The sequence below is a fragment of the Argentina silus genome, assembly GCF_951799395.1.
Source record: "Argentina silus genome assembly, chromosome: X".
Taxonomy (NCBI): domain Eukaryota; kingdom Metazoa; phylum Chordata; class Actinopteri; order Argentiniformes; family Argentinidae; genus Argentina; species Argentina silus.
In genome coordinates, this window is record NC_139653.1 from 16,366,395 (window position 1) to 16,438,483 (window position 72,089).

Sequence of the window (72,089 nt, forward strand, 5' to 3'; positions counted from 1 at the left end):
GGAGTGATTTGTAGCCATCTTTGAAAGTGGAGAAGAGATGGTCCAGTGTGTTGCCCCCTCGTGTGGGGCAAGAAATGTGTTGGTGGTACCTCGGTAGATCTTCCTTCAAGCTGGCTTGGTTAAAGTCCCCCACAAATATGAAGGTGGCCTCGGGATTCCTGCCTGTTCACTGTCGTGTACAGTTCTTTGAGTGCAGTCGTAGTGTTCGCTTGTGGAGGCTGCAGTAATAATAACATGAGAATTCCTGAGGGAGGTAGAAAGGTCTGCGTTTTAGCATCAGATTCCAAGTCAGGAGTACAGTAGGATGACAGTGGTACACCAGTTGTTATTGACCATGAAGCATACCGATAGTGCGATCATGTCGGTGTAATGCATAGCTGGCTAGTTCAATGGCTGCGTCTGGTATCGATGGAGATACCAGTGAAGATGAGTGTGTTGTAGTCCCTGATGTTTCATTGGAAAGTAATCCTCCCCCTGAGTTCATCCAGCTTGTTGTCCAGTGACTGGACATTGGCAAGGAGAATAGTTGGGAAAGGTGGACAGTTCTTGCGGTGTCTCTGACCATGACACCAGCCCTCCATCCCCTGCGGTGTTTCTTTCGCCGGTGCCCGCCAGATAAACAAAGACCCTGTAGGTCAGCAAGTGATGCAGTGACGGGATCCTGTGTGGTAGGTCAAAGTTATGGTGAGTTAAAATGGATGTTATGTCCAGAAGAGCTTGTCGGTCATAAGAAATGAAAGCAACTTAGCAAAGTTGAGTAGGAGCAGATCCGATTGCAACCATTTGCGGCGCCATCTGGGATTACATTCTGCAAACCTGGGACATACTTGACATCAATGTCAAAAGGAGCAAGTTAAGAGACCCTCTGCTGCTCACTAGCATCTTGATTGGGCATTCCACACTATGAATGGTTTGTCTTTCAACCTGTGTCTGACATCTGCTCATACAGCGGTTTTGCCTTGGTGGAGAAACTCTCAATGAAGTGGTTGTAGTAGTTGAACATCCCAAGAACTGTCTTGATTTTCTGTGCAGAGGGAGTGCAGCCATCTCCCATCATTAAGTAATTTTCTGTGAAGTTAGCCATGGCTTCAACCTTCTACAGATCTTTTAACACTCCATGCTCACTCACTACATATCCCAAGAACCTGAGCTCACGTCTCATAAAATTACATTTCTTTGGGGGAAGCTTGAGGCCAAGGGTCTTCAGGCAGCTGAACACCATTGCCCATCTCTCAAGGGCTATCTCCTCTAAGGGGGCAAAAGCCAACAAGTCATCAAGGTAGCAGAGCAAGGTGGTGTAGTTCTGATCACTGAAGATCGACGTCATGACCCTCATGATGGAACGTGGCAAGTTGCAGAGGCCCTGCGGTAATCTGTTAGACTCATAAACGCCAACAGGAGTAGTACAAGGGGGAAAACATCAATTCTGTCCTCATCTTCAAATGACCCTTCCCCTAATGGGACACATGCTCTGTGATGTTTATAAGGTGTTGAAGCCGAGGTGTCATTTGACTGGGAAGCAAAAAGCTTTTGCAAGAAAGCAGGGTATAAAACAGAAGTAGAGCACAGATTCAAGTATTTGCCTTGTAATAATTGTATAAGTATACTGTATTATTAAAGTCTCATTTGATTAATTCTATTTGACCATTCTTGCACTAATTCAGCAAAAACTTATTTGCACATAGTTAATTAAATTACTTCAACTCAACAACTGAGATATGCTTTGCTGTTAACATTATATAGCCACATTTCCTTGCCAACCTTCGTATTGTAACTGCCATCCTATAAAGGTCTACACAGGCAGTGTATTTCTTGTCTTCATGGAGAAATGTTATAAAGCCAGAGGTCAGGTCTATGGAGCTAAAGAAGGAATTTCCACCAAGGTGTAGGGTGTCGGACTGCTTAGGCAGAGAGTATGCTTTCAACAGGCGTCTGTTTAGCTCTCAGAAGTCACTGCACACTCTGAGGTCTCCAGATTTCTTCAACAGCAACACCCAAAGGCCCATTCACTGCTAGACTTTATTATAAAGCCCTTCTTCTCCATATTGTCCAGGATGGTTTTCAGCTTGTGGTAGTCTGCTGGGGAGACGAAAAAGGTGCTCATCTTTGAGGTGTATTCGGTGCACAAATTCTCTTGCCTCTCTACAGTCAAGCCTGGAGAAGACTAGCTGGTATTTGATGACTAGATTCTCAAGCTTGATTTTCCATTGCTCACTCACTTCACATAAGCACAGGTCTAGCCCGGCCTGCTTCAGTTCTTGTATGATGGAGCTGCTGTTCTCCACAGACTGATGATTCACTTTTATACCATTGCTGAGGGTCGGAAGGTTGTGTTCTGGTTGCCACTGCCAGGTCAAAATCTTCAAGAGCGATGCAATGGTCCTCATAAATGGTCCTCATAAAATCCTGTGTTCATTCATTTTAAAATGTGTACATAGTAGGCTGTTACGGATGGGGGTCGTGCTCTCAGTCGTTCCACTGGGCCACCCTATCACAAACTCATTGCTAGCATCTGTGCGTAATTGTCACTATGCTATATGTACCCTCACTTCCCTTCACTCCCCGCTTAGTCTTCGTCATTTGTTGGCTGCTTCACAAGCGCGAGTTCTATGAGTATACTAGTACTATTTTGAGACTGTGATCTCCCCTTTTTGTTTCGAGTCCGTGTTTTTGTATCCTGTTTTTTCTACTAACTATTCATCCGCTTCCCTTTCTCTGCACCGCACCTGTGTCCACTTACAACACCAAACCATTACAGAAGACTAAGCCACCATGGACCCAGCGGATGCAGAACAGTGCCGTCTTGCCCTGGCAGCGCAAGACGCCATTCTCGCTTGACACGAGCACAATCTACAGACCATTGGCGATGCCCTGCACCAACTGACCGCCTGGCAACCACCAGCCCAAGGGGATGGCGGGGTAGTTGCACCTACAGCAGCCCCCTCGACTCCTCCTGTGGCCCACTGCGAGCCCCAACTTCTGCCTCCCGGTCTTCAGTCTTCAGCCATCCTCCTTCCCCACCGAGCAAGCTCGAGTCGTCTACATCATTACCCTGCTGGCGGGTCGAGCCCTGGCTGTCTATCCACAAACCTCATGTTGACCGGTCAAAGGGCCAGCTCCTCTGCTGGGGTAACCTTGGAGAGGCCTTTAGTAAGCAGCGGGCCAGGGAATTACTTCCCCATAGACCTTATGATTGTGCCATTGACATCCTGCCAGATACAACGCCCCCACGGGGAAGACTGTTTTCCCTCTCTCGCCCTGAGACCCTAGCCATGGCAACATACATTGAGGAGTCCCTTGCCGCTGGCCTCATTCATCCTTCCACCTCCCCCGCCGGAGCGGGGTTTTTCTTTGTGGCGAAGAAGGATGGAGGACAGTGCCCCTGCATTGATTATAGGGGTCTGAATAACATGACCATTAAGAACTGCTACCCCCTCCCCTGATGACTACAGCCTTCGAGTCCCTGCAGTGTGCACAGGTGTTCACCAAGCTGGACCTTCGGAACACCTCCCATCTCGTCCATGTTAGACAGGGGGATGAATGGAAGACTGCCTTCAATACCCCGAATGGGCATTATGTGTACTTGGTCATACCCTTCAGGCTCGTGAACGCACCTGCGGCGTTCCAGGCTTTGGTGAATGATGTGCTCCATGACCTGCTCAACCACTGTGTATTTGTCTACTTGGACAACATCCTAATTTTTGCCCAGGACCTCGCCCAACACGAGCAACATGTCCAACTAGTTCTCCAGTGCCTCCTAGACCGGCTGTTTGTGAAGGCGGAGAAATGCGAGTTCCTCGTGGACACTGTCACCTTCGTGGGTTTAATCGTTTCCCAGGGACATCTCCAGATGTACCCCACCAAGGTCCATGCTTTTCTGGACTGACCCCAACCCTCCTCAGTTAAACAGGTGGAACACTTTCTGGGGTTTGCTAATTTTACAGATGTTTCATTCGCAATTTTAGTATCCTTGCCGCCCCCCCTGACAGCCCTCACCCGGAAGGGGTCTTTTCCCTCCTCATGGTCCCCGGAGGCGGAATGCGCTTTCGCCAACCTCAAGATGCGCTTCACCTCGGCGCCTGTCCAGGTGCACCCAGACTCCTCTGTGCCCTTAGTGGTGGAGATTGACGCCTCGGACATTGCAGTGGGGGCAGTGTTGTCCCGGTGGTCCACCACGGATAAACATATCCATCCCTTTGCGTTCTTCTCGCGACGGCTCACATCAGCGGAATCCAACTACAACCGCGAGCTACTGATGGTGAAGCTTGCATTGGAGGAGTGGAGACACTGGCTGGAGGGCGACACACACCCGTTTGTTGTGTGGACTGACCACAAAAATCTGGTATACATACAGGTGGCCAAGTAGCTCAATTCACGCCAGGCCAGATGGGCACTCTTCTTCACGCGTTTTGAGTTCACTATCTCCTACCGCCCAGGGTCAAAGAACATCAAGCCTGAAACGTCTTGAGCCCATCCTCCCCAGCGTCATCATCGTGGCCCCGGTCTCTTAGGGAATCGACGCTGTGGTGCGAACAGCCCTGCGCCATGAACCTGACCCCGGGGGGGGAACACCTAATTGGCAGTATGTGCTGCAGCGGCTCCAGTGGGCGCACACTTTGACTCTCACCAGCCACCCCGGCACCACCAGGACCCTGGAGTTTCTCAGGAGGAGGTTCTGGTGGCCCACAGCAGAAATGGACACATGTGCCTTCGTTTCTGCCTACACGGTGTATGCCTAGAGCAAGACCTCCCGCCAACCCCCTGCTGGGCTCCTCTGGACCTTACACATTCCCAAGTGCCCCTGGTCCATCATCTCCCTGGACTTCATCTCTGCCCTCCTTCCATCAGATGGCTTCACAACCATTCTGGTCATTGTGGACCGTTTCTCCAAAGCGACTCACTTCATTCCCCTCCCCAAACTCCTGTCGGCCAGTGAGACCACTAAGCTGGTGGTCCAGCACGTCTTTCGGGACCACGGCCTCCTCCATGGTTTCTGATCGTGGCCATCAGTTCACCCCAGTCAAATGGTCAGACGGGCTTCTACTGTAGATTGAAGACCCATCTCTTAACTGTTCCTCCTAAAGACCTCTTCATCCCCACTACCCCCCTGTACAAGTTTCTCTCCTGTAAAAAAAAGAAAAAAAAGAAACTTCCTTCTTCTAGCATTGTAACTGCCAATAGCCCCTGGTCCTACCATAGATTACTTTTTCTTATGATGACTGATTGATAGATGATTGACTTACTTAAACGAATGTATTTGTTGTAAGTTGCTTTGGATAAAGGCGTCTGCTAAATGCCATAAATGTAAATGTAGAATGTCGAATGTCAACCAGGATCTGGAGGAGATAATGAGGTGCTACGCCTCCAGCAACCCCACCTCATGGAGTCAACGGCTGATGTGGGCGGAATACTCGCACAACACCCTCCTCTGCTCCTCCACTGGGTTGTCTCCCTTCCAGTGCCAGTACAGGTACCAGCCCCCCCTGTTCCCTGAGCATGAGAAGGAGACAGAGGTCCCCTCCGTTCAGGCCCACATCAGCCACTGATGCCGCACCTGGACGCAGGTGCGCAAAGCCCTCCAGCGGCTTTCGGTCTGGTCCCAACACCCGATGGCACCACATCTTCCATGTCTCCCTCTTGAAGCCTGATGCCTCCAGTCCTTTGCCCCTCCCCTCCTCACCCCTTCCCCCGCCGCGCCTCATCAGGGGTCACCCCGCCTACATGTCCACCGGATCCTGGCCTGCCACCGGGTCATTCAGGGTCTCCAATGGACTGGGAGAGTTATGGTCCAGAAGAGAGGACATTGGTGCCTCGGCGCAACATATTGGACCCTGGCCTCATCACTGACTTCCGTCGCCTCCACCCCAACATGCTGCGGTGAAAAAGCAGGAGCCGTTTGTCGGGGGGGGGCACTGTTACGGATGGGGGTCACGCTCCCTAGTGCGGCCCTTAGGTGTCTCCCTCCATCCTTCCACTTGGCCACCCTATCACAAACTCATTGCTAGCACCTGTGCGTAATTGTCACTATGCTATATGTACCCTCACTTCCTTTCACTCCACACTTAGTCTTCACCGTTTGTTGGCCGCTTCATGAGCGCAAGTTCTATGAGTATACTAGTACTATTTTGAGACTGTGATCACCCCTTTTTGTTTCAAGCTTTGAGTCCATGTTATTGTATCGTGTTTTGTCTACTCTTTCAAGTAAAGATCCTTTTGTTTTGCACCGCTAACTATTTGTCCACCTCTCTTCCTCTGTACCGCACCTGGGTCTGCTTACAACACCAAACCATTACAGTAGGCATTAGAATTCTGAATGGAAGTTCTTTAAATTGAGTTAGTCTACACATTTTCATATTTAATTGAGGTGTCAAGCTTAAAATATGAAAAAGTGGATTCATTAAATGTCCCCATTGAGAGTGAATGGCCATAGGAATGAATAGGATTTCAGGCAAATTCGAGTACAGCTCAAAAAGTAAAGGCTTGAAGTTTTTTTCAAGCAAGTCAAGTCTGGGCATTTAAAAGTTGATTTGAAGTTAATAGGTTAACAACAAAAAAGGATGTTCAAGTTGCAGTTTGCTAAAAAGTACCTAGAAAGCCTTCAGAAGTTGTGGACAGATATTATCATGTACTAGAGTGATTGCAAAAGGAATGTTTGGAGAAAAAGTATCTGCCGAAGACTTACAGCATACCATCTAATTTCTGAAACATGGTGGAGGGGGTGTTATGGTTTAGGCATTTACAATTTTGCTGTCACTAGAACTGGCATACTTGTCTTAATTGATGATGTAACTGCTGACAGCAGCAGCAGAATGTACTCTGAAATGTAATGAAACATCTTGTCTGTACAAACAAATGAATGAATTGGATGGTGCTTCATCATACAGTAAAACAATGACCCCCAAACATACTGCCAGAGCAACTAGCGAGTTTTTCAGGGCCAAAAAGTGGAAATTTCTTGGCTGGCCAAGTCAATCAGATTTAAATCCAATTGAACATGCATTTAATTTCATGATAAGATTTTAGGCAAAATATCTCAAAACAAAGAATAACTGAAAATGGTTGAAGTACATGCCTGGGAGAGCATCACCAGAGAAGATACCCATAATCTGGTAAGGTCAATGGGTCGCAGACTTTAGGCAGTTATTGCATGCCCAAGTTCGTAGACCAAATTCTAACATGAGTGCTTCATTTGGACATTATATGAATCTGTCCCATTACTTTTGGTGCCCTGATATAGGGGGACTATGTATACAAAGTGTTGTCATTTCTAAATGGTGAAACCAATATGTACACAAATACGGACAATGTCTACTTTAACCTCCTAGTAATTGTTTGATTTCAAAATAATGTTTCCCATAGTTTCATCGATATCAAAAATGAAAGTCATAACAACGTGAGTTACACCTGTCTGTACAATATAAAGTTGGATTGATGTTGTAAGGTTTAGACTGATAGGAGACTCAGAATCTGGTGTTGGTCATGAATTTTATGAGGGTCTCTGTCCCTCAGAGCTTACAGGTGGCCATCTGTTAGGAGACATGCTAATCAGGCCTAGCATTTGGAACTGGTTTTCACCACACCCTGTGATGGTGAGTGATCAAGTTAGGTGTGACAAGAACTATCAAACCAATTAACATACAGGTTGGTATGTCATGAAGATGAATGAATTGTATACTGCTTCAGACTGGATTGAAAACTGAGGGAAAACTCAGTTCTTGGTTCAGACCACACATCTGGACCCAGAGTATGGACTTACTCTGCTGCCAATACACCAAGTAAAATATTTCTTAAACACAGAAGTTGTCACTGTCCTTTTATTTTCTTACAATGTGAATATCTTAAAAGTTGTAGGAGGAGTAGTGCTGGGAAGAATTGGAATAATAAGTATGAGCAAGAACAATAGTTGGACTTCTGAAGCAAGCCCACTAATAAGTGAAATAAGTAATTTAAGTTTGACGAATAACGTGTGTTGCTTCGCAAGCACATTAATTAATTAAAATGAAGAACAATAATGTGTTGCTTTGCAAGCACATTAATGATGGAGACAGAAGTTCAACATGTGTGGCCACAATCACCTCAAATTAACTTTGACATGTCTGGAAGTTGAGGCGATATGGTCACAAATGTAAATACATATTTTTTTATTTTGAGCCCCCATCACTACTATTGTTTTTACATTAGCAGTGGCTAACGTTAGCTGAAGTTAGCAGCGGCTATTTTAACAACTCTGAACCATAGATTAAAGTTTCTCCTGGCCCATAGACTACTTTCAAGGTAAGGAACCATATGACTATAAGTTGAAACATGAACCAACCCTTTAATGTAGGTTACTATAGATATGTTTCAGCTATACTGGATCAAAAAATGTCAGCAATGTCAGCATACTGCTCACATTCCCAGAATCAGAATCTGGCCTGAAGCTTTCAAACCATCCACTTTCCAAAGCTAATTTTAGTCCTTTCTTCCGCTGTACAATGCTCAGTATTGGCCACAAATGAGTTATTCTCAATGTTGCAGCAGATACGCTGAATAACATTGTCTTACCTTTGTTTGAAAAAGAGTGCAGTATTAGCAGCAAAATCAAACCTTCATTAAATTATTATCTAAACTTGATATTCCCCTAATGTTTATATTCTTCCTTAAACACAACCCTTTCTAATCCAATATGAGTAAATTGGATTATGGCAGTTCTGTGTAAAAGGACCCATGAGGATCAAAATGTGAAATTCATCAGAGCATATCAAATTGGGTGTCAAATGAAAGCTAAGAGTCTATATTTTTGGGAAATTAAGCAAAATAAATTTCTCAACCATCTTCCATCATAAAAATAGAGATAAGCAAAGGCTTTGACAAAAACAGAAAAAGTATAGACCCCGGTCAACTAATATCAACACTTATATTTTGTTTTTGGGAAATGGTTTGGCTTCTGTATGATTAAGAATCATTGCCCACTTTCTGGGTCATTCTGTTACCAAAAACCCACATAAATGTCAGATATTTTCAAATGTATCTGCCTCATGAGGATCGAGGATAATAAAAGTTAACAAAAGTAAGACCTACCAAATACTTGCAGTGTTTTTACTTATATAGATTTAGTTGATTAATTAATATGTGATAAAAACTGGTCATTCATAAGTGATTAAAACCGGACCAAATCTAATCGGTAATGGAATTACTGGAATTGAATTGGCTACATTCACTTCTTGTACTGGTTGTAAAAAACCTAAAAGGGTTCTTAGGCTGTCCCTGTGAGAGAACCCTTTAAGGAACCCTTTTGGGTTCCATGTAGAATGCTTTTGGGTTCCATGGAGAACCCTTTTCACAGTGGGTTCTACATGGAACCCAAAAGGGTTCTACATGGAACTTAAAAGGACTCAAAAAGGCTTCTTCCGCAGAGACAGCCGAAAAACAGTTGGACTCTGAATATGGAACTTATTATATACATCTAAATCAAACAATTACTATGAGGTTAAAGTAGAGATTCTCAGCTTTTATATGATAGTATTTGTGTGCATATTGGTTTCACAATTTAAAAATGACAACATGTTTTATACATAGTCCCTCTATTTCAGGACAGCAAAAGTAATGGCATAGATTCATATAATGTACAAATTAAGCACTCATGTTTAGTATTTCAACAATTTCAACAACAATCCTTTGCTTGCAATAACTGCCTGAAATGTGCGACCCATTGACCCCACCAGACGCTGGGTATCTTCTCAGGTGATGCTCTGCCAGGTCTGTACTGCAGCCATCTTCAGTTGTATGTTTTTAGGTCTTTTTTCTTAAAATATTATCATCAGGAAATGAAATGCATTGAATGTTCAATTAGATTTAAATCTGAAGATTGACTTGACCAGTCAAGACCATTCCAGTTTTTGGCCCTGAAAAACACTCTGATGAAGCACCATCCAATTAATTTGGAGGCATTTGCTTGTACTCGAGCAGACAAGATGTTTTGGTACTCGTAAGACAAGCACGCCAGTTCTAGTGGCAGCTATACATGCCCAAACTATAACACCCTCTCCACCATGTTTTACAGATGGGGGGGTATGCTGTAAATCTTATGGGGGTATGCTGCAGATCCTTTTTCTCCGAACTTTCCACATGGAATAACTCTGGTAAATGATAATATTAATCTTATCTGTCCATAAGACCCTTTTCCAGAACTATGTTTGTAATTGCTGAGATATGTGTGAGTGTTTTTTTTTTTTTTCAATTTTGAATTATATTCCAAACTGTTGATTTTGGCATGCCTAAAGTTTTGGCTATGTTTTAGCCTAATAAAGGCTTCCTTGACTTTCATTGACACCTCTTTTGGTCCTCATGTTTACTAACACCAATAGCAAGTTCCAAAGGCAAATACAAAGCCTATAATTAATACTAGACATTGACAGCTCTCTTATGCCTGCACAAATGATGTGAAGAAACACACCTGACTTACCAGAAACACCTGTCAGGCCAATTGTCCCATTACTTTTGGTGCCCTGAAAATATTTTTAAAAAGCGTTGTCATTTTCTAAATGGTGAAACCAATATGTACACAAATACCCTCAAATAAAAGCTTAGAATCTACTTTTACCTCATAGTAATTGTTTGGTTTAAAATCTAAACTTTTGAAGTATAAGCCACTGTCCGATGACTGCACTGTATTTTTGTTTTGGGGAAACATGGTTACATAAAAAACCAAAGGAGATTTTAGGGTCATTCCCTTATTGGACTTTGTTAAACTTTGCTACAGTATCAATGGTTTTTGTTTGGCATATGTTTGAAAGTGAAAAATTGAGTCCCAGGTGTTATGGAAAATACATTGATAGAACTATTTTCAGGTTATACACTTTCATATGACTGATACAACTTGTGTAAATACTGTGATTACATTTTCTCTTGCCACACCTCTAAAGTTCTATAGCCTTTGTTCTGAGAAGCACTGTATGATTTACCATATGAACAGGGGTGATTTCGGAGGGAGTGGTGAGGGAGCGCAGTAATGGGGGACAGACGTATCTTGCCGATGTGTGAAATGTTGAACGCCGATTGATCAGTAAGAAAGCGCCGATTGATCAGTAAGAATGTCTCCCCATTGTTCATTCTCTCCCGCCCTCTCTCACGTAAACACAAGCTCATCAGCCGATAGCCTTGGCAGCGCCTACCATTATGTTTAAACTGTATAAAAGACAACCCTGATAATCGCCTCTTCAGACTTGTGCTGAACAGACCCCCGGATTTACGCTGGGCTGCTGTTACGCTCTTGTCTCTTGTTTGCAAGCAATAAATACCGGACTCAGATATTGTGGCTACTCAGGACTTGTTTCTTGATTCTTACCTCTGAAGAGCTGAAGTACAGAGTGGTCAATCCTAGACTTCCACCACACAGGATCATTCTGTTACAGTGAAATTGCCCATTAATAGTTTTCATTCAAACTGGGCCTCCGCAGTGAACATCGTTTTATAATTTGATGAAGCTAATTGTTCTTCTTGAGAAAATTTTCAACTCTTTGTTTATAGACTTATCACAGGTTGGCTTCAACCTCCACTCTCTTGCTGACATGTATGTTTCTCTGTTGTTTTTCAATTAAGATCATCATTGGAATTTACAACATTATTTCCTCAGTTCCCAAGGGAATGTTCCACTCTACAGCTTTTCATGTTCAGTTCACTCTACTACAGTAGATGTAGATCTTTTTCGCCAAAATAAAAATGATGGTCTCATTAGTCCGGAAAGTGCAGTAAATGTAAAGTAAATGCAGTAAATAGGGCTAGGCAGCTGTGTTACATTAAAACAAGTACATCTCAATCGTTTCACTTTAATGCATTAAATCACCTTTTGGTGTTTGGTAGATTTTCCTAATCCAAAACCTCAACTATTGATGTTACCCAATGTTCTGCCTGTACTCACAGCCGATGTGATAACTGCATGATACAGTAGATGCATCCTTTATAGTGTCTTGCCCAGTTACACTGAGCTGACCTTTATTTTCAGAAGGGCATACAAGAAAAAACAAACACTCAACATTTTTGAAAAAGTGCAAATGCTTAGCAAATATGGCTCACACTATTCCATTCCTTCACAATTCTTTAATTCCTTGACAAAGCCATATTTTTACATACACGTTTATTTGTTATATTTACCAAAAGTCATGCACTAAGTTTGTAGTCTTGGAGCTGTAGTTCAAGTAACAGGATAATTTCCTGACTTATTTATTGTAGTTACTGAATGTTCTGAATGAAATGTAATTCTAAGGCCATTACACCCCTTACTAAAATGCATCAGTTTTATTATGTATCAACCTATCCTGCCGCCCTCATATTGAGCATGTCATGACAAATTCTTACCAGATATTTCAAGATCATAGATTTTTCTCCCCTAAACAATAATCTTGTACTAATAATGTTATACTGTAAAAATGTGCTGTTCAATTATCTGTAGTTTATTTCCTTTTCACAGGTTTTTCAGGAAGTCACAATCTTTTGCGCACAATTACCCTGCTGTCCCCGTTGCTTTCATTCAGCGACCACACACCCACTCAGTGACGACCACATTCGCTTCGGTAAACAAGATAGATTGGACTCAAATGAAAGAGCGCGGCGCACTGGAAGAAGATGTCTCTGGTCTAGTAGTGCACTTGATGGATTTTATTAACAAGAGAATCAACATACAGTTGCGAAAAAAAAAACTTCAGATTTCGAGATACGTGTTGCTGATTCGAATGATGTTACAGTAGTCATGGAATTTTGTTGAATATCAACAATCCTGTTATAAATATTAGGTCGGAGAAGACCTCAGAGGAAAAGATACTAAACTATTTAATGTAGTTTCGTGACAACGGCGTTGCTTTCGTGATACATGTGGCATTTTGAGTGAACGAAAAAACTTATTTTCCTATTTTGACCCTCCTAAAATCGACAAAAAACTCATATTGTGTACGTCAAGTGATAGAGGGGTGTTTACTCCTTGGGAATGCCATAATGACACCGTACATGAATTGAGGGGGTAAGTTTTAGTGTGTGTGTTTGCATGTGTAAGATTAATGGGAAGTTGTGCTTATAACCTATCCAAAGCCACCTAACAATTATAGTCAGTATTTGTTAAGAATAACTGGCAATGAAAGGCTGTTGGGAGTGGTTATTCCCACACTGTCGGAGTGGAATCTTCATCTGTCTGTGAAATAAATATATTGAGTAAGGAATGCATTAATTTATCCACATTGTCAATTTTACAGTACATCTCATTTGAATACCTGCAGTATTTATATAATGAATGGATCTAAGTTATTCTCTAAAAGCATTTAAAACATTGGATTTGGACAAGTTCTTTGTTTGCCCATGCTGCAAATTGATAATGAAAATGCTGTCCTTGAGTCCCCTCGACAACACCTCAACATTATTGACACACACATCTCTATATTGTCTTGTCCTCTGGTTCTCCCTATCGAGCTGTGTGAGATGGCCTAGCAGCAATGTCACAGCTGTACTATCGGAGAACGGACAACTCCTCTTACAGGGACCGCATTCCCCTGCGTATTGTACGTGCAGAGTCTGAGCTCTCTGGACTGGAGAGGGCCTATCTGGGTGCTGTGGAGAAGGGAGACTATGCCAGTGTCAAACAGGCACTGGAGGAGGCAGAGATCTACTTCAGGATCAACATTAACTGCATTGATCCACTAGGGCGCACAGCGCTGCTCATCGCCATTGAGAATGAGAACATGGAGATCATTGAGCTGCTGCTCAGCTACAACGTGTATGTGGGGGATGCCCTGCTGCACGCAATCCGCAAGGAGGTGGTGGGAGCCGTGGAGCTGCTGCTCAACCATAAGAAGCCCAGCAGGGAGAAGCAGGTGAGACATGGAGGAGTGACTGCAAAAACTGTGCCATACACACAAGTGGATGTATGTTGTACTGTGTTATCATACTAATAACCCCCCCCCCCCTCCCCACACACATACACCCCAACATAGACTCCATTACAGAAGAAATTAGTTGTTGATATTTGTATTTTCCATTGCCTTCATCCTCATCTTTGACTGAGAATCTCAAGGAGAGAAACTCCCATGAGCAATATACAAATGTTTCTCCATGTTCATAACCACTATTTTTGTGAATTACAAATTTTCCTTGATTTCCCTTAACCATGTATGTTTTTTTACTCGTAATTCCTCGTTTAATTATCATCTTTGTTGAGCTTGATTCTCAGTCAACTGAGCCACTCTCCCATAGCCTTATATAAACCAATTATACATATAAGAACTAGAGTACTACACCCACACAATCATACCCTTATGTGCTCTACCCTTTTATTGTATGTTGATGTATAAGTACTGTATGTTTTGTTCTTATTTGTTCAAGCTTGTTCTATTATTAACTATTAATCGGTAACTTTGAATCATGTTTTCGATAACAGTGACTCAACAACAATCACCCCCCCCCCACACACACACACTTTACTTGGTGTCTCAGGCCACAAATGCCATCGTCCTGTTTCATTTTTCCACTTAACTTGTGACACCCAGACACACTTCCTTCTTTGTCCCTCTGCATACTGTGTATGACACTGTCTGGAGCAAGTTTTTAGGTCAACACAGGTATTCATTTTGTCCCACAGAGAAACATGCATTAAAGACACAATCTGGGATCCACTTGGCTGAACATATTTATTACGGATACCTTTAACGGCGACAGGTGGTGTGGATTAGTGATGGAACTTGTTTACTGCACCAATGCACATAAGAAGTTCCATCACCGGAAAAATATAGTTATGTAATTGAATTGAATTAAAGTTAAAAGAAGAATCCCAGTGTTGGGTTAGTGAGACAATGATAGTTGACAGTGCTACAGTGAGTCAGACAGGAGGTCCTTGTGGTTTGAGAGGGAATGCAGGCTTCGTTACATCACAGCTGATCTAGTAGTCTTCCATCACCACTCTCTAGCCCTCAAGTGATTTATCTATTTACATCCTGTTTGTGCAGTCTGTATGAAATGCAAATTATAAAATTCACAAGAAGGATACAATTAGACTTGTCTTATATTATTATTTGTCTTTGTATTTCTCACAGATGGAAGACCATATTTACAGTGGTAATCTAGTCATATATTTTCTAGTCCTGTTTTTCAATTGCCTCACACCTGGATGGTACCAGGCTGTCTTGTTTGTCTAGTTAAAATGCCCACAGTTGAAAAGGAGAAGATTTTGATAATTCATGCCAGCATGTTAGATAGAAGGTTGAGGGGCTTCTGAAGTTTTCAGTAATAAGCTCTGGTAGGTTTTTGAGGGTTTTGACATCTTTGAAAATGTGTGTTTGAAATGTGTTCAGGCCCCATAGGCTTTCTCTGTTATGGACTGTGTAAAATGTGTTAAAGGGAAAGCAGGAGATTAAAAGTGCAATTTTGGATTCAACAACAACAAAGCAGTCACCCTGCCACTTATTTCGGTAAACAGCTAAGGGATAGATCTGGAGAAATGTGACCACTCTTAAATAGAGCGATAGATGCAAGAACTGACCATCCATAAGATCAAAATGATAGTTATTACCATGTATTAAAGCTTTCAGTGTTTGTTTACAATGACATTGTTTACAAACAATGGAGTAAAACAAGCTTATATGTTTATGCACTAAGCTCATGAGGCATTTATAAGTTACATTTTTCAAGATTCAATGGCAATATCATTAATTTAAAAGAAAGAAAATTCAAATCCAATCCCAGATTGCCCCTTAAACTTCAACCCAAGAATATTTATTGAGACCTGTAGTACCACAGTGTACAGTAGCCTATTAGCTTTGCTGTATTTTAGGCATAACCCTAACCCTAAAGCCTTATCATCTCTAGACAGAAAATGTCAGACCTGTTTATTTCTATTTCTCTCCTTTGTTTTGAGGCTGTGCCTCAAAAATACTTGCCTTCAGAAAGTATTCAGACCCCTTCACTTTTCCACATTTTGTTGTGTTATAGATGTTATAGATCAATTTAAAATGGATTAAATTAAAATAATTTGCCATCAATCCACACACAATACCCCAGAATGACAAGTCAGAGTCCCTATAAAAACAAAGATGTTAATTGCATTAAGATGGAATGAATTCAATTTATTGATTGATTTGTTAATGACATTTTTGCATTTTAGCTAATTTTAAGAGTGTCATAGCAATGGGTCTGAATACTTATGTACATGAGGTATTTTTGTATTTAAATTTTAATAAATGTACTGAAATTTCTAAACACGTGTTTTCGCTTTCTCATTCTGGGGTATTGTGTGTGGATTGATGGCAAATTATTGTAATTTAATCCATTTTAAATTGAGTCTATAACTCAACAAAATGTGAAAAAAGAAAAGGGGTCTGAATACTTTCCGAAGGCACTGTATATATATATATATCAAGTCTTGATAATCCCAGTGTGTATTTTGTATTGTAAATACAGTGCCCTGCATAAGTAAAGGGACAGTAAAGCATTTTCTCTTATCTTCTGAAGCATTTGGTTCTGCACTCCAAAAGTTTGGATTTTAAATCAAGCAATTAATATGAGGTTAAAGTAGAGATGCTCAGCTTTTATTTGATGGTATTTGTACATATTGGTTTCACTATTCAGAAATGACAACACTTTTATACATAGTCTCCCTATTTCAGGGCACCAAAAGTAATGGGACAGATTCATATAATGTCCAAATTAAGCACTCATGTTTAGTATTTGATCGACAATCCTTTGCATGCAATAACTGCCTGATGTCTGAGACCCGTTGACCCCACCAGATGCTGGTTATTTTAGTAAAAGTAATGGGACAATTGGCATGACAGGTGTTTCTGATAAGTCAGGTGTGTTCCATCAGATAATTTGTACAGAGAGCTGTCAATGTCTAGTATTGATTCTAGGCTTTGCATTTGCCTTTAGAGTTACTATTTAGAGTTTGCTATTGCTGACTGTCAACGTGAGGAGAGAAAGAGGTGTCAATGAATGTCAAGGAAGCCATTATTATGCTGAGAAATCTGAAACTGAAAGAAATATAGGAAAAACCTCAGGCTTGCCAAAATCAACAGTTTGGAACAACAACAACAAAAAAAAAAAAAAAAAAAAAAAGCACTGTTGAGCTCAGAAATCGCAAACAGGCTGGTAGGCCAAGGCAGACATCTATAGTGGATGACCGAAGAATGCTCACCATAATTAAGAAAACCCCCAAAACAACTATCCAGGTCCAGGTTACAGTTTGTTGGAAAAGTGATTGCAAGAGCAAAGTTTGGAGAAAAAAGGATCTGCCCAAGATTTACAGTATACCACCTCATTTGTGAAACATGGTGCAGGGGGTGTTTGTTTTGGGCATGTATAGCTGCCACTAGAACTGGCTCACTTGTCTTTATTGATAATTTTAACTGCTGACAGCAGCAGCAGCATGTACTCTGAAATGTAATGAAACATCTTGTCTGCTCAAGTACAAGCAAATGCCTCCAAATTCATTGGATTGCGCTTCATCATACAGTAAGACAATGACCCAAAACATATTTCCATAGCAACTAAGGAGTTTTTCAGGGCCAAAAAGTGGAAAGGTCTTGACTGTCCAAGTCAGTCTTCATATTTAAATCCAGTTGAACATGCATTTTGTTTCCTGATGATAAGATTTGAAGCAGTACAGGCGTGGCAGAGCATCACCAGAGAAGATACCCAGTGTATGGTGGGGTCAATGAGTTACAGACCATCAAATAGAAGCTGAGTTTTCAAACACAAACCTTTGGAGTGTAGAACCAAAAGAAGAACAAATGCTTTATTCTCCCATTACAGGGCACTGTACACCCTAAATTCCACTGTCATTCCTTGGCCTTTCTTAACAGGTGCCACCAATTCTGTTGGACAAGCAATTCTCAGACTTCACACCAGACATCACCCCAATCATCCTGGCTGCCCACACCAACAACTACGAGATCATCAAACTGCTGGTACAGAAGGGTGTGTCTGTGCCCCAGCCGCATGAGGTCCGCTGCAACTGTATGGAGTGTGTGTCCAGCTCGGACGTGGACAGTCTGCGACACTCACGTTCCCGCCTCAACATCTACAAGGCCCTGGCCAGCCCGTCTCTCATCGCCCTCTCTAGTGAAGACCCTTTCCTCACTGCTTTCCAGCTCAGCTGGGAGTTGCAGGAGCTCAGCAAGGTGGAGAATGAGTTTAAATCTGAGTATGAGGAGCTGTCCCACCAGTGTAAGCAGTTTGCCAAGGACTTGCTGGACCAGACCCGCAGCTCCAGAGAGCTGGAGATGATCCTCAACTACCGTGATGACATCAACCCTCTGCTGGACGAGAACACCAATGATCTGGCCCGACTGAAGCTTGCCATCAAATACCGTCAGAAGGAGGTAAGCTCCAAGGGCTTCTATGAATATCTGAATGGTGATATGACTCATGTGGGATACTGATAGATTATTGTGCTCTGAAAGTCTTCATGGTGATAAAATTAGTCCAAGTAGGCCCACAAGAGGATTTCTCCTATTCCTCCAGAAGATTATCTCCATTTGATGGTGTGTTAAAACAATGTTCTGTGTCTCTGCCTGACTGTGTTTTGAGTGCAGTATATGACCTCTTGTATTTGAATGGTTGAAGTCAACTCCTGCTGTGCCTTTTGAGATAGCATTAGTAACATGAGTTTGAAGTGGACTAAGATGGGTGGAGATCTCCTGTGGGAGTGTGGGTCTGTAATTGCCAGGCTCGGTTTCACATCACATTACTCCAGCTCTGTCTGCCAGTCCCCTGACGCTAGGATAATGGATAATGACGCCATAGTACTCCGACTGAGCATTTCCCTGAAATACAAACTCGCAATACATATGAATTATTAAGAGTGCTGCAATTTACAATGGGAAACAATTACCTTGTATGGCGTTTTTATTGCTTTTTAGCCACTATGAATATTTATACAGTAGTCTGAACTTTTGGTTGGTACTTACTTTAACATTGTGAACTTCAAGTTGCAAAGCTTGACAACAATATTATTTTTTATCACACATCCATTTTATTAAAGGTATTTAGACTGTTTAATCCAGTCTGTTACCATATAACACACATCTCTCATAAAAGTATTTATGGTTATGTAAATGTGTCTTTTTGTTCAAAGGGACTTTCTTGTGCATCCTCATTAGACTCCTGAATGAATGGTTGAGTCAAAAATGTCTAGCTGGGAAGATAAAGAGCCACATTTTTGAGATAGAATGATGATGCCCCCTACTGAATAGAGAATGATATGAGAGCTCTGTTCTCCCTGGGGGGGTGTGCACGTATGTTGTCTCGGAGGGGGGGTGTGCAGTGCGTGTGTGTTGTCTCGGGGGGGGGGGGGGGGGGGGTGCAAAAAGATTCATTCCAACAATTGATGAGAATTGAAAATGGCAAATAAACAGTCTTTCTTTCTTTCTAAATATAGGCCTGTATCATGTTTTAAACCTTTGTTGCAACAGATTAAATTACAGTAATGAATATAACCACAATGACAGTACAGTAGCTTTGACCTTTATGACTTTTAGGCCACCCTAGACATTCCTAAAATGTCCTTATTCTATGGCCTTCACCTCACCCTATGGGGAAATGGACTGATCAACCTCATTAACACTTCAGCATTGTTATTATGCTGATCTTTGCTCTCTTTCTTCCCCTCCAAGCTGTATTCTCATGTGTTCTCATTGTAACTTGTACATTGAACATGTGTTACCCAGGCACTTTCATACGGTACAATTGTGACTAATTGGTCTCTTGGTGACAAGATGTTATCCATGGGAACTTGTATTGTATTGAAGTGTATCACAGGGAGTGATGAGTAGAATGTCATACATACATGTACACGAGCACATTAGTCTTTGAAATTCTTATTCATTTAGATACAGCTCCATGTTGATAAAGGATTGACAGTGCAACTGGCAAATTTATTAAGAAAAGGTACTGCATAGACACAGTCTGGTAACACTTTACATTACAGCTCGGAATAAGTGGGTAATAGCATGGTAATTACCAATAATTGCTGATATTTAGCAGTATTATTTAACCCTAACCCTAACAAGAAAGGCAATTACCTTGTTATTACAAGGTAAGGCAAACTGTAGTTTTCACTTAATTATTTTCTATGTAAGATGCTTGTTTACGTATTATTGTTACACTGTTTCCATATTGTTCTTGAATCATTGAAACTGATGAACACAAATGTAATTTAAGTTCAGTATTCATGCATCCACTACATCATTAACACAGCAATAAGCTACCCAATGGGTCTAATACATTGGCCTATATGAATGGTTTATGGATAACTTCATACAGTTATTGTAAATGTAAATTTTCCCTTATTAACATACTGAGTTGTTGACATTAGTAATAATAAACTGTCCAGTATGTGATGTTTCTCTATAATGTAATCATTTGTGGGTGGAGAATGAATGAGGCAACACCTTCAAAACCTTTGTATCACACTTGTTGTTAAAGTTGGATGGAGTTGGCTGTTTTATTAGATTGAATAGTAATTCCAGTGATATTCATCACAATATTTAATTCATAAGAATTACAAAACATTAGCTACAAATATGAATTCATTAACATAACATAATATTCAATGCAGGTTTGTGAGCTTACAATCCAAGGCTAATTCTATGGCTCGAGCTCCACAGCTAACATTAGAGCTAGCAACTTTCAGTTGAGGCTAATGTTCGCTTATTGCTAACAAACTTCTAAAATATTTCACTAATAAAAAACATAACACAGCTATAGTTTATGTACTTAACGTCGCAATACTCTTTAATAAGTAAATTATAACTTTAAAAACAGTATTTCGTAACCAACACAATTTAAACATTATTTGACTCCTGGGTTTTGTATCACGTTTCTTCAGTGAGTTGGCTCTTCTTCTATTGAAAGAAACAACTGCACATGAGCCCCTGACAGGAAGCGACCAGACCCATAGGGTAGCTTATTGCTGTGTTACACTCAGTGATTGCATGCATACCGATACTACTGTAGGTAGCCTATGTATTACCAATGATTGAGTAACAATGGTCTTAGTTGTGAGGTTAAGATGGAGTACAACGCTATAACAAAATGGAAACAAATAATATAGCATTTTCCAGCTCAAATACCACCTTATTTCATAGTAACTACCTTCTCTGTTCAAGCATCTTTCATACAAACTAATTACATGGAAACTACTTTCCAATTTACCTTGTAATAACAAAGAAATGTTCCTTCTTGTTACTGGTAATTCCCATATTTATTACTGTGTTATAACACGCTAATTTAGAGCTGTAATGTAAAATGCTACTCACACTCTGTTAATCAGGGTTAGTTTCTGTAATTGCATACAGTATCTAATGGTTGTTTCATTTGGCTTTGTCTAGTGGCACCCTCAAGCTGTTTATGACCTTAATTTGTCTGATGAGCATTACAATATTTTAATAGTTTTTGCCATAGCTCCCGCTGCAATTGCCCCTGGTTCTCCTGATGCAAGCTTCCTGCTCCAGTCGAACAGACTCTTGTTACAAAGACTGATAAGCAACACTCAAGCTGTCTCAGATGCTCTATGAGTTGACTAATGACCGCATCAGAATCCCTGGCTCTGAAGTAATGGGGATCCATTTGGTCATAATTTGGTTAGGCTGAGATTGACTTTGATCACAGGATGCAGATGTCCAGCAGATGGTTATAACACATCTCAAGGGGGAAAGAAAATTATTTATGGAGAACAGATTTAACAGGACATCTTTAAAAGAAGAACATGAAGTTGTTTTTGAATGTATCTCCACAAACGTTTGCCTTATCTCTTTTGTCATTGAGAGATGTACTGTAGCATATATTTACAGCATCATTGTATTGTTGCATCCCAGAGAAAGTATTAAAAGTCAATCACATGTGTCTCTCCCAAGGGTGAAAGTTAAAGGAGTCAGTATTAAATTAGACACGCACACCCCCATGACAAAAAAACTAGTAATTGATCACAAAGGCTTACACTCAGATTTCTGTCCTGTGAAGTATGGTACAATCTGTCTTTGTTTGCCCCTGTCTGTCCCAACTCTCTCTCTCTCTCTCTCTCTCTCTCTCTTTGTCTCTTTCTCTCTCGCTCCCCCCCCTCTCTCTCCCCTAGTTTGTAGCTCAGCCCAACTGCCAGCAGCTGTTGGCGTCTCGCTGGTACGATGAGTTCCCAGGCTGGAGGAGGCGCCATTGGGCGGGGAAGTTCCTCACCTGTGTCTTCATAGGCCTTCTCTTTCCTCTCTTTTCCCTCTGCTACCTGATTTCTCCAAAGAGCCGATACGGCCTTTTTATCCGCAAGCCCTTCATAAAGTTCATCTGCCACACAGCCTCCTACCTGACCTTCCTCTTCCTCTTGCTCCTGGCCTCGCAGCATATAGTGTCCACAGACCCTAACAGACAAGGTCCAGTGCCAACCACAGTGGAGTGGATGATCCTTCCCTGGGTTTTAGGTAATGTCACATTGATTGCTTTTGATCTTCATTATGTCTGGATCGGTGAAAGCCGTGACAGGAAATTATGTAATCCAAGCTTGTGGTTGGGCTAGACAAATATCATGTCTATATTTGTGAAAGTTGCACCACCTCTTCACTTTTCACAGCTGTTTTCCATGCCATGCCAAGTTACACCATATTTGAAAATGTGTTTTGCATGAAAGTCACATTTCAGTGTTCACTGCAACCATATGCATGCATGCATGTCCATGAGACTTGTCCATAACACTTATTTTATACGTGTGGAATTTCACCTAAATCAGGGAAGCTGAGATAGGCATGATACACTACTAGTGGTGTACGATTCCAGAAGACTCTGACTTCTGCTTTCAGAGTCTGCTTGCATTTTTCTCTCATAGGCTTCATATGGACAGAGATCAAACAGATGTGGGATGGTGGGTTTCAGGACTACATCCATGACTGGTGGAACCTGATGGACTTTGTTATGAACTCCTTGTATCTTGCAACCATTTCTCTGAAGATTGTTGCTTACGTAAAGGTACAGGAAAATACTAGAAGAGCTACAACAAAATATTGGTACACCCATGTCCTCTCTAGTAAACTATTGACTTGTTTTCTTTGTGGTCATGCAAAGGTTTTCAGCATTTCCATGCATTTTTAATGAGCTCTGAAAAGTGGTTATGTTTTCTATGTTTTTGAAGAAAGAAATAATAGTCTAATCTCCAACCAGATTACACTAATACTGTAAGCATAAGCATAGGCCATATACACTCACCGGCCACTTTATTAGGTACACCTGTTCAACTTCTCGGTAACACATATCTAATCAGCCAATCACATGGCAGCAACTCAATGCATTTAGGCATGTAGACATGGTCAAGACGACCTGCTGAAATTCAAACCGAGCATCAGAATGGGGAAGAAAGGTGATTTAAGTGACTTTGAAGGTGGCATGGTTGTTGGTGCCAGACGCGCTGTTCTGAGTATTTCTGAAACTGCTCACCTACTGAGATTTTCAGAGAATGGTCCGGAAAAGAGAAAATACCCAGTGAGTAGCAGTTCTCTGGGCGAAAATGCCTTGTTGATGCCAGCGGTCAGAGGAGAATGGCCAGACTGGTTCGAGATGATAGAAAGGCAACAGTAACTCAAATAACCACTTGTTACAACCAAGGTATGCAGAAGACCATCTCTGAATGCACATGTCGAACCTTGAAGCAGATGGGCTACAAAAGGGGGTCCAACTCAGTACTAGCAAGGTGTACCTAATAAAGTGGCCAGTGAGTGTACAGCTCTGGAAAAAATTAAGAGACCACCAAATTTTTCTTAAATCAGCATCTCTACATGTATGGCAGCCATTCCATTCCAGTGTCTGTCCAATACAGGCACACCTACTTAACGAGGTACTGATTAGGTGATCACCTGAACCAAATCTTATTTAATGAGGAAAAGTATAAAAACCACTGTTGTGGTCATCACTATCCTCTTGCAATAGAACCAGCTGGATGGCAAAAACAGTGCTACTAGTACCTCAAAAGTAATTGGAATAAAAAAACAACTATTGACCATGCCAAAAGAGTTGAAAAAAAAAGTTTTGTGTGAGGAAAAGTAGGGGTCAATTCTGGCTTTACTGACAGAGGGATACAGTGAGCATCAGGTTGCTTCCATCCTTAAAATTTCAAAGACGGCGGTTCATAAGAACAAGGTCAAGCAGAAGACATTAGGGACAACAAAGCTACAGACCGGCAGAGGGTGAAAACGACTCTCCACTCACCGGGATGACCGCCAACTAATTTGAATGTCACTCAACAACCATAGGATGACATCAAGTAACCTACAAAAAGAATGGCAAAGGGCAGCTGGGGTGAAGTGCACGGCGAGGACGGTTCAAAACAGGCTCCTAGGGGCAGGGGTGAAGTTGTGCAAAGCTAGAAGAAAGCCCTTGATCAACGAGAAGCAAATAAGAGCCAGGCTGAGGTTTGCAAAAGACCATAAGGATTGGACCGTAGAGGACTGGAGTAAAGTCATCTTCTCTGATGAGTTCAATTTTCAGCTTTGCCCAACACCTGGTCATCTAATGGTTAGACGGAGACCTGGAGAGTCATACAAGCCACAGTGTCTCGCACCTACTGTGAAATTTGGTGGAGGATCGGTGATGATTTGGGGGTGCTTCAGCAAAGCTGGAATCGGCCAGCCCAATCTCTGGACCTGAACCCCATTGAAAACCTCTGGAATGTGATCAAGAGGAAGATGGACGGTCACAAGCCATCAAACAAAGCCGATCTGCTTGAGTTTTTGTGCCAGGAGTGGCATATATTCACCCAACAGCAATGTGAAAGACTGGTGGAGAGCATGCCAAGACGCATGAAAGCTATGATTGTAAATCAGGGTTATTCCACCAAATATTGATTTCTGAACTAAGTTAAAACATTAGTATTGTGTTGTTTAAAAATGAATATGAACTTGTTTTCTTTGCATTATTCGAGATCTGAAAATACTTTTTTTGTTATTTTGACCAGTTGTCATTTTCTTCAAATAAATGCTCTAAATGACAATATTTTTATTTGGAATTTGGGAGAAATGTTGTCAGTAGTTTATAAAACCAGAGAAACTGATAATTTTGCAGTGGTCTCTTAATTTTTTCCAGAGCTGTATATACATTGCCCTGCGTAAGTAATGGGACAGTGAAGCATGTTTTTCTTCTTTTGGCTCTACACTCCAAAAGATTGGATTTTAAATTACGAGATTATGAGATTTCTCAGCTTGTATTTGATGGTATTTGTGTACATATTGGTTACACCATTCAGAAATTACAGCCCTTTTTATGCATAGTCCCCCTATTTCAGGGTACCTAAAAGTAACGGGATGGTTGGCTTGACAGGTGTTTCTGGTTCGTCAGGTGTGTTCCATCGCATCATTTGTGCAGTCATAAGAGAGCTCTCAATGTCTAGTATTGAATCTAGGCTTTGTGTTTGTCTTTGGAGTCAAAGGGACCAAAGAAACATCAATGAAACTCAGGGAAGCCATTATGAGGCAGAAATATTAGAAAAAAATAAATCTGACAGTTTGGAACATCATTCAAAGTAATTGTTTGATTTCAAATCCAAACTTTTGGAGTGTAGAGCCAAAAGAAGAAAATAAATATATTATATATTATAATTTATAAAATGAATTTTATTATATACATACATCCTTCCTGTCTCTCCCACAGTATAGTGGCTTCAAACCCAGAGAGAGTTGGGAGTTGTGGCACCCGACGCTGGTGGCTGAGGCAGTATTTGCCATTGCCAACATCTTCAGCTCCCTACGGCTCATCTCCCTCTTCACAGCCAACTCCCACCTGGGTCCCCTGCAGATCTCCCTGGGCCGCATGCTGCTGGACATCCTCAAGTTCCTCTTCATCTACTGTCTGGTGCTGCTGGCCTTCGCCAATGGCCTCAACCAGCTCTACTTCTACTATGAGACAGATGAGGGCACAGATTGCAAGGGGATCCGCTGTGAACGGCAAAACAATGCTTTCTCAACGTTAGTTAAAACCACTTGCCTGGATTAGCCAAAATTATGCTTTGAGTGTGTTTTAGTTGAATGATAGCCTTGTTGACTTTTTGATTGCACAAGATACTTTTCACTTTGCATGTTAAGATACAATGTACTGTATAGAAGCCTACGACTCACTATGTCTATCTTGTTTCCCAGGTTGTTTGAGACCCTGCAGTCTTTATTCTGGTCCATATTTGGGCTGATCAGCCTTTATGTGACCAATGTAAAAGCTGACCACAAGTTCACTGAGTTTGTGGGTGCCACTATGTTTGGTACCTACAATGTCATCTCTCTGGTGGTCCTCCTCAACATGCTCATCGCCATGATGAATAACTCCTACCAGCACATCGCTGTGAGTGTTAGCCCGCCATCCTGTTGAATTTGCTATTGTCTCATATTGTCCCATTTGCAGATATCATGTACTGTATTACAGTACACATTTCTATGTGTTTTCAAATGAATTACCTTTCTCATATTTTGTATACAGCAGCTTACTAAAATGTCTTTTTTTTTAGGATCATGCAGACATTGAGTGGAAATTTGCAAGAACAAAGTTGTGGATGAGCTATTTCGAAGAGGGGGGAACTTTGCCTTCCCCTTTCAACATAATTGCTAGCCCAAAGTCCATCTGGTACCTTGTCAGATGGATAAGGAAGCACATTTTCAAGAGGACAAGAGCAAAAAGAACAGAAACATTTGGAACCTTAGGGGTGAGGTGTCTTACAGTACTTCTCAAAATATGTAGTGTCCAGTGTACTGTAGACATCTACCTTTCCTTTGCCTCTGGCCTCAAAAAGTTGTTCACAATGGGTGGAATCCTAACTCAAAATCGTATCTCAGACATTTGCGTAAATCTTGCATTGATGTCAATGGGAAATGTGTGCGATGATTCGAGTTACACGCATGGATCACCAGTTAAGATTCCACCCAATAAATTAACATAAATTAGATTAGCTGTCCTTCTCAGAATTTGATGTCGCCAAATGAATGTGCGTCATAAGACCCATATTAAATGCTGCAGTGAATTAGCTCAAAAAGGGCAAGTTATAGAAAAGTTGGCCAACTATCCTTTACATTATTATCTATTACATTATCTGATTAATGTGTCATTTCTGCCATGGATTTATGTAAAATTGTCCCTCTTTCATAGAGGCGAGCTGCTGAAAATGTTCGAATAAACCACCAGTATCAGGTAATGATATGTCCTTTTTTTCAACAGAACATGTAATACAGATTTTGATAGCCTAGACAAGAAACATATATATCTATATATCAATCTTTTGCCCTGTGTAAGTAATGGAATAATATTTCCTTCTTTTGGCTCTATAAATCCAAAGGTTTGAATTTGAACTTTTACTATGAGGTACCTAAATTTGACTATGAGGTAAAGCATAGATTGTCAGCTTTTATTTAAGGGTAGTTTTGTACATGTTGGTTTCACCATTCATAAATTACACTTTTTATATATACCAAATGTAATGGGATAGATTTGTATAATGTCCAAATTAAGCACTCTTGTTTAGTATTTGGTTGACAATCCTTCTATGCAATGCCTGAAGTCTGCGAGCCATTGACCCAAGCAGACACTGGGTATCTTCTCTGGGTATCTTCTCTTTCTTCTCTGCCAGGCCTGTACTGTAGCTTCACCATCTTCAGTTGTTGTTTGTTTAGAGGTATTTTTTAACCAAAATCTTATCATCAGGAAATGAAATGCATTTTCAATTGGATTTAAATCAGAATATTGATTTGGCCAGTCAAGAACCTTCCACTTTTTGGCTCTGGAAAACATTAATTGTCTTACTGTATAATGAAGCGCCATCCAATGAATTGGCTGGTTTTCAAGCCTAACGTTTTGGCTATGTTTCTGATTTTAGCAGACTCCAAAGGCAAACATAAAACCTAGAATCAATACTAGACATTGAAAGCTCTCTTATTCCTGCACAAATGATGTAACACACGTGACTAACCAGAAAAACCTGTCAAGCCAATTGTCCCATTACTTTTTGTACCTTGAAATATGGGTGCTATGTATAAAACGTTTTGTTATTTCTAACTGGTTAAAACAATATGTTCACAAATACCCTCAAATAAAAGATGAGAATCTGTACTTTAACCTAATAGTAACTGTTTGATTAAAAATCCAAACATTTTGAGTATAGTGCCAAAAGAAGAAAAAATGCCTCCCTGTCCCACTACTTAGCACTATAGTATTGAGCAACAATAGGATGGGTTTTTTATATTATTATATGACTCTAGTCAGGATATTCTCTGTAACGTAATTTTCTCTATTAACTTAATTTGCAGGAGGTGCTGAGAAACTTAGTAAAGAGGTATGTGGCTGCAATGATCCGAGATGCCAAAACAGAGGAAGGGCTGACAGAGGAGAATTTCAAGGTAAACCAATTATCTTCACAAACCAACTATGATTGTTTTTTCTCATGTTGAAACTACATTTATTTGAGTTAAGTTTGGCTTTTAATCTCTCTGACAGGAACTGAAGCAGGACATCTCCAGCTTTCGATATGAAGTCCTGGGCATGATGAAGGGAAAAAACCCCTGTGCTCAAGCAGGTATAGTTAGCAGTGGTGCCTCAAGCTTGGTCTACCCTGACCATTCATTCAAATACTCCCCCAAATTCCCCCCTGCTCAGCCACAGAGCAAGCTCCACCTGTTCAATGTCACGACCACCATTCTGCAGCAGAGCTCAGCTGCTGCTACCACCTTAGAAGCCTTTAACGAACTGGCCAATGGCTCTATGGTCCACACACCAGATGTCTCCACCAAAGACAGACTGGCCCGCAAAGACTTCCCCAAGAATATCTCTGACTTTGGGCTCTTCCAGAATTGCCACAAGGGCAAAAGCCCCAATCCGTCCAATCAAATGTACTCTGTGTCTGAGGAGGTTGGGCAGTCTGACCTGGAGGAGCTGGATTGTGATGGAGAGGAGCAGGAGCAACCACTGAATGGGGGGGGGGCAGGGCCAGGGGAAAGGCCATCATGCCAAGAGGAGAAGGAAGAGGAGCAGAAAAAACAGAAGACACAGTCTGATGAAGATGAGACCCTGTCAAGGGAAGACTTATAGAATTTATAGGGCAGTACAATTATATAAACAGCACATGACTTTAAATGCTATTATGTTCAAAATTACTATTAATGATTTAGACTTATGACGGATCTGTTTAGCTTCTGATCAGTAAGAGTTAAGATACTAGATTGATGGTAATACTTTTTCCTCTATGGATTCTGGTCATATCTGAATGTTTTTACAGACTCACAGTTAGGTGAAACCAACAGTAGCATTGAGACACAAACTAAATCCCATCTCCTTTGCCTGCAGTATGTCTGTTTGAAGCCAATGGACCATCTGACATTGGGAAAAAGTCTTATGCACATTTTTCAATTTGGGAATGTAATGTCTGATTCCTTTTCAAGAACTTAAACTTAAACATGCCCACATTTATTTAACAGAAATAGCAGTATTCCAACAGCACTCCAACCTCCGCTGCTCATCCTCAGTCATTGTTTTTTTGCACAAAAGCTTGCAATAATGAATTATGCAAAAAGCTATTGAAACCCCAAAAAATAGGTGCAAAACTAGGTTCTATGTTATCTAGCCAATAATTTCCACTCCTACAGCTTAAGTAAGGGAGCTCTGACCAGTTTAATTCTTACATTTTGCACTTCATAAAGCACAAATCAGTAGAACTTATTTCATTTTCATTTCTAGCTCAAATAAAAGCTACTGTACATTTAATTTACCTTTTGCCTATGTATAGGTCCTCCCAATACAAGAAAATAACAGATTGTTGGCTTTTGTTACAGTGGATTAGCCTCCATACATCTTACATCATACTTCTTACTCTCAAGTACCCACTGTATGCCACTATTCTCAAGTACTTACTGTTATCTTTCATGTTAATTCAATGTAGATATTGGACTCATTATCCACAATTTTAACCTAGATGGTGATACTGCACTTGCATATGACATTTTGCATTGTATAATTGATTATGCAAAAATAAATAAATCTGTGTATAATATCTGAAAAGTACTTAATTTTGTTTTATTTCTAGCATTTATTTAAGATCAAGAGGGCAATGAAACATATTAATAAACACAATCTTCCCATGCATATATTTACATCCTTTGGTTTCTTTGTTATTTTTAACTGGGCATAGTTATGGCCTGAACCAAGCTTCAATTGAAAATGCCAAATTGCCTCGATTAATTTCTCAGCTGTTTGACCACTGATGTTCATGCCATTTCGTATGTCTGCTCACTGTGCCAATGTTTACACATCCCCTGAATATTGAAAGTAAACTTAAGCAGTCAAAGTTAATGCCTAATACTACATTAACTGTCGCAAGTCGCAAGTCATAAGTCACATAACTCTTATGCAATATATATAAGTTTTTGACGTATTTTACGTCAAGACAGGTGGTCAAACGTTGGTATAGCCAGATAATACGATCCCCCAGACCATAATCATTTGGAGACTATGTTGGATTTATCATCATGAACGTTTGCTTGCACCATGACCATGCATACGCAAAATGACAAGTGGTGGAATGAGGGAATTGCTTGTAGACGCAAACAAGAGGCACGTGAAGTAACAAAAATATGTTTAAAATATATAAAAATTGTTCATAGTTAAATTATTTTGAAGTTTTGAAGAATTAATTCTATACCATAGGAAATGTTATAGAGAAACATATTTCAAATTAATTTATTCACTACATTATTGTATATACACTGTGATACCATACCTCATTATTGCACGTTTGTGTGATATTAAAACTGAGATCATTTTCCTGTAAAGGCGTTTATTATGTGGGAACGGCGTCACTTCTCACCTTAAATTCAATTAAAACCATTTAATGGAGCACTATAAAGCAAATTGAGAATTTACAATACAGCAGAACTGTTATGCTTGATGATGAGGTGAACCCAAGTGCGGATGAAAACTCAGACGAATGATGTAGTAAAAAATAAAGAAGCTCTTTAATAAGAGGTTTTGCACAAGGCATGAAAACATATACGTAATAAAGGGTAAAATAAAGGTATAGGGCAACGATGGAAACAACTGGATACACGGACACAGACTGGCAGACAGGGTACTCACAGATGGACAGAGAGAATCTCCGACAAAGACATAGGGAACACACAGGCTGTATATAACAAACACAGGACAGGACAAACAGGTGATAGGAATCCTGGTGATTGAGAGAGCACTGGCACCGGACCGCCAGAGGAGGGCACCAGAGTCACCAGAACAGCAACCTCAGGTGTGACACATAACTATCACCTCTAGCATGTCATTTGACATAGATATGTGCACATATTCTTCAAAGCCACTAATCCCATTTTTAAAAGAAAGGCACTTATGAAACAAATGAGACAGACGCACCATCGAAAAAAATAGTACAGAAAGAAATTAGAACAGAATTTGACAAATGGCTTACAGTAGTTTGAAAGACAGGTTGGATTAAATAGTCTTAAAGGGATGTTATTTACATGTTATATATTGTCAATTAGAGACGTCTAAATTCAAATATCCATGACTGTGCACAAGCACAAAGATGTAGATTATATGGTATTCATCAACCTTGATTTCTCACCATTGAGGTGAGGTTGTACGCAGTTGTATGCATGTTTGATAAATCACACTAATCTTGTGCATATAGACATTCTTACGACATTTTGTGCATAAGAAGGATTTTAGAATAATTTCTACTCATGAATGATAAATGAGGACCCAGGCCTTTGCGTTAATGTACGTTGTTTTGCGGCGACCCCCCCTGCTGGCAGAACCAGTCATGACAAAACAATAAAACCATAATTGCTATTGACATTTCTCTCCAGCAAATTTCTTAGTTATATGATTGTACGACTAGAAAAGTAGTTTTGAAGTAGGGTGAAGTTTATTATTTATTAAGTTTGACAATGAGGACGAAAAAAGCCAGTTACATTTAATTTGAAACTAAACAGATGCTCACCATGCCTTTATGAAACAGTGCATATAAATGCTTCTAATACTAAAAGTAGTACTAATAAATGTTTCTAAAACTAAATATAGAATTTTTAGAGGCTATAAAAAGTTTCAAAAGAAAATGCAAAGAAGTAACTGCCACACACCTCTGATAACTCTGACAATCATTGCATTATCCACCAAGAAGCTCTGTGTGGGAAGGTTCTGGAACTGGATGATATAATGACCACGGCCATGAAAACAGTCAACTTTATTCGGGCGCGTGGCCTGAATCACCGCCAGTTCCAGCTGTTTTTGAAGGAGGTGGGCTCGGAGCATAGAGATGTGCCGTACCATACAGAAGTAAGGTGGCTGAGTAGGAGCGCGGTCCTCAAATGATTTTTTGAGCTTAGGGAAGAAATTGCTCTTTTCATGCAAAGTAAAGGAAACCCCTTGCCTGAACTGTCAGATCCAAACTGGCTGTGTGATTTTGGTATGTTGTGCGACATAACGGAGCATCTCGCCCAACTGCATCAGAGGCTGCAGGGACGCAAACAAGTCATCGCGCAGATGTCCGACATGATCACAGCTTTCCAGCGTAAACTGCACCTATGGAAGTCCCAACTGGAACAGGACAATCTTGCCCACCTTCCTGCCTGTCAGAGCATCTCAGCCTCAGTTTCTGGTGCTTTTTCATGCACGCGGTTGGCTACCAAAGTGAACCGGTTAATGAATGAATTTGATCTCTGCACTCAGGCTTTTCCATCTTTGCCAATCCTTTCACCGCCGACGTCGACAGTGCGCCCCATCTCCTTCAGATGGAGTTAATAGAGATTCAAAGCAATAGTGGCCTGAGAGCAAAGTTCCAGGATGCTGCAATCAAGGAATTTTACCGTCTACTACCCCCCGCTTTGATGCCTCAGCTCCGACTTCATGCTGCCCGTGTTCTGTCCTATGTTTGGGAGCACCTACCTGTGCGAACAGATGTTTTCAATAATGAATCTAAACAAGAACAAGCACAGATCACGTATCACCGATGACAACCTCCACGCTGTTTTACGGATTGCTACAGCACAAGACCTAAAGCCAGACATTGACGGACTGACCACGGGAAAACAGTGTCAGACATCCGGCCAGAAAACAAATAGGTAAGCATTTTTAAAATCCTGAATTAAAAATATAATAAAATGTATTTCAACCATGAATAAGCACAGTGTAATATGTGTGCAATTTAATGATTGTGCTTGCATTTTGTTTTGTGTTTGTTGTTTCAGAACATGATCAATGGATGAGGATGGTGTGTAATATGGTGTCCTAGAGATCTACTTGGTGTGTTCAAGGCCAAGCAGCATCACCTCATCAACTTCACCCAGAACTTGACCAGTATAGTTGTGAACTGAGACAACCCTTATTGTTATTTTGAGTTAATTATATATACTACTTTGTATGTGTAGAAATGTATTCAGTGTGTTTACAGGCGTATGTGTTCATGCAGCCAAATGTTTACGGATTTATGTTATAATAACACAGAGCAATGTGCTTACATATATTTTTACATTTATGTTAATGCATGTACAATATTTGTCCATTTAAATAAATAATAATTAAATGCAGAGACAGTTATTTAACATTATGTTGAGGATTAGTTATATTTATACAGTCTTACAGTTACAACCGGCCCTTTGAGGGCAACCATAATGCTGATGTGCCCCGGGGGGGAAATGAGTTTGACACCCCTGCTCTACACTGATGTCAGCAGTGGGAGGCAGCTAAAGGCTATTGGAGAGAGGTGTCCATGGGCACGCTCTATGGAATGGAGGGGATAGTGTACACAACCCTGTTTAATGCCGTTAGCAACTCCAACAAGGGAGTTAACTCTCTTGGTGTTGTAACTAGCATGGCCGCTTTGTAAGCAGATGGTTGTGAGTTCAATACAATCATATACAAGCTACTCTACCCAGCCGTTCTGTACAATATATAATTCAGTAGAAAACGAACTGCAGTAGGATAGTTGTTATTATCAAATAATCATTATGAAACTGCCATATGGACATATGGTTTATTCCATAGGCCTACTCAAAGCGATTACTATAGGCCTACATTACATTCATTCTGTTCTACCATTACATACAATATCACAAACACATACACAACTATTAGGCATAAATTAATATGAAATACAATGGCATTCAAAACTAGCTTTTAATTTTTATTTTGAGAAAAATACTGTAAACAGCCTAAAGTTAAGAACTTCATTCAGTCATTCAGAGTTCTAGAACAGAGGAAACTCTAGAAGGGCGCATGCACTGTCTGCATTGTACAGTGGCTTCGTAAAGTATTTAGACCCCTTCACCTTTTCCACATTTTGCTGTGTTATACTCAATGTAACATTTAAAGACATCAATACCTCATTTACATAAGTATTCAGACCCTTTGCTATGACACTCTTAAACTTTGCTCAAATGCTAAAATGTCTTCAACAAGTCACTCAACAAGTTGAATTGAGTGCAAGGATAATAGTTAATGTGATTTCGGAATGAATATTGTTTGTTATTATAGTCTGGTTTGCATAGGAATCAATTGCACGCTGTGGATTAGGCTGTCACTACCAACTCAGAAAATGTAATAATTTTCTTTTGATCCTGATAAACTCCCCAGTCCCTGCCGGTGACAAACATACCCATAACATTATGCAGCTACCATTATTCTTCACACAAGGGATGGTGTGGAACCTGCATTGCATGTCCTGGATTTGCTGTATCACTTGAATTTATCGTTGCAAACACAATTATGGTTATGAGATTCTTTTCCATTAAGGGATTATTTTTGGCCACTTGATTAGACCAATGAGTGACTGAGATGATGTTGTCCCATCGACTGTGCTTTTTCCTCTCTGCCATTCAACTTTGTAGATTTTTGTAAGTCTCCCCAGGCCTCAGGGTCGCATTCCTGAGCAGTTTTGTTTTCTCCATTTGCTCAGTTTGTAATGACAACCTGATCCACACAGTGTGTAATTGATTCCTATGCAAATCAGAGACCCTATAAAAACAAAGATATTAATTCCAAAATCACATGAACTAATATTCTTGCATTCAGATGGACTTAATTCAACTTATTGAGTGATTTGTTGATGACATTTTTGCATTTTAGCAAATTTTAAGCGTATCATAGCAAAGGATCTGAATACTTATACAAATTAGGTATTTCTGTATTTCAATTTTAATACATTTGCAAACATTTCTAAAAAACGTGTTTTCGCTTTGTCATTATGGGGAATTGTGTATGGTTTGATTGCAATTTGAGTCTATAACACAACAGAATGTGGAAAACGTTAAGGAGTCTGAATAGTTTCTGTATTCTCAACTTCACACCTCCATAATCTAAGGCTGCTGAGTCATTAGATTACAGTTGCCATCGTAATATAAAGCTGTCTGCTGCCCTTTAAAGTGAAATGTCACACTACATGTGGTAACCTCCTGGCACATAAAGCAACTTCATTATTTCTCCCATTTAACAGGGAAATGCTGCTCCTCCCCAGACAGCACACATATGTCAAATGCATCATATTGATTGCAGGACAACTTCAACATTTTGTGAATTTCGTTCTGATGATCCATACGACAAACTTGTGTATAGACAACAGACATGTAATGTCACAATAATTAAGGTTGCTATGGGAATTAATGCATCTGCACGCTCAGTTTCATGCAACACAGATGTTACTTGACTTCAATGTTGAACTAGAATTCAGGTGAGGCTAAGGCGAGAGCAGGCAGTGTATCTGTGCAGCCTCAAGTTGGACAATGAAGTGCCATTCTGACTGTATGGCTTGAAAACCTTGCGGTGCTATTGAAATGCTAAATAAAACATCTGATGTATTATTTTGGAATAATCACCACATAACACAACCATCAACTGAACATGTACATAAGTAAGGGATAATGAAGCATTACTATTAGTTTATAGTAGAGATTATCAGTTTGTATTTGTGGTATTTGTGTACATACTGGTTTTACCAATTGCTATGACTGTTAGGACACAACTAGACAGACACTTTGACTTAAACAGGACAGATCTTTCCCTCCACATGTATTCAAAGCTTCAAAACAGAGGTAAAAGCAAATCTCTTGATCTCTGTATCACTGGTGATGATATTAACAGGAGCAGTCTGCACATGACTGAAGTTTTATGTTGGGATAAAGTTGTCAAAAAGTTTACTCCAATCTTGGCAGTCCTCAGATTTCCTGTGGGGGGCGCTGCATCCCCCACTTCTGCAAGTCAGTTAGGGCTCTCAGGTTGGGGAAAAACATGTTTGTTGTCCCAACACAACCTCTGATTTGACCTATAATAGATCTTAATTCATGAAAGTGTAAGGTAATGGGGGAAAAAGCCATGACACAAGAATATTCCATTTTTGGCCTTCCAGTCCTCCATAGCTGTGAGTTACAGTATAGGGATGAGAAGGTCTCCTCAGGAAAAGTGAATGATTCATCACAATTTCAACATCAAAAAATCCAAGTATCATGAATTGAAATGACCATTGAAAAGTAGTACAATTCCCAGATTATGCCTTTTAGATGAACAGCCATATTTAGATGACAATCCAATCTTTTCAAATAATACATATTTTAGAATAAGAAGATCAGGAAATTGATTTATTTGCCCAACCTAATACTGGAGAAGTGATGCAATGAGTGGTATGGTACACTGAAGTTGTGTAATTAATTATCTTCAATAGTGACAACAATAAATTACACAGCTGTGTATTTGCAAACATCTAGAGACATAGGCCAAAGTATGTGTTATCTGTTGTGCCTGGGCACTTTATCTGTCTCACCGTGGGAGAGTGAGAAACGTCCTCTCGATTCCTTTGTATGTCTTGACATGTGAAGAATTGACAATAAAGCCACTTTGACTTTGACTTTAGAGCAACAGTATTTTATTGAAAGCTCATACATTTTTCATGATATTTTTCTTGGATATCTTAATATGCAACTACTATGGGCTTATACAATGTGTAAGAGGGAAATAATTCTTACCCACAAAGACACTGAGGAAGGGTTTCCTGGACACAGATTAAACCTAATCCCAGACTAAACAGCGTCTTCAATGGAGATTTTCTATTGAAAGTGTGATTTAGTCCAGGACTAGGCTTAATCTGTGTCCGGGAAACCCTTCCTCAGTGTCTCTGTAGGTAACAATTATTCCCCTCTTACAACTCCTCATAAATTTAGGATAAAATATGAGGGATACAAATGGATTTGAGAGAGGGATCCATTTGGAAGCAGAGCATACGTATGAATCTCAGTGAGCTGTCAAGATCGTGTCCTCAGATACTGCTCACAGCTGTGTAAATCAGATAAGACCTAAATGATGGAATCTTTCCTTGACTTGTTTTCACATTTACAGTATGGTACCAGTGAAGGTATGTTGCACTATATTGTGAAGGGGAACTGTAATTTACAGTGAGAGCTGCATTAAAAATCCATTCAGTGTATTTCAGCCGATCAGATCATATAGGACAGATAAGATTCAACAGGTCATGGGCACAGGTCAAGGCTCATAGATCTTTGGAGAGTTACTGGGATTAACACCTTTGACCCATGAAATTGTGTTTCACATTTACAAAGGGTGAGAGGTCAAGGTATTCACTGATCTTAATAACAGAGATGAAGCATATGAATAATAATATAACATCAATGGTTTCATCACACCAACAGATAACATTCCTCTACACATAAAACCATGATGGTCTGCGCAAGCCACTTTGTTGAACAAGCAAGTTAGTTGCAAACTCAACAGACACAATGTAAACAAGTCCTGTATTTCTAATGGCCTTTATTGCCTCTTCACATCCAGAGAGTAAGACAGGATAATAGTATTTTTTCTATTTTTTTATGAATTAATGCAGAAACAATTCTGTGTTGATTTTCCATATATTTGTATCATTTTGCCTAATATTAATTTCTCTGTTTTTCCAAGGAGGCTGACAGAGCCTAGCTTGCTGTTCTCTGTGTTGGTGAGGCTTGTGTGGGAGAATGGAGCGCAGAGCCTTGTAAAGATATCTCTGTGGTATGATTAATGGACTGGGAGATGTTGTCTCATATTTTGACCCTAGGAAACTGCCAAGCTATGAAGTATTTTACAGTGCATTCCGAAATCCCATCCAACCTGACAGAGCTTGAGAGGATCTGCAGTGAAGAATGGGAGCAGGTGTGCCAAGCTTGTAGTGTCATACCCAAGAAGACTTGAGGCTGTAATCGCTGCCAAAGGTGCTTCAACAAAGTACTGAGTAAAGGGTCTGAATATTTATGTAAATGTGATTGTGGGGGGACATGCAGTGTTCGGCCTGTAGAGGGAGCTACAGGACCGTGGCCAGGGTTGTGTCGGCGAGGCTTCGTTGCACACCTGTTGCAAATAAAGCCTCGTTGACTAGTGCTTAACATGTGTGTGCCTCTGCTTTTTCAGTAGGGGGGCTGGGAACGGCGAAGGAGTAAGAGAGAACGACGACTGGAAAGTTGGCGAAACACTGCGAACAGAGACTGGAAAGTCTAGATAGATATTGCAATAATAAACGGGACCAACAATCCCTTACCGACATACTGCGTCTGCCTCTGTGTACGAGCGAACATTGTTACATTGGCGCCCAACGTGGGGCCAGAGGCATGGAGACGCTGGCGACGGCGATATCGAGGATGGCCCTCATACTGGAGCAGCAGGCCATCCTGCAGCAGAGCCAGCAGGCCGCGGTGGGAGAGATGACAGCGGCGAGGGCTGAGGACCGTGCCCTCCTCCAGGACCTCGCCAGGGCCATCAAGCCGGCGCCGGAGACCGGGTCGGCACAAGGTCCCCCCAAGATCCATCTCCAGAAAATGGGGGACCTGGACGACCTGGAGGCGTTCCTCGCGGTGTTTGAGGGGACGGCGAGGATCTCGGGGTGGCCGGACGGAGAGTGGGCCTACCATCTGCTGCCCCTCCTGTCAGGGGAGGCGCAGCTCGCGGCCCACAGCCTACCAGCGGCCACCCAACGGGACTACTCGTCCCTGGCCCGGGCAATTCGGGACCGCCTGGGCCTCACACCGGAGGAGCACCGTCGGCGGTTCCGGGCCCTGACTATGGAGGAGGGGAGCCGGCCCTTCGTCTACGCCCAGCGGCTGCGGGACAGCGCGTGGCGGTGGCTGGACCCAAGGAACAGCTCGGCGGAGGAGGTCGGGGACCGGGTAGTTCTGGAACAATTCCTCACGGGGCTCCTGGCCCGAACCGCCGCCTGGGTCCAGTACCACCGCCCCCAGGATCTCGAGGCCGCCGTGGGATTAGCTGAGGACCATCTCTCCCTCCCACCGCGGGAGCTGCGACGACCAGGGGCCGGCGGGGGGCCGGCGCCCGCCCCGAGGACGAGATGGCAGGGGCGCACCCATCTGGAGCCAGCCCTGGCCCCACAGGTAGCACCCCAAGCGACAGGGGGGGTGTGTTGGCGATGCGGACGGCCGGGCCATGTGCAGGCTGAGTGCCCAGTGATGGAGGTGGGACAGGTCGTCCGCATCGGCGACATACCGGGCCCTCCCCCCGGACCAGGAGCGGCGTATCGTGTTCCGGTAAGGATACAGCATGATACGCACCAGGCGTTCTTGGATTCGGGCTGCATGCAGTCCATGATCCAGGAGCGCCTGGTTCGACCGGGGGCATTGTTGAAGGCGTCGAGGGTGTTGGTGAAGTGTGTGCATGGGGACGTTCACGAATATCCTGTGGTCGCTATCGAAATTCATTATGAGGGAAAAAAACATAGTGTACAGGCGGCGGTTAGCCCACGCCTCACGCATCCCTTGATTCTAGGTGTAGATTGGGAGGGGTTTCCTCAAGCGGTAAAGAGGGCTACCGGGGTGCGTGCACGACAGCGAGGGAGGTGTGAGGCGTGTAATGTGCTCTGTGCTGAGGCGGCGCCTCGCGACACTGCCGGGGAGCCGGAGCCGGCGGGGGGGTCTCACCCCGAGATTTCCCTGCCGAACTATCCGCTGCTAGGCGACTTCCCCCTCGAGCAGTCTCGTGACGAGACCCTAAGATCGGCCTATGACCAAGTGATAGCAATTGATGGTACTTTGGTACGGCCAGACACAGTGCGCGCCCACCCCTATTTTGCGATTATCAGCGACAGGTTATATAGAGTAAGTCGTGACTCACATAGTCAGGAGGAAGTAACCCAGTTAACCGTCAACCCCATGGCGGGCCATTTAGGGTATGATAAAACACTGAACAGTATAATGGCTCGATTTTATTGGCCGGGAATTCGGGCAGAGGTGCGTAGGTGGTGCGCTTCTTGTCGCGAATGTCAGTTGGTAAATCCTCTGGCCATTCCATGGACCCCCTTGCAGCCCTTACCATTGGTCGAGAACCCATTCGACCGCATTGCGATAGATATTATTGGGCCATTTGATCGGTGTACACAGGGATATCGATTTGTGTTGGTCTTGATAGATTACGCCACCTGATACCCCGAGGCAATACCGCTGCACAATATCTCTGCCAGGAGTGTAGCGCAGGCATTGTTTCAAGTAATCTCCCGCGTGGGAATCCCGAAAGAGATTCTCACCGATCAGGGCACTAATTTTATGTCACGCACCCTCAAAGAACTCTATGGCTTGTTGAACATCAAGGCGGTTCGAACCAGTGTCTACCACCCGGCCACTGATGGCCTTTGTCAGAGGTTCAATCGGACCTTGAAGTCAATGATCCGGAAGTTTGTACACGAGGATAGTCGGAATTGGCATAAATAGCTAGATCTCCTGTTGTTTGCGGTACGGGAAGTCCCCCAAGCTTCCACCGGGTTTTCCCCGTTTGAATTACTCTACGGGCGTAAGCCCCGGGGTGTCCTAGACCTTCTTAAAGAAAATTGGGAGGAAGGGTCTAGCGACAGTAAAAGTGAGATTCAATACGTCCTGGACTTGCGCACAAAGCTCCACGCCCTAGGGGTTATCTCACGCGTGCATTTGCTGCAAGCCCAGGAGCGTCAAAAGCGCCTATATGACAGGGGAACTACCCTACGAGAATTTACACCGGGAGACAAGGTGCTCGTACTGTTACCCACCTCCAGCACGAAATTACTCGCGAAGTGGCAAGGGCCGTTTGTGGTCACACGTCGCAAAGGGGACGTGGATTATGAGGTAGTACGCTCGGACCGGGGGGATAGCTTGCAGGTGTATCACGTCAATCTCCTAAAAAAATGGAACGACGTGGTCACTGTTGCTCTGGCTACAATAATTCCAGAGAGAGAGGAGTTCGGTCCGGAAGTCCCAAAATCGAAAGTTAGCACTCCGGTCGGTATTGATAACCATCTCTCTGCTAGCCAGGCCACGGACGTTGCAGATTTGCAAGCTAAGTTCGCCGACGCGTTCTCTCCCCTGCCCGGTCGGACTACGCTCATCGACCACCATATAGAAACGCAGCCGGGTTTAACGGTGCGCACGCGTCCCTATAGGTTGCCGGTGCACAAACGAGACATTGTGTGCAGGGAGTTGGAAGCCATGCTGGAGCTGGGTGTGGTCGAGGAGTCCCGCAGTGACTGGTGTAGCCCCATCGTGCTTGTCAACAAGCCGGATGGGGCTATACGGTTCTGTGTGGATTATAGACGGGTTAATGCGGTCTCCAAGTTCGATGCTTATCCGATGCCCCGGGTTGACGAGCTCTTGGACCCGCTTGGTACGGCCAAATATTTCACGACATTGGATTGCACGAAGGGATACTGGCAGATTCCACTCTCACCGGTATCCCGGGAGAAAACTGCATTCTCCACTCTGCTCGGGCTATTGCAGTTCACAGTGCTCCCTTTCGGGTTGTTCGGAGCCCCAGCCACTTTTCAGCGCCTCATGGACCGTATTCTGCGGCCGCACTCTGCCTATGCTGTGGCCTACCTGGATGACATTGTCATTCACAGTGACACCTGGGCGCAGCATGTGCAGAGTGTGGCTGCTGTTCTGCGGTCCCTGAGGCAGGCGGGGCTGACGGCCAACCCGAAAAAGTGCGTGATCGGGCGGAGGGAGATCCGGTATCTGGGGTACCACTTGGGTCGGGGGGAGGTGCGGCCGCAGATTGAAAAGACTGCGGCCATCGCCGCCTCTCCTCGGCCCAAGACGAAGAAGGAGGTGAGGGCCTTCCTGGGGCTGGCTGGCTATTACCGGCAGTTCGTGCCGGGGTTTTCAGAGCTGGCCAGTCCCTTGACGGACCTCACCCGGAAGGGTGCCCCGGATCCGGTCCAATGGTCGGGCCAGTGCCAGGGGTCGTTCGAGGCCCTTAAGGGAGCTCTTTGTGGAGAAACGGTCCTGTATGCGCCTGATTTTAACCTCCCTTTCTCCCTACAGACAGACGCGTCAGATAGAGGGCTGGGAGCAGTGCTGACCCAGCGCGTGGAGGGGGCTGACCGGCCGGTGCTGTACCTGAGCCGCAAGCTTTCGGAGAGGGAGGGCCGGTACATCACGGTGGAGAAGGAGTGCCTGGCCATCAAGTGGGCGGTCGGCGCCCTCCGCTACTACCTGCTGGGTCGCGCTTTCACCCTCTACTCCAACCATGCTCCCCTCCAGTGGCTCCACCGCATGAAGGATGTGAACGCGAGGATCCACCCGGTGGTATCTCGCGTTGCAGCCCTTCAACTTTTCGGTCGTGCACAGACCGGGGGCGCAGATGGTCGTGGCAGACTTCCTCTCCCGTGCAGGGGGGGGGGAGTAGGTTGTCGGCCGTCGTGTCCCCGGCCTGTGTCGGGCGGTGGGGGTATGTGGGGGGACATGCAGCATTCGGCCTGTAGAGGGAGCTACAGGACCGTGGCCAGGGTTGTGTCGGCGAGGCTTCGTTGCACACCTGTTGCAAATAAAGCCTCGTTGACTAGTGCTTAACATGTGTGTGCCTCTGCTTTTTCAGTAGGGGGGCTGGGAACGGCGAAGGAGTAAGAGAGAACGACGACTGCAAAGTTGACGAAACACTGCGAACAGAGACTGGAAAGTCTAGATAGATATTGCAATAATAAACGGGACCAACATTCCCTTACCGACATACTGCGTCTGCCTCTGTGTACGAGCGAACATTGTTACAGTGATATTTCAGTTTTTTATTTTTAATAAATTAGCAAACATTTCTAAAAAACTGTTTTGGATTTGTTATTATGGGGTATTGTGTGTAGATTGATGACGGAAAAAATGTATTGAATCTATTTTAGAATAAGGCTGTAACATAACAAACTGTGGAAAAAGTTAAGGGGTCTGAATAATTTCCGAATGCACTGTACATAACAGAGGTGAAACAGGGCCACACCACTTTGGAGAAAAGTTCTGGCCCTTTATTAACAACTGTGTTTGGTTAAAACACTTGGGTTAATATACAGTGCCCTGTGTAAATAATAGTTTGATTTGAAATCAAACAATCACTATGACGTTAAAGTATAGATTATGAGCTTTTATTTAAGGCTATGTATGTAAATATTTTATCTGAGGGTAGTTGTGTTTCACCATTTAGAAATGACAACACTTGTTATACATCGTCATCCTATTTCAGGGCACCAAAAGTAATGGAACAATTGGCTTGACAGGTGTTTCTGTTAAGTCAGGAGTGTTCCCTGACATCATTTGTGCAGAGCTGTCGATGTCAAGTATTGATTCTAGGCTTTGCTTTTGCCTTTGGAGTCTGCTATTGGTGTCTATCAACATAAGGACCAAAGAGGTGTCAATGAAAGTAAAAGACGCCATTATTAGGCTAAAAAATCTGACAGAAATATCGGAAACATAGCCAAAAACAAACAAACGTGTTATACTGACATGTATCTTCTGTCGCTATAGTGAGCACCGGGCGTTGCCAAGTGAGAGGCCCCGGCAGAGCGGAGAATGGAGCCAGAGACCCAAATGATCAGCGCCCATAGAACCACCCCTGTCTGCCCTCCTACCCCATGTGACCCCGACATGGAGGAAGCTTTAGTTGGATTATATTCCCCAGAGCCTTATTGTTTTAGTTAAATGACAAACCTAACTTGGACTTTATCCCCCTGCTCTTGTGTTAAATAAGCCCAGAGTGGCTGAACTGAGCGCTGTTGTCTGTGTCAATCTCTGACGTGTATGTGCATATCTCCCCGGTTTTACTCAGTGGTTGCCACAATACAGAAACATCTTGTCTGCAATAGCAACTAGGGAGTTTGTTTCAGAGCCAAAGTGGAAACTTCAGATTTAAATCCAATTGAACATGCTTTTCATTTTCTGAAGATAAGATTTTATATACCTAAATACCTAAAAACAAACAACTGAAAATAGCTGCGGTACAGGCCTGGCAGAACATCTCCAGAGAAGACACCCAGCATCTGGTAGGGTCAATGGGTCTCAGACATCAGGCAATTGTTGCATGCAAAGGATTTTCGATCAAATACTAAACATTGACTGCTTAATTTGGACATTATATGAATCTGTCCCTGAAATAGGGGGCCAATGTATGAAAGTCATTTCTAAATGCTGAAACCAATATGTACACAAATACCATCAAATAAAAGCTGAGAATCTATACTTTAACCTTATAGTAATTGTTGGATTTTTTTAATTCCAAACTTTTGGTGTATAGAGCCAAAAGAAAAAAACATGCTTCACTGTCCCATTACTTACGCAGGACACTGTATGCTTGGGAACAGCTACTGTAATGTGAATGTTCTGGCTCACTTTGTTAAAAAAAAACTAATTAGGCCCAATCTTAAAAACGTATATTTTAAAATAGGCCTAGTTTACATTTGCAAGACATACTGTAGCTATCGTACTGTACAACTGCTCCAGTCAATCAATCAAGTAAGTAATTCTCTTCTGACAACAAATATTCCTGAGTGGTTTGCATGTCTCACTGTCTGAAGTAAAAGGGTACAGTATGCTGTACACCAATACAATATAGTGCTCTCCTTCAGAGGGAACTAGTGTGCCATAAAGACAGGAATAATTGTTTTGCATGACTTTTGGTGAGGACCTTTTCCCATGAAGTTAGATCAAAAGGATTACGTTATTGAGGAGAGACATGGTCAGATCAAATAAATGTATTTGACCTGCTTTGCCAGTGAAATTGGCAAGTTATGTGTGCTTTTCAATGCTACGCAGTATACTCTCATCTATGGAATGACAATAATTCATAGACCTATAGACATAGACCTATAGACATTACACAAATCAATTTATTCTCAGGTCTCCATTATAATACTGCTTTCAAAATCACCTCAATTTATTTGAAAAAAGTCTTTGATAATCATATTATTGAGTCAGAAAATTAGTTTAACAGCAGGTTTCCTGAAGTTCTGAGTGAGCAGTGAGCACAGAAGCAACCCGTTTGACAACATCCCATATGTGTGAGGTTCCCTGCCAGCACAGGAAATGCATAAATCAAATGGAGGAAAATCAAAGTCTCTAACATCTGGCTTCATTCCTAACCAGAGGCTAAACCACATGATAAAGGCTGCTTCCCCTCTGGACATTAAAGACGTTTTCTGATTGTGAGGTTTGCTTTACAGTTTCCATACTAATTGTATCACCGTGTGATAAATTATTAAATACAAAAAAAAAAACGTTTTATGCTAGATCTTTTAAGTTACTGTCAATAGCCGAAAAAGACAGGAAATTCAATACGCTGGTAAAGTGGAACGTCACTAGAGACACCTAAACAAACGCGAAGCATTATAACACTGACATGATAATGCAGATATTTGGCTGTCAAACTTCCCACCGTAATAAAATGTACTAGTGTTGATTATTTCCCTTTCCCCATCATCCCAGAAACGGACACAGTTTTCATGCTCAGAAAATAGCTAAAATAGCTTTATTTACTATTGGAGCTTCCAATACAAACCTATGTTATACAAAGCTATGTTTGTCCCCAGACAGCTTCATTGTCATGGTATTCTTTGATTATGATGCAATCACTTTACCGTTAAGTGGAACGTCTCTGGAGACACCCAAACAAATGTTCAGCGCTGCAAAACTGACATGAAAATGGTAATATTTGGTAAACGTACTTCCACCATAAAATAATTGAATGTTCTTCATTAATTCGTTTTCCCCATCATCACACAAACGGAGAGTGTGTAAAACTGTGCAGGGTAGAAGATTTTTTTTTTAATCGGTGTTCAGCAATATTAGCGGCTGATCATGTTAGCCACATTACTTGTACTAGCGCACATGTCTTGAATACATAAACAATATTTTATCCCACTCAACAATCTAGCTTAAATAGCTTTATTCACAGTCTCTATGGAGCTTTCTATATAAGATTGCAATGTTATGTTTTCGTCATGGTATGCTTTGATTGCGATGTAGTCACTTTACCAGCATATTGAGCACCATAAGTCTAGCTAGCTGTAATGCCTTAATTTCCCCTCGGGGATCAATAAAGTATCTATCTATTAGGGATGGGCGATACCACACTTTTAGGATTCGATACGATACCGATACTTTTTCTTGCATTTTCATCGATACCGATACCGATACTTATTGGCAATTTTTGTCAGTAAAAATATTATTACATTTAAGACAAATCTGCTGCTGTGGGAAACTTTTTTATCACACACTTGGCACCTTGCCGTGACGCTTCGTTTTTTGTCTGCCATATCTTACGCTTCCTGTTTTTTCCTCCGGCTCCCGCATTCTTGCTGAGCGGGCTCTGGCTGTGTCGTTGTCGGCTGTGTCGCACGTTGACGCTCATTCGCTCGTCTCCTGTCATGTGATATGGGCCAGCTCAATACGCCGCCAGTACAGGGGTGTCCCGGCACATAGTAATTTAAGTAAGGAATCAAAACAGCTGAAATTGATGCATACACCCCCAATTATTATTTTTTAGTTTATATCGATATTGTTTTAGGGAAATAAATTCCAAATGAGTAGTGCGTGAGTATCGATCTATGATACCACAGGATCGATACGCCCATCCCTACTATCTATCTATCTATCTATCTATCTATCTATCTATTGTCGTGGAATTCTAAGCTAAAATACTAGAGCTGATGGTTTCTTCAGAGACAATTACTACAAGTAACAAAGCTGAGGTGGTTCGCGAAGCATCCTCTTGTTTGCCCCTCAGCACACCATATTTATACAGTTTCCAATCCTTATCAAATTTAGGTTCCATCCCTCATATGTAAATCATTCACACTTTCTGGCTGTTCGCCACCAATATCATTCACCCGGTTCCTATACCTCGTCACGGTTTGGTTTCCCCTCCCATTTCTAAAGTCAGTTATCAGGTTGTAACAATATTGGTGGCGAGGCTATCGTGATTATCTAAAAAATATATTACATCACCGCCCGGTACTTCTTGGTACTATTCCTGCCCTTATCCTTTGGGTACCTGGTACCTCTTGGTACTGCTCCTTCCATACGCCAACCTCTGGGTACCTCTTGGTACTACTCCCTCCATAAATCAACATCTGGGTACCTGGGTTTTCTCAATTTCCCATTACTCACTCTTGGCCTCTTTGTCCTGTCCTTACTTGTTATGTTCTCTCTTTATTTGCTTTGGCAATTTACCATATAATTCCCCCCTTTGGGACTTAACATTTACATTTACATTCATGGCATTTAGCAGACGCCTTTATCCAAAGCAATGTACAACAATACATTTGTTTAAGTAAGTGAATCATCTATCCAACAGTCATCATAAGACAAAGTAATCAATGCTCACACCAGGGGCCATTGGCAGTCGTAATGCCAGTAGGCTATTTCTTTTTTTTTCTTCTTTTTAAAAAATATATATTTTATTAGCAGGAGAGAATTTGTACAGGGGGGTAGCAGGGGAGAAGAGGTCTCGGGATTTAGGGTTAGTATAGGGGGGGTAGTGAGGGTGAAGCGGTCTTTCGGAGGGACTGTTAAGATGTAGCTTGAAGAGATGGGTTTTCAATCTACGGCGGAAGATCGGAAGTGACTCTGCAATCCTGACCATTGTGGGAAGCTCATTCCACCAGTGGGGTGCCAGGACAGTGAAAAGCCGTGACCGAGTAGCGCGGCCACTGCATCCACCTAGAGGCGGCGGTGCCAGGCGGACAGCCGAGGTGGACGAGCGGAGTGATCTTGCAGGGGTTTGGGGGCTAATCATTAACAGTCCCACATAGTACACAAGTGATTAAAAGGATCTTCAAATAAATCATACAAGTGATTCAAAACGATATATATGAGTCATATAAGTGAAAAAATAATATATGAGTTACGCAATAGATTGCGTTTATCCAATCCACATTTTTATTTATCGTGGACCAGAGGAAAATCAATTAAAATCCTGCCAGTATCTGGCCCTTTGCCTTGTACTCATCGGGTACCCCTCTAGCTATGGCATCTATATATACTGCGGGATCTGGCTGATATGCCCTTTTTCTTCTGCTTCTTTGCTTAGTCTCATCCTGATCTGACCTGATTTCTTGCTGATCTGCTGATCTAGATTGGTGTCGTTCTCCATCAAAATAGTAATGGACTAATTTAACCCGAGCACATATCCCTGACCAGTCAGCGGGTAATGTCGCCCTTAGCCTTCCTCCCCCAGATATCCAATAGTAATCTGCCACTGCCTCATTCTGGCTGAGATATACACTCACCGGCCACTTTATTAGGTACACCTGTTCAACTGCTCGTTAACGCAAATATCTAATGGTGTGGGGGATATTTTCTTGGCACACTTTCGGCCCCTTAGTACCAATTGAGCATCATTTAAACGCCACAGCCTCCCTGAGTATTGTTGCTGACCATGTCCATCCCTTTATGACCACAGTGTACCCATCTTCTGATGGCTACTTCCAGCAGGATAACGCTCCATGTCACAAAGCTCACATCATTTCAAACTGGTTTCTTGAACATGATAATGAGTTCACTGTACTCCAATGGCCTCCACAGTCACCAGATCTCAATCCAATAGAGCACCTTTGGGATGTGGTGGAACGGGAGATTCGCATCATGGAACAGCCGAAAAAATCTGCAGCAATGATGCTATCATGTCAATATGAACCAAAATCTCTGAGGAATGTTTCCAGCACCTTGTTGAATCTATGCCACAAAGAATTAAGGCAGTTCTGAAGGCAAAAGGGGGTCCAACCCGGTACTAGCAAGGTGTACCTAATAAAGTGGCCGGTGAGCGTATATCGATTAGTGGTATACCCCCTGGAGCCCTAGGAGCCCCTAATACTGTTACCAGTGGTCCAGAGCAGTTCCTCTGCCTATCTTGCTTCAGCCTGCGTCCCCTGTTAGGGACCCTCTCCACTGTCTTGACGATTTCAAGGGCCTGCAATACCTTGCGGGCAGCATTTCTGGCAACCCCGTAGGGGCTACTATCATTTTTGCATGTCCCTTTTGCCTGGTGATACAGTGCTTTTGGCAGGGGTTGCTCCTCATTCCATGGTATGATACGCCATGTAACGTGACAGTTCCCTTTAAATTTCCCCAGGTTTTTGGCGCCATTTGTTTTGTTGAATGGTCTGTTGAAGCATTCAAACTCTTGTTTCCATTCTATTGAATGGTGTCCCAGAATCCCCCTCTTTTTCCCATCTATCTTCCTGCATTGGTCTCTAAAAGTCTGATTGTTATCTGCCGTTGCTTAAGATACCCAAACATTTGGCTGGGCAATAGGGTCACTCTGATTCTTCCAGGTGACAGTTCCTTTAATGAAACTGCACAGGCCTGGTATGTGTGTGGGTTAGGTAGCCTTTTGAGTGGCGATGCACTACACATGAGACAATCTCCTTCTACCACCAACTGGGCTGTATACTCTACCTATTTGTACCAATCATTTTGCCTAGCCTGCTCCCATAATGGATATTCCTTGCCTACTCAGCTGTCATCTATTTCTGTGTTAACCTGTGTGTTGGCAGTTGTTCTGATTTTTGTTGTGTCAGTTTCAGCACTTTTACTCTTTCTGGTGGTTTTCCTGCTTCTAGTAAAGGCACTCTGTGTTTTGCTCCTCTTCATGAGTCAATTCTAATGGCAGGGCCTGTTCCACTTGGGACAGCAAATAGATTAGTACTACTACTATTCATAGCACTAGTCACTTCCCCGGGATCCCCAGGGCTCGACTGCCCCTCCCATTCAGCTGAGGGCAAGGTCTCCGGCCCTAGTACAGCCTCTGTACCTGCTTCTTCATTTTCCTGGTCCTCCTGTGCGGTCTCACCCTGTGCGTCCCTCCGTCCTCGTCCCTGGTCTGCCTGAGTGCTTGCCTCGGGACCCTGGTGCAGTGGTTCAGGTAGTACCAGGTTAGACTCCCTCTGACCTGTATTGCAGCTCGAACTACCTCGTAATTTCCCTCTCTCCTTGGCTCGTTCCACTTCCTCCGGAAGACCCTGATGTACACCTGGTCCCCTGGTGTTATTGGATTGGGCAAGGGTGGCTCCGGCTGCTTGTTTTTCTCCTGTGAATGTATAACTTTGTGTATCGCAGTTAATTGTTTCATGTATTGCTTTAGTTCCATCTGCAGTTGTTCCAGTGGGGGTCCTTTGTAAGGTCCTCTTAGTGTTGGCACTGGCATGGGTCGACCTGTAAGCATTTCATGCAGTGTTAAGTGCGTGGTTCTGTTAGCCTTCATGCGGTAGCTCATTAATGCAAGTGACAGGGCATCCACCCAGTTAAGCCTTGGGCATATATCTTGTTCAGCTTTGTTTCAGGGTTCCTCCTCTGTTCTCATTCTTCTGGACCTGTCTGCTGCATTTGACACAGTAAACCACCCAATCCTTCTCTCCACCCTCTCAGAATTGGGCATCTCTGGCTCTGCACTCTCCTGGTTTGCATCCTACCTGGCCGGTCGCTCCTACCAGGTGGCGTGGAGAGGATTGCTGTATCCTGGACGAGCCCCCAAATATGTTACGACTCAGTTGTGTCTAGGGTAAAGGGAAGTACGTAACAGATTTGACCAACTAAAGGCAGGAATCTTGAGCGCGTTGGTGTGAAATAAAGGAGACCAGACAAGGATGGAGTGAACTGAAATAGTGGTATAGTGTAAATAGTAGGGTGGGGGGGGGGGTGTACAGGCAGTGTACACACAACACAACAGACACACACAACACTAGCAGCCCACAGGCCAAGGGGACACGGATGTTGCCAAAGAAAAGAAAGTAACAAAAATCTAGGAGGGTTAGGAGAGGGCTTGATGTTAGTATAGGGGGGGTACATCAAAGACATCAAAATGTACATGGTTGGCAAACACCCCTTTCCTAGTGTATCTAGACAATAGTTCCACCTACGTGTGAGAGTATAGAGGCCTCTGTCTTACCTGCCCCAGGGCCTGGACCATACAAACAACTACCACACACACAATCAAGGTAGGGGGAAACAAGTGTCAGTGGGGATACACACATCAAAGTGTACAACAAAGCATGAGCTCAGGAAGAGAGCGACTGGCATGAGGCACACAGCTTAAATACTAAATGAAGGGAGTTGATTGAAACAACAAACAAACAAAAACAATTATTTCCGATTTCTGTTTTGAACATGCAAATCGGAGGGCCGCGAGGTACACGGACCAGGGAGGAGACGGTTTATTTTTTAATATAAACTACATATATTTTTTTGCAACACATTTTCGTTTGTTGGCAATGTCAATTCTTGCAAAAACATTTTTTTAAACTTTACACACGTTTGGTAGACGATCAGGCAAACGGGAGGCATTACTAAATAGTAAACCAATGCAAAACTTGTTACCATCTCGTGACCTTGAGTCTGCCACTTACGTACTTCCCAACTGAGAGTCAAGGAAGTAAACAGAAAGCGCAGAGGTATGAAAAACCTTCCCTCAGCGTCAGTGGCAGAATTACCATATGCCATCAGGTATGTACAATAAGATTAACATCATAGCTATAGCCTTGTCAATGTTTGGTTAAGGAGGGTGGCAGAGCTCCCTCAAGGTGCAGTAGTTATGTTACCAGTTATACACTGCTAGGACATTCATCTATCTCGTCTGCAATGCTATGCCGTATTGCTTTCATTTGGTTAATAAAATGTTTTACCCTCTTACCTGGCTTCCCTGATGAGGAGGGGAGCAACTCAGCCCTGCTACCAGAGATCTGGCCCTATTCACTGATATGGACTTGATGCTGGACCTGCCCTAGACAGGGCAGACCTCACAACTGTAGGTATACTATTGTGGCTGCTGAGGGGATTGACTCCTACGGCACAAAGTCATCCCACGGGCGGTCTCAACATTATTTGATTCCTGATTGCATTACCTCAATGTGAACCTGAAGTCCTCTACTTCCATACTACATCGAAATACACTCACCGGCCACTTTATTAGATACACCTGTTCAACTGCTCATTAACGCAAATATCTAATCAGCCAATCACATGGCAGCAACTCAATGCATTTAGGCATGTAGACATGGCCAAGACGACCTGCTGAAGTTCAAACCGAGCATCAGAATGGGGAAGAAAGGTGATTTAAGTGACTTTGAACGTGGCATGGTTGTTGGTGCCAGACAGGCTGGTCTGAGTATTTCAGAAATTGCTGATCTACTGGGATTTTCACACACAACCATCTCTAGGGTTTACAGAAAATGGTCCGAAAAAGAGAAAATATTGAGTGAGTGGCAGTTCTCTGCCTTGTTGATGCCAGAGGTCAGAGGAGAATGGCCAGACTGGTTCGAGATGATAGAAAGGCAACAGTAACTCAAATAACCACTCGTGACAACCAAGGTATGCAGAAGACCATCTCTGAACGCACAACATGTCGAACCTTGAAGCAGATAGGCTACAGTAGCAGAAGACCACACCGGGTGCCACTCCTGTCAGCTAAGAACAGGAAACTGAGGCTACAATTCGCACAGGCTCACCAAAATTGGACAATAGAAGATTGGAAAAACATTGCCTGGTCTGATGAGTCTCGATTTCTGCTGCAACATTCAGATGATAGGGTCAGAATTTGGCGTAAACAACATGAAAGCATGGATCCATCCTGCCTTGTATCAACGGTTCAGGCTGGTGGTCGTGGTGTAATGGTGTGGGGGATATTGGCACAGTGCTTTGGTTGATGGGTCTCCACTGACAGCATGCAAGACCAGCTGACCCGCCGGCGCCGTCAAGAGGGCGAAATGCTGGGAGCCTAGGCAGCAGATGTGCGCTTCTATACACCTTTGATCCAGCAGTTCATGAAGAGTTAGCCCTATGTGCCTTCATCCAGGGTCTCACACCAGAGAGACAGAAAGAGCACCTCCGCATCACGGCACGGACGACCTTCAGTACTGCGTTGGAAGGGGCAGAAAGGGTAGAGGCTGTGATGGCCCCACGCAAACAAACAGGTGCATCAGGTTGACATCAGCGAGGACGAGGGAGACGTTGAAGGAAGGGTCGTCTGCCAGGCTTGCCCGTCACCAGCTCAACCAGGCTGACAGAGTCTGCCCTTCGGGTCCCGGATGCGCCGGTTCAACGAGCCATTGTTGCTGTCGAAGGCTTTTCAGGACGAGCTAGCTAGTACAGTTTCCAGTGAACATTCACACTAAACTTTTTTTGGCCTAGAGCACGCCAATTAATAATCACCACCCCTCCTTCCTAAACCTATCAGCAATTTAGTTACCCGGACGATGCTGCGGTCAATAGCAGGACCCTCTATTGCCATTAGCGCTTTCAGTGGTGAAAAGAAGACAAATGCCTTCTTCCATCTTCTGGACATAGCCTGCCTTCTGTTCTGACCTCTCCCACCTTCTTTTGGATTGAATGCCATGGTAAGTGCCATTCACGTATTTTACTGATGTTTGAAGCTGAGTTGTGCTGTTTAGAGTACTCTCCGTCGAGTGTTGCCTTGTTAGCTGGCACCGATCACGCCGTACGCGTTAGCATTGTCTTATTATGATAGGTAACCCTTGTTGTTTGCTGTACGTTGTTAATGGTGTTATGTAGGAAGTGTATAGTCTATTCAAGTATATTTATGCCCTATTTCTGTTCATTGTAAAAGCTGATAGGCTTATGTTATATTGTATTGTATGCATTTATATGCATAGTATTTATTATACTCAGTTTATCTTGTATAGCCTGTATAGCTACGTTATGTAGGCATACGTCAATAGCAGTGATGGTTTCTCCTTGTATTTCACAACCATAGTTAATATTGGATTCAACAGTGAAAAGTGGACATTATTGTGTGATGTGTGTGTGCCTTCCTCATTAAACCTCCATAACCTGGACATTCTACCTCCTCCCTTTTCTTACCGGACAACCTGTCTATATCTTTTGTATGGTCTTTCATATCCCCCCCTTCTTTTCAGTAGCGAGACTAACATCAAGCCCACAACTTTGTCATTGAGGATCGCAGCCAGTTCTCCTTGCATTGAAAGCCTAATGTTTCTAGCAAACTGGCTGTGTAGGCTCCTGGAATGTACAGGTCCTACTAATCATCCCAAACAACCATAAACAGGTACCCAAAAGTATCCCAAACAACCTCCTACACAATCCTGCACAACCCCAAACATGTACCCAAAAGTACCCCAAACAACCACAAGCACAAAAGCACAAACAGGTACTCAAACAACCACAAACATTCGAAACGTTTTAGACCCCGAGATTAATACACACACACATTCATACTATACTACACTCACTACTGTAACTGCTGCTATATACTGTGTATATATAAACTATTTAATTGTACTGCTCATTACGTACCCGGAAAAAAAGATCATACATTATTGACATAGCACATGTCTTAATTCATACAGTATATACTATTGTGTCTTATGGTGTATATTTCCCCATGTCCTAAATGCCCTATTTACACTTTAAATACTGTTATTGACTTAGTTATTGTATGGCACCTAACCTTATTGTGTAATGTTTTTATTGTATTTTTACTTATATGTTCATTGCACTGTTGAGCAGAAGCTTGCAAAGTAAGTATTGAATTGTACAGTTTACCTGTATCATGTGCATATGACCAATACATTTTGACTTAACAAATAGGACTTATCAGAATGCTATAGCACTAAAGGCCAGTAGAGGGCAAGAGAGACCATGATATCAGATAAAGTGTAGCTAAGAACAGATAATGCACACAAATGAATTAATCACAACATTTGGCCCGTTCTTTTCAGTTTCAACTTCGAAGGTAAACTTAAACCAATTAAACCAATGCAACCTTAACCAATGAATGGTTTATTTAATAAATAATAACATCAAGAACTGTGGCTTCAAGCCTTATATCCAAAACAAATTCCAACAATACCATCTCGAAAAGAAGTAAATATTCAAGTCATTAAACTTTAAACCATATTAAGACAAATGTTCTAATTTAACAGATCATTGTATTAATAACTGTGACCAAAGTGCTTGTTGTTATTATTTACTCAATAAACCATTCATTGTTTAATATTGTATTTGTTTCAATTGCAATTCAAATTCAATTTCAACTCATGTAAGGAGCAGTAATTAGCAGTCAGTCAGTGGGGCATTTAGGATGTCGGAAAATATACACAATAGGATATACAGTATGAACTAAGAAATGTCAATGCATGACAGTTATTTCCGGTATGTTTGTGGGGGTTTTTGTATGTTTTTAGACTGCATTTCACAGTCCATTTAAAAAACAAAAAAAGTGTGACTAATAGAGGATATATAAAACTGAGTATAACTAATATAATTCAGTGGATGATCAGACTGTGAGCATCTTTTTTCCATTCTCTTTTGAATCCTTTCCTAAAAGAACTGTGTAAATAAAAGATTTTCATTTCACCATTGAAAAACAATATATCAGCATATACACTCACTGGCCACTTTATTAGGTACACCTTGCTAGTACCGGGTTGGACCCCCTTTTGCCTTCAGAACTGCCTTAATTCTTTGGGGCATAGATTCAACAAGGTGCTGGAAACATTCCTCAGAGATTTTGGTCCATATTGACATGATAGCATCATTGCTGCAGATTTCTCATCTGCACATCCATGATGCGAATCTCCTGTTCTACCACATCTCAAAGGTGTATTGGATTGAGATCTGGTGACTGTGGAGGCCATTGGAGTACAGTGAACTCATTGTCATGTTCAAGAAACCAGTTTGAGATGATGTGAGCTTTGTGACATGGCGTGTTATCCTGCTGGAAGTAGCCATCAGAAGATGGGTACACTGTGGTCATAAAGGGATGGACATGGTCAGCAACAATACTCAGGGAGGCTGTGGCATTTAAACAATGCTCAATTGGTACGGGGCCCAAAGTGTGCCAAGAAAATATCCCCCATAACGATTAGATATTTGCGTTTAACAAGCAGCTGAACAGGTGTACCTAATAAAGTGGCCGGTAAGTGTATATCGGCTATCGGAAACATTTGCCACCCATAAATTGGCATCGGTATTGAACCAAAAATTACAGTATTGGTTGGGCTCTAGATATAGGCCGGAGTAGACTGAGCCAGGAAGACTTCAGGAACTGGAATCTAGTTTTTAGGGGCTCAGAGCCCCTCAGACATACAGAGGAAAACACGTAGTTACTAATAATCTACTAAGCATTTACTAACTTTTAATAATGTTAGAATAATAATTTGTTAATAGTGAGTTTATTATTCATAATGGTTTATAAAGGGCTTATAAAAGTTATGAAAGTTGTAAAATTTACCAGAATATCTTCAGATGCAGTCTTTCCCCTTATTTTGTAGATGTAGGTGAAAGCTACTGTAATTAGCAACCTCTGTGGTGCTTATGCTAATTTAGTGTTGTCAAAGGGGTGTTTATTCCCACATAACAATTATTGAAAGTTAACAGCTCATGTTTATGACATGGTTGTCCTGAGCGATGTTGTGAGTGAAACATGTTAATTTACATGAACAAGATGGCAACATTCTAGGCTAAGATGTTGGTTCAATGTGATGTAGTGTATGGGTTGTTACACTCAAAAACTTTCTCCTGAAGCTATGTGAAACCAAGCACATAGCTGATACAGGTTCAGGGGGAGTGGCAGTGCAATTTAATGGGGTTTTTTTGTATTATTTTACACCCCAGAGCCTATACTGTAGATTAATCTTGGGAATCTATGGAGAGAGGGAGTCTTAGTGCAATTTCATCATATGCAGACAACAACCTGACATATTCTACTGCACTTGGGGGTGTTCACATACATACAAGGACAAATATTCACACCTACTGTAGTCGTACATTCTTAGTTTATGTTATTTTAATTAATGTATTATTTTGTTTGCTTCTCGGAGTGTCAGCAACAGTAGCTGTGGAGTAGTCTGAACCGAGATATGACTGATTTCAGATCATTTTATGTGACAATTACTCATATTGATGCAAAAGCGTTTATAATACCTATAAGCCTTACCGTAAGATAAATATCAAGATATTATAAAGTAATAGTGTGGCATTGAAATAAAGTGTGACATCACAAGTATAGACATATACACTCACAAATCACTTTATTAGGAACAACTGTACACCTTCTCATGGTGGAGGTGGTGTAATGGCGTGGTGAATGTTTTCTTGGCACACTTTGGGCCCGTCAATACCAATCAATCGTCGCTTGAATGCCACACCCTATTTGAGTATTGTTGCTGACCATGTGTATCCCTTCATATCCACAATTTACCCATCTTCTAATGGCAACTTCCAGCATGATAATGCACCATGTAACAAAGCAAAAGTCGTCTCAAACTAGTTTCATCAACATGACAAAGAGTTCAGTGTTCTTCAGTGGCCTTCCCAGTCATCGGATCAGAATCCAATAGAACACCTTTAGGATGTGGTAAAACGGAAGATTCACAGCTTGAAAGTGCACCTGAAAAATTTGCAGGAATTGCGTGATGCAATCATGTCATCATGGACCAGAATCTCAAAGGAATGTTTCCAACATCTTGTGGAATCAATGCCACGAAGAATAGGGGCTATTTTGAAAGCAAAGGGAGGCCCTACCCAGTATTAGTATATTGGTCTTAATAAAGTGCTCGGTGAGTGTACATCACAGTGAATACACACTGAATCTCAAAGGGAAAAATGCCAAAATAAACCTTGTAACAGAGCCTAACACATGTCTCAACACATCAGTATGTTACAACATTGTTGGCACATCCAATGCTGTCAAAGCAGACCACTTGGCACCTATTGATTAACTGTAACCTGCAGCATGCCTGCACATATGTAATAATTCATTCCTTAACTTCAGCTAGGTGTGGCTCTGTCAGTATGAACCACTTCTCAATACCGTAGGTTGACAGAACCAAAACCTAGGGGCAAGGGAGGCCAATCTTACTGTTATGGTCAGAAATGAGAGGTGAAACAGATGATAATTTGCTCAGAAACAGCTATCAGGCTTCATGTCAGTGTTTAAAGGGTGGGGTTTTGAGTTACAGCTGCAATATCATTCTTACTTTACTTTATAGGAAGTTATAGGAGGTTATGTGGAAATTGTGTGATGGCTGCAGGGAATGGAAAAAAACAGGACAATAGGTCTTCTATCCCCTAATGCTATTTCTCTATTATAATTGTTTATATATAGAGGCCAATTGTATTCAGCACAAACAAATTACATTTGAATGCTTGCACATTAGAATAACACTATTCCCTATTACAGTTTTATAACAGCACTTACACAACAATCCCTAACTACAGCATTTTTTTCAATATTTGCAATACCGTTAAACAATGAACATAATTACAGTGTGGGGCTTCATAATATGCATTCAGATGGTGATTACCTCAAAGAATATTTGAACAATTTCAGACTATTTCTCATTAAAGGTAGGATCACCAATATGATATCGCCACGAAATAGTGGGCGACTACCGGCAGAGATACCTAGCCAAATACAGTGCCTTCGGAAGGCATTCGCTTTTTCCACATTTTGTTGTGTTATAGACTCAATTTGAAATGGACCAAATTAAAAGAATTTGCCATCAATCCACACACAATACCCCAGAATGACAAAGCGAAAACAGGTTTTTTAGAAATTTCAGTAAATTTATTAAAATTGAAATACAGAAATACCTCATGTCCATAACTGTTCAGACCCTTTGCTATGACACTCTTAAAATTAGCTAAAATGCAAAAATGTCATCAACAAATCACTCAATAAGTTGAATTGAGACCATCTTAATGCAAGGATAATAGTTCCTGTAATTTTGGAATTAATATCTTTGTTTTTTGTTTATAGGGTCTCTCATTTGCATAGGAATCAATTACACACTGTGTGGATCAGGTTGTCATTACAAACTGAACAAATGGAGAGGAACAAATCTGCTCAGGAATGCGACCCTGAGGCCTGGGGAGACTTACAAAAATCTACAAAGCTGAATGGTGGAGAGGAAAAAGCGCAGTCCATGGGACAACATCATCTCAGTCACTCTACAAAATTGGTCGATAACCAAGTGGCCAAAAAGAATCCCTTAATGGAAAATAATCTATCTCATATCCGTAATTGTGTTTGCAACAATGAATTCAAGTGATACAGCAAAGAAAGTGGCTCGAAATGTGTTTGTTTGGTTTTACTACAAATTATTACGTTTCGTACAAATCCAGCACATACAATGCAATTTCCGCACCATCTCTCGTGTGAAAAGTAGTGGTAGCTGCATCAAGTTATGGGTAGGTTTGTCACTGGCAGGGACTGGGGAGTTTGTCAGAATCAAGAGAAAATTATGAAATTTTCTGAATTGGTACACAGTGTGTAATTGTTTCCTGTGCAAATCAGAGACCCTATAAAAACAAATATATTAATTCCAAAATTACAGGAACTATTATCCTTGCATTAAGATGGACTTAATTTAACTTATTGAGTGATTTGTTGTTGACATTTTTGCATTTTAGCTAATTTTAAGAGTGTCGTAGCAAAGGGTTTTGAATACTTATGTGAATGAGGTATTTCTGTATTTCAACTTTAATAAAAAAAAAAACATGTTTTCGCTTTGTCATTCCGGGGTATTGTGTGTGGATTGATGGCAAATTATTTTAATTGAATCCATTTTAAATTGAGTCTATAACACAACAAAATGTGGAAAAAGTGAATACTTTCCGAAGGCACTGTATAAGACAATTCAGCAGCCTTTTTTTCATGAAGCGATCACATTCACAGTGCCGTGCTAGTGCCCCCACAGAATCACAAGTGAAACGTGTTGCTTGGGTGAAGTTCAAATATCTCTTTAGTCATTTCGCTTCCTGTATACTATAGAAGTGTGTTTGATTAGAACAGCAGTGTGCCCAAATGAGAGTTTACACAGTTTATGCACACTGGCAGGGAAGTCACCCATTTATAAATGATGTGTATTTCTGAAAGCACAATGTCAATACCAGCCTTAATCTGTTTTTTATTGCAATGTTCTCAAAGACATAACATGTATTACTGAATGGGTACTTTTAATCTGTTTCACCATTTTGCTACTATAGCCTCTTTTGTCTATTGCGTTTTAACACTAGTCGTCCCAAATGGATATCCACGATACCAGCAAAGTGCATAGCCACTGAAAGAAGAAGCGATTGTTGTGTCCACTTTTACATTGTTTAACTTCAGCATATTACTGGTGTATAGACCTTCTTGCAAAAATGTATAATTATATCTCATTACATGTCATTATTACAGATTTGTGTTCTGTTTGACTTGTTATCAATCATATTGTTATTAAATCCTGACTAAACACAACAACTTAATTATTTGTTGCATGGTATAATTACACTGTTACACTAATGTCAAGAAATGGTGGTCTCCAGATGTCATTCTGGGTACATTGGCTAGTAATAAAGCCCTGGCCTTCTAGTGTTAAAGCCAGATAACGACTCTTGACTCTTGACTCATGGTTCTGGATCTACACTGCCGGTGTTGACACAGAAGGGCATAGGGCCAAGCTTTGGAAAACAACACACTATAACAGCAGCTGGCCAGAGAGGATGTCATGCATCCCAGTGGAAGATGGAAACACAGGGAATCCCATCTACGTGGCTCACTGTTCCCAGAACCCTTGGAACAGCTGGCAGGGAGTGGACTTGGACACCTTAGCTGGTGGCAGGAAGTCTTGGAAAAAAGAAAAAAATGAAGTAATTTTTTTTTGTTTATAGGCAGTTAGATTACTTCAGCTCTAAAAATGATGAAAGGCTGAATCTAAGGTAATCACATGAAAGGGGTATACATAACACATTCATAACATGACATAACATGACAAACACTTCATAACAGCTTCATAAATGTTGTATCAGCCTTTTATAATGTATTTATGGAACATCTATGGCCTATATGACATAGATATGGAACAGTATGTCAGATTCATTGGGAATGGATGTCAAAATAAAAGTCCCAAACTATACATTTTTCAATACAATATTACACTCACCAAACACTTTATTAGGAACACCTGTACACCTTCTCATGGTGGAAGTGGTGTAATGGTGTGGGGAATGTTTTCTTGGCACACTTTGGGCCCGTTAATACCAATCAATCATCGCTTGAATGCCACAGCCTATTTGAGTATTGTTGCTAACCATGTGCATCCCTTCATGGCCACAATTTACCCATCTTCTTATGGCTACTTCCTGCATAATGCACCACTTCAGAAAGCAAAAGTCGTCTCAAACTGGTTTCATGAACATGACAATGAGTTCAGTGTTCTTCAGCGGCCATCCCAGTCACCGGATCTGAATCCAATAGAACACCTTTGGGATGTGGTAACGGGAGATTCACAGCTGGAAAGTGCACCTGAAAAATCTGCAGGAACTGCGTGATGCAATCATGTCATCATGGACCAGAATCTCAAAGGAATGTTTCCAACATCTTGTGGAATCAATGGCACAAAGAATTGAAGATGTTTTGAGAGCAAAGGGAGGCCCTAACCAGTGTTGTTATAGTGTTCCTAATGAAGTGTTTGGTGAGTATACACTTTTATAGGGGTCAATCATCATAAGGGTAAAATGATTTATGCCGACTCATAATTTATTGTTCATAACAAACGTGAAGCATGTATCGCCCTATAGTAAAGTGACGTGCATAACAATACTCATTAATGATTCATAGCATTCTATAGAAGTTTTTGGATACTCCATAGTAAAGTGACTTACAAGTTTCAAGTTTATTGTTACGTACACGAGAGCAGGGAGTAAAATTCTGTCTCATACACGAGTGCAGGGAGTAAAATTATTTGGCTCGGTTCCATGACAATGCAGCATACAAAACACAAATAATACAAATATGCAGTAGTGCAATGAAATAAGGACAAGACAATAAGTGACACAGTACAAGATAAGTGAGACAGTAGTGGACAGTGACGATTGTTGGAGACACAAGACAATAGACATGACACAATTGCAGTATAAATCGTGAAAGTAAAAAGTAAAGTAGGGTCAGTGGAATGTCATTGTTATTGCACTGTGCCGTTATTGCACAAGAGGCGCTGCTGTGCCTTTTTCACCACCTGATTGGTGTGCTTGTCCCAGGTGAGGTCGTCGGAGATATGGACGCCAAGGAACTTAAAGCTGTTGACCCTCTCTACTGCAGACCTGTTGATGGTGATAGGGTCCTGTTCCCGGCCTTTCTTCCTGAAGTCCACCACCAGCTCCTTGGTCTTGTCGGTGTTGAGGGAGAGGTTGTTCTCCTGGCTGTACTGGGCCAAGCGGTCAACCTCTCTCCTGTAGTGACTTACAATTCTATATCAATGAATACTTAGTAGAGGGGAATGTGACGGGAGATTACAGGGGCAGGGTATTAAAAAAAAAAGGGTATAAATTGAGTTAATATATATACCACCAGAAAACAAGTTAAAGTTTTTATTTTTATTTTTATCATGAAATGATGAAATAAAAAACATCAAAGTTCACTTTGAGGCAGCAAAACAGACTACTCTACAGTATACAGATGCAGCAATTGTTATCTAACATTTCTCCTCTCGTAATGAAAACATAATTCGAATTGTATCTCTAAAAGACTGTGTAGTGGCTAGATAAATTGTCACACTTTTGTTTGTTAATTGGAAACGATTTGAGCTTACATTTTACATTTACATTACATTACAGCTTGTTGTAAGCGGAGCTCAAGCAAGCACACAGACATTTAATTCCCCCTTCCCCCACCCATTTGTTAACAATGGCCAGTAATTGGACACAGTGTTGGTTTGTGCTGTTATTTGATTTTTATTCAACAATGATGTTCTTGATCACATTCCGATTGATGGGAGAATTACATAGTGGTTAGTGCGAGTGAAAAGCATGAAATGATCAGGTCTCTGGTAAATGACACAAGGCCTACAGCTGATTCACCTGAATGCACCCGTCCGGACCCAGTAAACAGCTCTGATCATGAGAGCATTGCATATATTTGTCAGTATATCAATCCCAACTAATCCAAACTTGCACTACAATCTAGCACAAGCCTAGAGTTAAGACAGAGACTTGTAAATACTTATGTTCTCTATGACAACTGCATTGTAACATTGCAACATACAGTACATAGGCAGAACTATGATGAACATCTCTGCTGTGATAAGTGGGTCATGATGGGCAGTGAATTACAATATAGTGGGGGAAGGTGTGGAGTGGGGGAAGGTGAGCAAATTTGTCAGCAAATGTGGGCTGATGTCACAGTCATCTTCTGCTGTCCTATATAGGTTATTATCATTAAGTGTCACAATAGGCTCTGCCAATTATTGGAAAGCTGATATCTAATCAATGACAAATGACTAAATCAGCTGGAGGCTTATGCAGTCGATGTGTCGGAAAATTCATAGTCACCATGCGTTAATAATAACAACCAGGCACATCGGAAGGGGAGGTGCGGCCGCAGTTCTCTAATATATGTAATATTAAAGGCTACAGTAAAATCAGTGTTTGCATGTCAATCTTCTATGAACTAACGGAATTTGTTTAATGGAGAATTTTACAGTTCTAGGGAATGAATGGGATTGTGCTCATCATTGTGCTGATCATTAGAACTGTATCTCTCTAGTGGCTAGGTAAATTGTAAAGCTTTTCTTTGTTGGGAAACAATTTGAGCTTGTTATAAGTGGAGCTCAAGCATGCATACACAGGAGCTGAATCAAAATGTGTAGCCTACAGATCATGAATGGCACATATCAACAACTTCCCAAGGCTACAGCAATTATATGACAGCTATATGAAAGTACTTAATTTGTAGCCAACTATGATACATGATATGACGGACAGGGGCGAAAAAGAACAGTCAAATACATTGAAACTGACCTTTCAGTTATGAATGGCTTACCCATTTCAATCATAATGGGTTGCACACAGACACAAAGACAATAACAGTTATTTGCATGATCAATGTGTGATTAAATGTGAATAAGCCTGCGCACAACCAGCCTCTGAAGAAGAGACACCCATATGTCAAAACGCAGTTTTTCGACATACATTTTTTTGTCTATTTAGACCTTGTTTTCAATGAACATCTCCTCTTGTGTGTGGATGTAGGTTACAGTATGCATAGTAAAAGAAGAAGCGATTTTGTGTCCACTTTTACTTTTCTAACTTTAGCAAATGACTGGTGGTATCTTCTTGTCCAATAATGTTACATTCAATATATAAGCTCTTTAAAATACAATGTGATATTCTAATGCTTCTTAAATCTGATTAAACACAACCAGTTCATTATTTTTTTAATGTCTCCATTTTTTTTGCATGTCACTCTGGGTACTTTTGTTAGTAATGAGGGCCTGCGGCTTCTAGTATTAATGCCAGACGTCTCTCAACTGTATGGTTCACGACCGTGGTGTTGAAACAGAAGGACATAGGGCCAAGCCTTGGAACAACACACTATAACAGCAGTTGGCCAGAGACAAGGTTATGACATAGGGATATAACATTGGGTGACACTTTACATTAAGGTCCCCTTTGTAAAGGGTTGGTAAATGGTTTATAATTAGTTAATAAATCAATTAGAACCAGTTTATGTCACCTTATGTAAAGTGTAATGTTACAATCCATGTAGGTGTGTCTGTGTTCCGTTTTCCCTCTTCCCTTATAGGGCGACATCACCACCATTTGCTGCACCTGCTGCCAATCATCTTAATCACCTGCCATCCTGGACAAGCCTCCAAATATGTTACGACTCAGTTGTGACTAGGGTAAAAGGGAAGTGCATAACAGATTGAACCAACTGAAAGCAGGAATCTTGAGGGCGTTGTTTTGAAATAAAGGAGACCAGGCAAGGGTGGAGTGAATTCAATAGTGATATAATAAGGGGGGGGGGGGGGGGTACAGGCCACTTGCACCTCACCTCTGTCTTACCTAATAGTTAACTATAGTCAACTGTCTTACTTCTAATATTTAATTAGCCTTTGAAAGGTGGCAGGAGCGTTTCGCATCCCAAAAGCTAACACATTGTATTGCAGGAAGTCGTCGGGGGTTACGAATGCCGAGATGTCAGAAGCACGGGAGGTTAAGGGGACCTGGCAGTATCCTTTCAATAAATCAAGTTTGGTTACCCACCGCGCTGAACCAATGTTGTCAATGCAGTCCTCCATCCGTGGGAGAGGGTAGGAATCAGGCACTGTTACTGCATTGACCTTACAGAAATCTGTACAGAATCTGTGAGTGCCGTCAGGCTTGGGGACCAATAAACAAGGGGAGCTCCAAGGGATAGAACTAGGACGAGCCAGCTGATTGGCTAAGAGGTACTGTACCTCGTCCTTTAGGACAGCACGTTTAGCAGCATTGACTCTGTACGGGTGTTGTCGAATGGGCATGGAGTAATTTACGTTAACATCATGCCGTATTACTGAGGTCTGAGTAGGGGTGTCACTGAAAAGCATGGGATAGTCTGTGATAAGGTGTACAATATCAACCCGCTGCTCTTCAGGTAAGTGAGCAAGATGGGGATCCAGATCGGCTAGCATCTCTGAATTTAATAATCTAGGACATTGCTGGGGTGCGTTCCTGAGCACCAAACCATCTTCATCTCCAGCCGGAGTACAAGAGAACACCCTGGACACTGAAGCTACAGGTATGACTGGCGAAACATTACTCTCCACCGCCTCTGGAGACCTGCCGTGGTACAATTTCAGCATGTTTACATGACACACACGGGACTGACGTCTGCAGTCATGAGTGCGAATTACATAATCAGTTTCACTAAGCTTCTCCACAGAATAAGGACCTGAGAAGCTTGCAGACAACGCCGAACGGGCAACAAAACTAGCACCTTGGGGTCTCCCACCCCAAATGAGCGCGCTACAGCTTTTTGATCATAGTGTTTCTTCATAGCGCTCTGGGAGATGGCAAGCGCCTCTCTAGCTAGAGAACAAGCCCGGTGTAGGCGTTCTCGAAACTGACTAACGTAGTCTAGCACATTGGTGGGCTTGAACTCATCTCCACACAGTAACTGTTCCTTAAGAAGTTGCAGGGGGCCTCGCACTGTGTGCCCAAACACTAGCTCAGCTGGGCTAAAACCAAGAGACTCCTGCACAGTTTCTCTGAGTGCGAACAAAGCAAAAGGCACTCCCTCATCCCAACTGTTTCCTGTTTCCAGACAGTACCTGTGTAGCACCGATTTCAGAGTCTGGTGCCAGCGTTCTAATGCACCCTGCGATTCTGGATGGTAAGCACAGGACACATTGTGTTTGATACCTAGGGACGCTAAAACCTGTTTAAGATTTGATCCTTGGTCAGTCTGGAGGGTCTTAGGAAAGCCAAACGTAGAGAAGAACCTGGTTAACGCTCTTACCACTGCCTTTGCAGTGATCACACAGAGGAGAATAGCCTCCAGAAACCGTGTGGCTGTACACATGAGGGTCAACAGAAACTTGTTACCGGTCTTGCTCCTGGGCAACGGCCCTACACAATCAGCTATCACGTGAGTGAATGGCTCATCCATAACCGGTATAGGACAGAGGGGAGCGGGAGGAATAACTTGGTTGGGTTTCCCCGTAACCTGACAACTATGGCAGGTTCTGCAGTACTGAGATACCGTGGTCTTCAACTTGGGCCAAAAGAAATGCTGTAACACTTTGTTGTACATTTTGGTTATACCCAGGTGACCAGACCAAGGGCTCTTGTGAGCCAATGACAACACCTGCTGGCGATAGGGTGTAGGTACAGCTACCTACATCACCACACCCCAGTCTATGCCAGCTGCCACAGGTACTGTCCACTTCCTCACCAATAGGCCATTATCCACACAATAAGCTACCGACTTATTTCTCGCGGCATCAGGGGTGACAGCAGAGTTAAAACAAGGGGCGAGGGACAAATCACTTTTCTGTGCAACAATAAGCTTTTCACGAGTAACTGGTAGCTTAACTGTAGGCAATTCCACTGATAGTGGTTTCTGTCTCTTTTTAGGTTCCGACACGGGAACATCGGTAGCCAGGTAGCCAAGGGAGTGGCTAGAATGGAGTCAGACAGGCTAACCTGCTCGCCCCACTTCCTCGCTTGTGCTCGAGTTAGTACACAGGCAGGGAAAGTGTCAGGAGGACACTCTGAGACCTGTGTGATGGCGGCCGTCTCGGGGTGTTGTAGAATCTCCAGCACAGGGCACACTCTACCACCTGCAATGTTGTTCCCCTTAATGAACTCTATCCCTGGGACTGGCAGAGCTGAACGCACGGCCACCTTAAAACAGCCAGAAACCAAACCAGTGTTCACTTGCACCTCATGCAACGGAGCACTAACAAAGCCCATTTCAATCCCTTGTACAAGGATGTCCGCGCCACAAAAGGTCGCGTTTGACAAGGGCAACACGTCCGCTAACAGGAAGGACTGAGACGCTCCAGTGTCTCTTAAAACTCGGACTGCTTTTCTGACTTTCGGTTCCCCAACCATACACACGAAACCCTTGAAAACAAATGGTTCATAGCCACCCTGTCCTTTATCGCAGCTACTAGGAGACGGGCTTACTGTTTTAATAAAAACCGCCGGTTTCTTAGTCTGCTGCGATATGCCCCCTCTTATGGCAGTAATAACACTCCCTCTCTTCCTTGGGGCGTATGTTAAACGAGTGGGAACACTCTAGGTAAGGTGAGGCACTGGGACACTTTTGAAAGAGGCTGGGAACAAGCTAACCACGGTCAGATGGTTGGGGAGTTGGAAGGAGGACGCAGGCAGAGAGAAGTCCAGTTTAGCCGCAAACGGTCATTTATTGATAACCCTTTTCTTTCAATTACTCTTTCTTTAATATTTCTGGAAATTGGTTACATTGCGTGTGTGCTGTAACAACAAAAGAGACAAAAAACATAGCCATCAGAAATAAGAATACATAACATGGCACTTCATAATAAGCACACTTCACATTCAGTGTCATAAGTTGAGTGTTGGCCCAAATGTGAGCAAATCACATAATTAATTAACTGTTCGAACAGCACAATACATAATTATAAAGTTACATAACTACCATGGCAGCATTAACATAAATTATTCCAAAGTATAAATCAATATACTGCAGATTTAAATATTGACATCACTACTTCCGGTTACCGGCATAGCGCTCACGTTATCACCGCTTGCTACACAAACAATACTTGCAGGCGCGCCGCACTCGTGGTTACTTCAAACCACATGCAGATGTCGGATAATGTTGGATATACAGCCAAGATCAAAGGCAGGAGGAGAGGGAAACCACACTCACGTTTCAAAGACGCACACAGGATAATTTCGCAGGCCAGGAGATAGGCGACGTGTCGGGAACTCGGGCAAACGATCTGGATGCAAACGATGGCAAACGCAGCCAGGTAGGTTATATTGCGGTTCTAATCAGCTGATCGTCATCAGGTGTTTGCGTTACGCGTGAGTTGTGGCGTGGTTGCATGAGTGCGTTCTGGGCAGGGACAGTTGAAGCAGCGCGATGACACAAGCCAGTTATTCGGGAAGTGAGTGGGGATTTTGTACAGTATGCCTACTACTGGGGGTAGTTTAGGGTGTTTAGCTGAGGGCACGAAATGTGGGGCTGCCTCAGCAGGTCGCCCACGGGATACAAACACACTTTTATGTGTTAAAACAAACTCGTCTGTGAAGATCGCTGCATCATTAAGGGAGGCGACATTTGTTCGTTCAGGTACGCAACCCACCGCTCTGACGTGCATTTCTTTAAACTCCTCTAGAAGGATTAACTCCTTTGCTAGCAGCGCACCATTTATCAAAAAGAGACCCCTTTTCTCTGGCGAACTCAACATGAGACTGGGACAGGGCTCTATGGTGATCTCTGAACTTCTCTGTCGGCCTCCGGAACCAGCTTGTATGCACGGAGCACCGCAGCCTTCACCACTTCATAATTCAGGCTATCGGTGAGTGATAACCCAGCTACAACATCCTGCGCTTTGCCTGTAAGCTTACATTGTAGCAGCGTGGTCCAAACGTCTTTTGGCCAGCTAAGTCCCGTAGCAAGGCGCTCAAAGGTGCTAAAATAAGCATCCACTTCTGCCTCCCGAAAGGGGGGTAGAGCTACATGTCTCCCCACGTCATGATGCTCACTGAGGGGCGCGGCATGTGCTGCAGAGCTCTCCAGTTCTAACCTGAGTTTCGACTCGGCCTCAATCTCTTTTAATTTAGTCTCTGCCTCAATCTCTTTTAATTTTGTCTCTGCCTTGATCTCTAGGGAGCGCAGGGCTAGCTTTTGCTCAAACTCAATTCTCTGTGCCTCTCGGGCTTCTCGTCTCTCACTATGCTCTCGATCCATTTGCAAGCGAGCCAAACGGACCTTCAACCTCGCTGAATCAGACAAGGATGATGATGCTGTCAGCGCCGGTGACGTGGGTGGTTAGAATATCGGGAACAAAATAAGCGGTGGTGACCCCCCCTCTTTCTCCACCACCAGCTGTGCCACTCAGCTTCCGTTCTGGCTCCACAGAAGGCCAACACACCCAACTCCTCCAATTTACCCCTCACTGCAGCCCGAATCTCGTCCTTACGGCACCTGTCAAGGTCAGCTACTGAAGGGTCTTCAATAAACGCCTCCAAATCAAAAGCCTGTCTTACCTGCCCCAGGGCCTTGACCATACACACAACTACTACACACACACACACACACACACACAATCAAAGTAGAGGGAAACAAGTGTCAATGGGGCTAACAACATGTGTAAAAACAAAAATGGCATGAGCTCATGAAGAGAGCGACTGGCAAGAAACACACAGCTTAAATACTATAATGAAGGGAGTATTATACTCAATACTTTGAGGTATATGTCGGTTCCAGTTCTGTACCTGTCGTTGTTTACACTGACCGATTAATGCGCTGGGCTCTCATCGTCCAGAACTACAACCTGGAGATTAAACACAAAAAAGGTACAGACAACCTATTGGCAGATGCATTATCATGTGTTTATGAGGTTAATGAGTAGATGTAACAAAAAATGTAGTAGTGAGTTATACCTATATGAACAAACTTCCAGGATAAGTTTGTTCTTGTTGGTGGGCGTGTTATGTTCCACGTAGGTTTGTCTGTGTCTGTGTTCTGTTTTCCCTCTTCCCTTATAGGGCGACATCACCACTCCCATTTGCTGCACCTGCTGCCAATCATCTTAATCACCTGCCATCCCGGACGAACCCCCATACGACTATTGAATTCACTCCACCCTTGCCTGGTCTACTTTATTTCACACCAACTCGCTCAAGATTCCTGCTTTCCATTTATTAATGGGTTACCAATATTTCTAACCAATGAAATATAGCCTTAATGTAAATTGTAATAACCACTTATTAATGAGTTACTAACATTAATTAATGAGTTATGACATTTGTAACTGAGCATAATTAATGTGTACCAACAGTATAATCTAAAATAAGGCACTCCAAGTAAAGTAGCCTCCATTTCCCACTTTTCTTTTCAGTTGTAACTGTTTGTAAATGAATGCATAATAACAGAGTTATTAATGAGTTATTAACTAATTATAAAACATTTATAAACCATTTACAAAGGGGACGTTAATGTGAAGTCTTACCTAACATATTTTTTTATGGTGTTTTACAAATTGCAGCACACCTTATTGCGACACCGTCACATATTACATTACACTTATTTTTGGGACTATTCCTAAAGTATGGAAAGTAGCCCATGTGCTGCCACTTCACAAGGGATGAGACACTATTAACCTGAATAACTATCGCCCGATCTCAAAGCTTTATCTATGCTCATGTTTAGATAAAATATTAGTATCCTTATAAATGCTCAACTACGGTCCTTTTTAGCTGAAAAGTGTATTCTGAATTTGCATCAATCTGGCTTTAGACCTGGTCATAGTACTATCTCGGCAACATCACTGGTAGTATATGACACTGTCAGTGCTCAGGATAAAAAACCAAAATGTATTGCTCTATTTATTGATTTATCTAAGACGTTCAACAGTTGATCATCATCTTCTGCTGAATAGACTGGTTTCTATTGGTCTGGATGATGGTGCCTGTGATTCCGAGATTATTTCAGTGGTAGAACTCAGTCTATAGTAGCAAATAGTGTCAAGTCTGAATTCATTGGGAAAGGAATTTCCTCAGGAAAGGGCTGTCATAGGGTTACATTTTTGGTGCACTACACATAAACAATAATGGTGCCACAGTAAAAGATTGTAATGTACATTTTTACACGGATGACACTATATGGCATTTCTCTGCCTCCTCTGTAAACCAGACTTACTCTAATCTTCAGATTGCGCCTTTAATGTTATACAACACTCACTGATGGGACCTTAAACTAGTTTTGAATGCAGAAAAAAACTAAATACATGTTATTCTCCAGATCCCACAAAGATACCTCAGAATTAAATATTAGTTAGGTTTCTTCTATAGAAACAAGGCCTGTTTCACACTTGAAAACAGGAGAAAAAACATTCAGTCAACCTTCATGGGCACATTGGGTTATGGCATATATAGTATATATGCATGCCGCTACATGCTCATTAAAACCTCTTGACGCAGTATACCATAGTGCCCTCTGCTTCATTACAGGAGACAAATTTAACACACATCATTGCCATCTCTATCAGAAAGTAGGTTGCCCATCCCTCTCTACTAGGAGAAAACAGCATTGCCTTCAGTTTATTTATAAAGCCTTTTTACAAAAAAGTCCAATCTACATCACATCACTCCTAAATTATAGAACCACTAGTTATTCCACCCGATCACAGGAGTGGTTCGTTTTTGAGGTCCCACATGTTTCCACCGACCATGGAAAAACAGCTTTTAGCCAGTATGGTCCGAAAAAAGTGTAACAAACTCCAAGCAATACTAAAACTAGACTCTCTTGTACCACTTGGGCATTTTAGGTCTTAGAGAATGTGGTTACAGAGGAATGTTCATGTTTTGTATGAAATT

The 72,089-nt window shown here is 42.2% G+C and overlaps 1 protein-coding gene across 1 annotated transcript; it reads left to right on the plus strand.

The window, feature by feature from the left end:
- Window positions 1-13,460: 13,460 nt before the first annotated feature.
- trpc4b (transient receptor potential cation channel, subfamily C, member 4b) lies at window positions 13,461-29,046 on the plus strand (the record flags this gene model as incomplete). The annotated part of the gene is made up of 10 exons (XM_083694597.1): window positions 13,461-13,838; window positions 17,817-18,335; window positions 22,088-22,424; window positions 22,826-22,965; window positions 25,636-25,949; window positions 26,121-26,316; window positions 26,480-26,674; window positions 27,115-27,156; window positions 28,269-28,358; window positions 28,456-29,046. 10 exons carry the CDS (start codon window positions 13,461-13,463, stop codon window positions 29,044-29,046), a joined length of 2,802 nt encoding a protein of 933 aa, XP_083550723.1.
- Window positions 29,047-72,089: the final 43,043 nt, after the last annotated feature.